The sequence below is a fragment of the Cetorhinus maximus genome, chromosome 7 (genome assembly GCF_964194155.1).
Source record: "Cetorhinus maximus chromosome 7, sCetMax3.hap1.1, whole genome shotgun sequence".
Classification (NCBI taxonomy): domain Eukaryota; kingdom Metazoa; phylum Chordata; class Chondrichthyes; order Lamniformes; family Cetorhinidae; genus Cetorhinus; species Cetorhinus maximus.
Genome location: NC_135885.1, coordinates 88,447,247 through 88,519,335, shown reverse-complemented (window position 1 = coordinate 88,519,335; position 72,089 = coordinate 88,447,247). Strand labels below are relative to the sequence as shown.

The window sequence follows — 72,089 nt, the reverse complement described above, 5'->3', positions numbered from 1 at the left end:
AGTTGTGGTCCCAACACTGACACCTGCGGAACTCCAGTAGTCACCGGCCGCCATCCTGAGAAGGACCCCCTTATCCCCACTCTCTGCCTCCTGCCAGACAGCCAATCTTATATCCATGCTGGTACCTTGCCTCTAACACCATGGGCTCTTATCTTACTGAGCAGCCTCCTGTGCGGCACCTTGTCAAAGGCCTTCTGGAAGTCCAAGTAGATAACATACATTGGCTCTCCTTTGTCTAACCTACTTGTTACCTCCTCAAAGAATTCTAATAGATTTGTCAGGCATGACCTCCCCTTGATGAAACCATGCTGACTTTGCCCTATTTTACCATGCACTTCCAAGTATTCTGAAATCTCATCCTTAATAATGGACTCTAAAATCTTACCAACGACCGAGGTCAGGCTAATCGGCCTGTAATTTCCCGTCTTTTGCCTCACTCCCTTCTTAAACAGGGGTGTTACATTAGCGATTTTCCAGTCCTCTGGGACCCTCCCTGACTCCAGTGTTCCCTGAAAGATCACCACTAACGCCTCCACTATCTCTTCAGCTATCTCCTTCAGAACTCTGGGGTGTAATCCATCTGGTCCAGGTGATTTATCCACCTTCAGACCTTTCAGTTTTCCTAGCAACTTCTCCTTGGTAATGGCTACCATACTCACCTCTGCCCCCCGACTCTCTTGAACTTTGGGGATGTTACTCGTGTCTTCCACCGTGAAGACTGACGCAAAGTACCTATTCAGTTCCTCCGCCACTTTTATTCCCCACTACTACTTCTCCAGCGTCATTTTCCAGTGGCCCAATGTCCACTTTTGCCTCTCTCTTACCCTTTATATATCTAAAAAATCTCTTACAATCTTCTTTTATATTACTGGCTAGTTTACCCTCATATTTAATCTTCTCCCTTCTTATTTCTTTTTTAGTTGTCCTCTGTTGGTCTTTGTAGGCTTCCGAATCCCCTGGTTTCCCATTGCTCTTCGCCGCATTGTATGCTTTCTCTTTAGCTTTTATGCTGTCCCTGACTTCCCTTGTCAGCCATGGTTGCCTCGTCCTCCCTTTAGTATGCTTCTTCTTCCTAGGGATGAATTTTTGCTGTGTCTCCCAAATTACTCCCAGAAACTCCTGCCATTGCTGTTCCACTGTCTTTCCTGCTAGGCCCATCTCCCAGTCAATTCTGGCCAGCTCCTCCCTCATGCCTCTGTAGTTGCCTTTATTCAACTGTAATACCGTTACATCTGATTCCAGCTTTTTCCTCTCAAATTGCAGGGTAAATTCTATCATATTATGGTCAATTCCTCCTAAGCGTTCCTTCACCATAAGTTCCCTTATCAAATCTGCCTCATTACACATCACTAAATCTAGAATTGCCTGTTCCGTTGTGGGCTCCACCACAAGCTGCTCCAAAAAGCCATCTTGTAGACATTCCACAAATTCCTTTGCTTGGGATCCACTACCAACCTGATTTTCCCAGTCTACCTGCATATTGAAATCCCCCATGATCACTGTAACCTTGCCTTTCTTACACACCTTTTCTATCGCCTGGTGTATCTTGTGCCCCACATCCTGACTACTGTTCGGAGGCCTGTACATAACTCTCATTATGGTTTTTTTACCTTTGCGGTTCCTCAACTCTACCCACAAAGATTCTACATCATCTGACCCTATGTCATTTCTTGCTATCGATTTAATTTCATTTCTTACTAACAAAGCAACCCCACCCCCTCTGCCAACCTGCCTATCTTTTTGATAGGATGTATATCCTTGGATATTTAGCTCCCAGTCCTAATCCCCTTGCAGCCATGTCTCCGTGATGCCCACCACATCATTCCTGCCAATTTCAATTTGCGCCACAAGCTCATTTACCTTATTTCATATACTGTGTGCATTCAGATACAACACCTTCAGTCCTGTATTTCCCGTCCCCTTTCTCATTGTCGTCCCTTCATCTGATGTGCTTGAAGTTAGATTCCTAGCCCTTTCCAAACACTCTGTCCTATTTTGTGTTCTGGAGACTTTAATAGCCTCTCCTGGGCTCTCCTTTCTTTTCAGTTTTTTCATAACTTTCCATGAAGTTGAATCCACCCCGCCACACACTAACCTGCTGCTTTGTTTCCCATTAGTCATACTTCTTTGAGTTTTACCCCCCCCCCTTTCTAGTTTAATGTCCTGTTGACCACCCTATTTACCCTTTTCGCCAGAACATTGGTCCCAGATCGGTTCATGATGCTGGGGACCTCCGGAGGAGGCTGAGATGGATCATCCACTCGGCACTTCTGGCTGAAGTATGTCGCAAATGCTTCAGTCTTATCTTTTGCACTGATGTGCTGGGCTCCTCCATCACTGAGGATGGGGATATTTGTGGAGCTTCCTCCTCCAGTGAGTTGTTTAATTGTCCACCACCATCCACGACTACATGTGGCAGGACTGCAGAGGTTAGATATGATCTGTTGTTTGTGGGGTTGCTTAGTCCTGTCTATCACTTGCTGCTTATGCTGTTTGGCATGCAAGTAATCCTATGTTATAGCTTCCCCAGGGTGACACCTCATTTTTAGGTATGCTTGATGCTGCTCCTGGCATGCCCTCCTGCACTCTTCATTGAAGCAGGGTTGATCCCCTGGCTTGATGGTAATGGTAGAGTGGGGGATATGCCAGGCCATGAGGTTACAGATTGTGTTCGAGTACAATTCTGCTGCTGCTGATGGCTCACAGTGCCTCATGGGTGCCCAGTCTTGAGTTGCTATTGCTGTTCGAAATCTGCCCCATTTAGCACAGTGGTAGTGCCACACAACATGATGGAGGATATCCTCAATGTGAAGGCGGGGCTTCGTCTCCACAATGACTGTGCAGTGGTCATTCCTGCCGATACTGTCACGGACAGATGCATCTATGGCAGGCAGGTTGGTGAGAATGAGGTTAAGTATATTTTTCCCCTCACCACCTGCTGTAGACCCAGTCGAGCAGCTATGTCGTTTAGGACTTGGCCAGCTCGGTCAGTAGTGGTGCTACCGAGCCACTCTTGATGATGGACATTGAAGTCCTGCACCCAGGGTACATTCTGTGCCCTTGTCACCCTCAGTGATTCTTCCAAGTGGTGTTCAACATGGAGGAGTACTGATTCACCGGCTGAGGGAGGGTGGTACGTGGTAATCAGCAGGAGGTTTCGTAGCCCATGTTTGAACTAATGCCATGAGACTTCATGGGGTCCAGAGTCAATGTTGAGGACTCCCAGGGCAACGCCCTCCCACCTGTATATCACTGTGCCATCACCTCTGCTGGGCCTGTCCTGCCCGTGGGACAGGACATACCCAGATGGTGTTTGGGACATTATCTGTAAGGTATGATTCCATGAGGATGACTCTGCTTGACTAGCCTGTAAGGCAGCTCTCCCACTTTTGGCACTAGTCCCTAGATGTTAGTAAGGAGGACTTTGCTGAGATCGCCATCGTCATTTCCGGTGCTTAGCTCGAAGCTGGGTGGTTCGTCCAGTTTCATTCCTTTTTTGATATGGTTTCTGTAGCGGTTCGTTACAACTGAGCAGCTTGCTAGGCCATTTCAGAGGGCACGTGGGTCTGGAGTCATGTGTAAGTCAGATCGGAGGATGACGACAGATTTCCTTCCCTCTAGGGGAATGTGAACATTAATGAACCCGGTGGACTTTTACAACAATTGACGATGATTCCATGGTCATCGTTATTCCAGATTTTTATTGAATTCAAATTCCACCATCTGCCGTGGTGGGATTCAAACCCGGGTCCCCAGAGCATTACCCTGGGTCTTTGCATTACTAGTCCAGCAACAATACCACTACGCCATCGCCTCCTGATTGTGGCTGGTAGGTCACAGAGGGGAGGTGGAAGGTGATACCGGGGGCTTAACTGTGATGGGGGAAAGGAAATGGGTGACTGGAGGAGGGGAAATGATAGGGGAATGCACAAAAAGCTGAATCAAGACCATGTTGTCCAAATCAAAAGTGAAACTACAATCATGGTGGGCGAGATCAGGTGCTGCATGGGGGTGTGATCATTGGGTGTGCAGAGATGCCGGTCAGCGCAGATGGACAATTGAAAGCAAACCCCAGAAGGCAGCATTGAAAATGCCGAGGACATTGAGATGAGTGTGATACTTGAAGTCTCCGTGTGTGTGGGAGAGAGCTTGCACGAGGCTCCAAAAGGCCCTGCCACACACACACTTCTCCCTCCAGAATCACTCGTGGGCCGGCTGCTCCCTCTGAAAGGATTGAGGGGTCACAGGCAAAGGGGACTTGGAGGGAGAGGGCAGCCTCTAAGATTCCTGAGTGGATGGCCCAGGGGTGTCCAGCTGCTGCTCCTCCTCCCTTCAGGTGCCTGGGGACCCCGGCCTGACTCCTTGATGGGAAGAAGCACCTGAAGGGATGTTGAGGTGCCCATTTTCCCCCTCGCATTGCCACTGCAGGAACTCACCCATGGCTCCAGCAATGGAGTGCAGGTCTGCACACATCTCTGCACTCTGCTGGACCAGGCCCCCATTCTCCCAAAGGAGACCTCCATATGTGCACATGTGGGCACGACTTCATCAGAGAGCAGGCGGACGCACTCCTCTGGCTCATGTGCCACTCTGTTGAGGGCTTCCAACAGCTCTGCATGATGTTCCCCCACCTTCTACTGACTCTCCAGGGTGAGTGGGAAGGCCAAAGCCAGAGGCTCGTCATCTGACTCCGACCTCACAGGTGCCTCTTCCCCAAAAGTTCCCTGAGTGCCGGGGGGCTTGGCCAAACCTGCCTCCTGCTGCTGCAGACATGCAGTGACCATGAGATTGTGAACCTGAGCCTGCTCTAGATCTAGTTTCTACCTGGGTTTGTGTCTCTACACTGTTCGTGGGTGTCGGTAAGCACTGTGATGGGTCTTCCAGGCTGCTTATTTCCAACTCTTCAGTGGAGGAGGTGCCCTCTTGGCTAGAGTTGAGGACGTCGATGGAGCTGAGGGGCTGGCTGGCTGAGGGTGTCGGTCGCTTGGCAGAGCTCCCTGTGAACCAAAGTAGAGATAATTAATGCATGGCAGCAGAGCCAAAAGCTGGAGAGAGAGCACTCATCCTTGATTGAAGGATGATGTGGTGCAGGAGCCTTATGAGAGTGTTTGCCATCGACCTCACTGTTACCACAGGCATGGTCAATGTCCTCACCAGTTTGTGCAATGGCACACTCCTCAAAGTGAGTGAGGGGTCTAATGTGGGCCATTCCACCCCTGGCCTGGGACCTCTTCCTGCTGATGTGAGCCAGCTACTCCTGCATGGAAACAGATGGAGAGAGTATGAGCAGGACACATGGCACTGAGTGGAATGATTGTGTGGTGAATGGAGCCATGGATGGGATGAGGATGCGAGCTAAAGAGGGTATGAGCCTGATGGAGATGTGAGGGTGTGTGTGAGAGTTAGTGGTGTTGTCCCTTGAGGTGTGAGATCCCTGTGGATGTGTGTTGGGTTTGTGAGTGTGTGAGTTGAGAGTGGTGAGAAAAGTGAGTTACCCTGGTGGAATGGATGAGACCACTCATCCTGTAGTGGCACTGGGTGGCTGTCGTCTTTTGCAGGGCATTGGCACTGACCACTGCTGCCACCACCTCCCAAGCCAGATTAGTGAGTTTGTTGCCCATCCTGCGGCCAAAGCAGGGGTAGAGGACATCACGAAGCGCCTCCACTGCGTCCAAAAGGGAAGCATCATTGAACCTGGGGGTTGCAGTCTTTTTGCCTTTCAGGACCTTGTCTTCATTGCAGCAGTGATGGGCTGGAAGTACTGAGAGGTGCACGCGTGGCTGGACTTTAAATATGATAACTGGTGTGATGAAAAGGTGAGGTGATGGTGTGGTGGGCAAATGAGAACCCTCATACCATGGAAGTGAAATGTTTCCCAGGAATGCATAATCAATGCAGCGGGTTTGTGATGATATGGTATGAAAAGCTGCCATTGTGGCCGACGGGTAAAACGTCGTTTTGCCCAACTGCTACCGCACTTAGTGCAAATCTGGGACGATTCCACCCATAGAGAATTTCTGTAAGAATTGTTCTACGTGTGTAGCTAATAATCCTGATCCACACAGGAAGAAGGTTCCTTTGGGACATAACCATTTGTCTGAGACTGTGGCAATATGTCCAGATAGACATATTGGACCTCTGCCTACCTTCAAGAAGGGCAACAAGTATTCCTGAGTCCTGGTGGAAAATCTCACCAAGTGGGTGAAAGCCTTCCCATGTAAGTTGCTGCAGCATTTAGACAACCAAGACCCTGGTTGGGGAAACATTTTCCAGATGGGGATTCTTGAGCGTTAGAATTGGACAAAAGGGAGTCATTTCATGGAAAAGGTAATGCAGGAGAGGGGGAGCCTATTGAGGTGCCTCCACCGGTACATTATGGTGATAATTAGAGACAATGGCCCAGATGTAAAGCAAAGTGGTTTAGGAAGTGGTACCAAATGGGGTGACTGTTAGGTCTGTCCCTCAGAGAAGGTGGAAAGAAAGGAAGTTATACTCCACTGTTATTTCCTTCCTCTATAGGCAAGGATAAAGCAAGGGAAGATGGGGAGACTATTGTGGCTGCTGTTGTGTGGTGCAATGCTCTACATTGAAGTAACAACGGATACAATGACGATAGCAAGTAGAAGGCTTGATGGTTCAGTGTACAAAGTCAGATAACCGTTGCTTTAGACGCCTCACCAAGACACCGCCTGGGTCCAATGATACATCTGGAGTAAATGGTGCCATGTTTACTGAGGAAAATGACTGAGCAAAAGGCAGCCTATGTAGACTGAGGCTGTGGAGCTTGATGCATGACACAGCAACTGCCTTCAACACCAGGAACTCCCTTACCAATAGCCTTGATTTGACCAGCTGTAAACACGATCAGAATTAGTTTAACTAAGATTCTGTATCAGGTAAACAATCAGGAAGAGGGGCAATTGTAGGAGGGCCAAATTATGAACATAAATCTATGAAATACGGTAAAACATCTAGGATTCCATGGTAAGACAATACACTAGATTTGTAAGGAGGACCAGAGCACCTATAATGAGGCCATGTTAAATGATGTATATAAAATGTATGGGTCTTGATTGGTGGAACAAGCCCAGGAAAACCTGTAACACACTGCTGAGGGGAAATTCCCCTTATGGGCGATTGACTGACTTTTGACAGCGATGTGTACTTACTAACTGACAAAGACCATGGGCAGAATTTTCCGAGCCCACTGGCGGCATGCGTGGAAAATATGGCGGGACCAACTTCACAACAGCATGAAGACAGGTTGCAATCTTCCACTCAGCCCGCCAATGGAACCCCACCATATTATCCATCCACGTTGGCAGGAAAGCACGCCGACGTGTTTCACAACAGCACACAGGCGATGTGCACTTGGCGGCCTTCACTTCGGAGGAACTGAGCTTTCCCATTGTTTACAGGCCTCAGGGGTTCCAGGGGGTGGGGGAACCGACGCCTGGCCCCATAGGTGAATGCTGAGGGGTGGGGCTATCCAGGGGCAAGTGCTGGCCAGCCTCGGAGGCGACTACTGAGGGAGGCAGGAGGGGAGAAGTGCTGCCCTGGTGCTGCATCCCGCGCACAGGTAGGGGGTAGGGTAAGTGAGGGAAATGGCCACGCATTAGGGACACCCGTATAAACTGACCATGACTTTGCAACTAAGACAGATCAGGTGCAGCCGCAGTGATATGATTGGGGTCAGGCTCCTAGCCTGCTCGGAACGCGGAGGCACCAAAGGGCCACCAAGCACTCCATAGCTTACCCCCCACCTGCCCACAGCCCCCCTCACTCCCCCCTCACCGCCCCCCGACACAGACTTAGAGTCTACCACCACTTTATTGGATCGTGAAGCATTTGGACTGCACACGTTGCACAATCTCCTTGCCAACGCTGGGCATGTAGCAGTCACTGCTGGAGATGCTCACAGCCCCTTGCAATCTCAGCATCCTGATTTGGACCAGTCTCCCCCATGTTGCAGGTTGACAGGGCAGTCATGCAGCGCACTCATCTCTGGCCATCTGAGGGGTGACCAGCACTCTCTGGGAAGCACTAAGGGGTGGACACACAGGGCCAGGAAAGGTGCTAATTACAGCCATGATAACCACATCTCTCTCTCTTTCACGCTGCAGAAGGACCACGTCAGGATCATGGATCCTGGTGACCTAGCCGAATGCCTGATGGTTTACAGAGACGGTAGAAGACAGAGGAGAGAGCGACTGAGGCACCTGGCATGCAAAGGCAGGAGCAGCAACCTCATGAAGAAGGGGCAGCAGGGGCTCCCGCACACGCTGCCCAGGAATGACAGCAAGTTGTGGCTGGTCGGCGCGTATCAACAACCAGGGTCTATAGATGCTGCCTGCAATTCCTGCTGATGACTGAGAACCAGTGTCGCCGACAATTGCACATGTCTCGGGACCTGGTCGCTCACATCTGCCATTTACTGCAGGACTTGGTGCCAAGGGGACATGGAGGGCATCCACTGCCAGTGGCTGTGAAAGTGACCATGGTGCTCACTTTCTATGCCAGTGGCTCCTTTCAGGGCTCCACAGGTGACCTCTGTGGGATTTCACAATCCACCACCCACAAATGCATCCATGAGATCACAGATGCCATCTTCTCCATGGCACACAACTTTGTGCATTTCGCCCGGGACCGGGACAGCCAGGATGCAAGGGCCATTGGATTTGCCCTGATCTCGGGATTCCCACAGGTGCAGGGTGCGATTTACTGCACCCATGTGGCACTCAGCTCTCCATTGCTACACTCAATGGACTTCATCAACCACAAGGGCTTCCACTCACTGAACGTGCAGCTGGTACGCGACCACGTGCAGCTGGTATGCGACCACCAGAAACGCATCCTGCAGGATGTGCACAGTTTCCAGGGAATGTGCACTACGCCTACATCCTGAGTCGCTTGCAGATCCCTGCAGTCTTCCAGGGTCCACAGCGGCTACAGGGTTGGCTCCTTGGGACAAGGGCTACTCGCAGAGGCCGTGGCTGATGACACCCGCGCGGCAGCCTCAGACTGCAGCAGAGCGACACTATAATGAGGCTCATGCAGCAGCTCGCAACTTGTTGTAACAGAGCATTGGGATGCTGAAGATGCAGTTCTGGTGCTTGGACTAGTCTGGTCGAGCCCTGCAATACAGTCCGCAGAGGGTGTCACGCATCGTCGTCGTCTGCTGTGCCCTTTACAAACTGGCCCTGCAACAAGATGAGGAGCTGACTGAGGAGATGAGGAGCTGCACATCTCCTCGGATGAGGAGGTCGCTGACGGGGATGAGGGTGAGGGGGTCCTCGGTGGTGATGACGACGGTGATGAGGCTCTCGCACTGGCTAGATGAGGCAGACGTGCTCTGGAAACCCTCATAGCTGCCAGTTTTGTGGAGGATGATGATGAAATGCAGTGAGAAGTCCTCGCAGATCCTCACGTCACAGTTGTGAACGTTTGACTCCAGACTGGCTTATCACAGCGCCAATACCCTCTGTGAGAATGCTCACGTCATGGATGCAGTGGAGGCCCTAATAATCACTCGATCGCAGGAGGATGATGACAACATGCAGGCAGGACACTCCACAGATCTTCACATAGCCTCTGAAATGTCTGACTCCTGTCTGGCCGAGGGCAGCTCGCTTACGCTCCATGATCAGGGTCATCTCAGATTCACAGCCAAGAAACTTTAGACGTATCTGATGCTGTGTCCACCTTCAGCACCTCAACCCATCAGGGGCTGGTGCACAGTATCATTGGTCGCAGATGCTGGTGTGATGGGGGCCAGCCCCACCTTAAAGGTGCAGAGAGCACACAGTGAGTACAAGAGAACTCTGTGGCGCCTGCCCACTAGATTCTGGCAGCAATGACCAGCACTGCCGAGGTGCAGGCATCAGTAATGTTTCCAGGGAGTGTGAGGCGGGACCATCACTGTGGTCTGAAGGTCGCACAGAGAACAGGGAAGAGGCCCTGGACTGAGGCAAAATGCCTGTCGTTTGCTCCACCAAAATCCGTGTCGTGGCATGAGCCTTGTTATACAATCATTCTGCTGCAGTCTGAGGCCACCGCACGTGGGTAGCCCTTGTCCCCAAGGAGCCAACCCTGCAGCATCTGTGGATCCTGGAAGATGTCAGGGATCTGAGACCTGCTAACGATGTAGGAGTCGTGGACGTTCCCTGGGAATCATGCACAGACTTGTAGGATGTGTTTGTGCTGGTCACAAACCAGCTGAACATTGAGGGTGGAAGCCCTTGAGGCTTGTTGCCACAGAGATCTGAGTGCCACTTGAGTGATGGCTCTCTGTGGATCTTCAGCTGCATGCGCAGCAGGCCCTGCTGCTCCTTCATCTTGACAGAAGTGCTCCTCCCTTTGCTGAGCCAGGCACCTCCATTGCTCTCTTCATCTACTTCTCTACTCTCTGTAAGCCATGATCCTGATGTTCTCCTCCTGCAGGATCAAAGAGAGAGATGTGTGGGTTAGCATGGGCGTACTAAGGACCTCTCTTGATTAAGTCTGAAGGCCCCTTCCTGCATGCTGGAGAGTGCTGGCCACCACTTGGATGGCCAGTGTGTAGTGCACTTCATGGTTGTCCGAAACCCACCACCTCAGCCCCACTCTTGACCAATTGGTGGCAGCCTTGCCCATTGGACTGCATGCTGTACTCTCAGCTCAGGTGCAGGCATTCTCCTAACCCGCACTGCAAGGCTGCACTGTTAGCTTGAACCGTGATGGATGCTGATCCAAATCTTAATGAAGACATTGCAAGGGGCTGTGAGCACCTCCACCAGTGACTGCGCCATGGCCACCTTTCACAAGGGGATTGTACAATTTGCCTAGTCGTCCAATTGTTCTGCTTCCCCCTAAATGCACATTAATTTTCAGTCTGTGTCCGAGGGGTGAAATGTTCTGGAGCATTTGGTGGCACATCCATGCTTTTATGTTGCTTGAGTTGGAAAAGCTTCAGAGGCCCGACTCCAAGCATCTCAGCTGTGGAAGAATGTTCACTTTTGACAAGCTTTTCCAAGTGCGTGGCTGCTTCCCTCTCTCTCCCTCCCCAACAACCCGTCCCCCATGGCATGTGCTGGTGCACTTCCTTCAGTCTGTGTTGCCTTGCACCACCCCACCGCCCACCCAACCTCACCCACACTGGAGCCCTTGCCCTGGCATCGCACTGAAAGCCAGGCAGGAAATAGCAATTTGCCTGTGCCCCCTCCCCTGAATGCATGGTGCCTTTTCCTTGATGCTCTAAGGGCGATGCTCACGAGTGCTGCGCAAGGCTGTGTGCACTCGCCTCCGAGTTCCCCTCGAAGTTCAGCTCGCCAGGTGCATGCCTTTTAAAGGCAGTTATAAATCACGCCGTTCTGAAGTTATGTTGACATGGGTGGTAAATTTGACATGGGGTGATGATTCCAGCATGAGGGCACAATAATGAGATGTAAATGCATTAAGATTAAGTTCCCGACATAAACGATTTTTGGCCTTCTTGGCAACTTGCCCACTCATGCATGCCATGACGCCGGCCGCCAATGGGACCAGGTGATTTTGCCCTGCATGTTAGAGTAAAAGATACATGTTGTAAATTGTTTCATCTTTCTGAACTTGTAAAGTTTGTTTTTGTTTATTCAAAACCCATGGAATCTTGTGGCTTTATTCCATATGCAGGTGTCTTGAATCTCAACCTTTACCTACTTTAAACAATACGTTACTGGTCCCTAACCTGATCTCCCCTCCACGTCCCAGGGTCTGGCTGGGGATCAGAACAATACTGATATCCCACCACGGCAAGTCATCTCAATCTTGGGTACTTTTTCCTTATTTTGTGAGGACAGGCGTAAGAATTCTTTCTGTAGAACTGGATGGCCTCATTATGCATGCTTGGCCGAGAGCCCAGATTCATAGAAGGATTCCTTAGCAGGGGCTTCTGTTTTGACAACTGGAGAGAACCATTGACTTTTCTTGCTTTGACATCTTTAAGTGGATGTAATAAATTGTTCTTTCTGTGATCTCTTGCCAATGTCTCAATATTTATTTGCAAAATATTAAGAGGTGTGAAGCGTTTGCAGCCTGTTATTGATACTTTAATGGTCTGTTTGATTGACACTTTTATAGGACTGTAAGAACAGTAGTTTTTGTTTCTAAAGAAGATTTGTGAATTGGTGTTTTTTCTGAGCAGTTCCATACATACCATTATTATTATATGGTTCATTGGTCCCACACATAGTGCATACTGTGGATATCAGTTGGCATGGAGAGTATGAGGGGACAAGTTGGAATGGGGGCTATAAGGGGTCACAGGATTGGATGGGGGCATACGTTAGCATGGAGGAGGCAGGGGGAGTGTGAGGGGTGAGGGCTAGAGAGCCTAACAGCATTTAATACCACTGGAATGAAGTCCCAGACAGCCAAGGTGTGCCTTCTAACCAGCCTGCCTTGGCACTCGGCCACCTGTGGCTGCCCCATCGCAACATTGTGGGGCCTTTCTAGTAAGAAGTGTCCGGTGAGTCAGGAAATTTCCCAACTCAAGCTACTCACCTGGATAGCGGAAATTTGGCCCAAAATATTTGTTCAGTATCTCTGCCATTTCTTCATTCCCCATGATAATTTCTCCTGTAACTGCTTCTTAGGAACCATATTTAGGTCTTGTGGTTCAGAGCTATACCATGCACTTGACTGCTTAGTCATGGGAGTAATGGTCATGAAATCAACAATTTTTCATGATGTTACCTGTTGTAAATGTGGATGGAATCAGGATCCAAAAATACTATTGCACAACTGGCAAAAAAAAAATCACAACAACATTGTTTTTAGGATTAAAACCGCTAAGCAGGTTTAAAAAACTGAACATTAATTAGTTACCATAACAAAACATTGTGTAAAGCAAAACTGTTTTAAAAAGCCACAAAAATTCAAATCTCGTGCAAGCATGTATAGGTTACATTTTATACAATTCTTAAATGATCTCACAAGTAAGAAACTGAAGTGATAAAAAATTGATGCAAAGGTTCTAAACTCTGTTGCAAGTTTTGCAATGCATAAAACTGAGTTACATCTATATAATTTTACTAATCCAACAAATAGATAAATTACACAATATCTATAAGTACTATTACTCAAAAATTCCAGATGTAATACTTTATAAATTGTCTCACAGCAAAACTTGTGATGTTGTTTTCTATATAGCCAAATGAATAACTTAAACAGCTGTACTTGGAGGATTCTCTGAAGCTGCCTACATTTCATCTCTTTACTACAAATTCTAATTAAATACAAAGAAATAAAGTCTCAAATACTGAAATGTATAATCCTTTGTTTGCTTCTTATAATACAGAATGTTCTCACTATAGAACATCTTCAGCTAAATAATCCACTAGTAATAATGTTCCAGCAAAGACACTGATTGTAAGAATTAATTGCAGAATAATCCTCCTCCGAAGCAATGGTATAGCACATGCACATGACGTTTTAGGGGATCCACAATAAGATAGGCAAAAGTCTGTTCATGCTTCTTAGTGGAAGGGTAGCATGTGCCACAATTATCCTAGTTAAAAATGACAGTAGTGAACAATTAGTATCCCAGTTTGTCACATTTTCACAAATAAAAGTAACAAAGCAATGTAATTTTGGAAAGCAATATTAATCCTGAATAACTGCAAATAACCATGCTAATACCCAAATAAATGGCAGAGTCATTATCATCTTAAAAAAGTTTTTTATTTTAGGATTTTAATAAAAAAATCCCCAGTGAGGAAATGCATTGCCTGGTATAGCACGGCTATACAGACTAGTATATGCTGAGTAGCTGATCTCAGCTAAGTGGATACATTTGTTATTAGCACAAGTAGACTAGAGAGTGCAGAAACAAAACTTAGTCTGGATTCTTGCTAAATAGAGAGCACTGTCCTACAATGAGAGGCTGAGTAAACTGGGCCTAAAATCTCTGAAGTTCAGAAGAATGGGAGGTGAAACATACAAGATTATGAAGGGAATTGACAGAATAGATGCTGAGAGGTGTTTCCCTTGGCTGGGGAATCTAGAACATGGGGGCATAATCTCAGGGGGGCTGTGGACATCCATTGTTGAATATATTTAAGACTGAGATAAACATATTTTTGGTCTCTCAGGGAATCAAGGGATATGGGAAGCAGGTGGGAAAGTGGAGCTGAGGCCAAAGAATTGCTATGATTGTATTAAATGGCAGAGCATGCTCAATGGGCTGTATGGTCTACTCCTGCTCCGATTTCTTATGTTCTTATGAGATATTACATCACAAATTATTTCTAATGGTTTGATCCGGTAAACATGAGAAATCACTCATTGGTAATAACAGTGGACAAATAGTTAACACAGCTGTATTACATTCATCTGTCTACATTCATCTGTCTGCCACATTAACTCAGATGCTAATGCTTTTATTTTAAATGTTTAATGCTTCCTTTAATGTAGTGGACAGAACTTTTATATGTACATATTAAATGTTCATTGACAAATATCGGCAAATTTAATATCTAGGTTTCAGTCTTTAAGTCAGCAATTCAGCCATCAACATAATTTCAAGGAAATTCAAATACAATTCTTGTTTTTAACTGATACTTACATTGGCCGTAACCTTGAATACTGTAGAGATGATACGTATATCTTTTGTACCAGGATCTTTCTGTACACTACAAGAAAATAATTATAGTTCAAGATTTTATAGTACAGACATCTGCTCTAGTTTTATGAGGAATGTGTTCCTGAGATGCTGGTGTGAGAGCCTTTTTAAATTAATAGGTTATTTGTCAGCAAAATCTTATCATTTATCTGGGTGATTCTACTAAACAATCTTGCCATTTTCCAATTGCTTCTGTTCCCAGTGGCATTTTAAACTAGTGTAATAATTTTAAACATCACAGCTGCCTAAACAGATCGGTTAGCTCTGACGGACTATTTAGGTAGGCTGGCTGAGACAAATGCACACTGAAATTTTAAAACACTGGTCTGAAAGCATCAATCTCTCACCTGGCCATGGCTGAAGCTCTTCCATTTCACTGTTCAAAGCCTTACCAGCTTGTCAGTTTCCCTGAAGAAGCCCTTGCTGCTGCACACTTGCCTCGGTGAGCCTGGCGAGTTTCTCACAGGTCAAGAAACAGCATCCTCCTGTACCTTGCAGCTCCACTCATTCCTCTCTCTCTAGACGCCTCACATCCCCATCACACTCATCTTATTGCCCTCTTGCACTTATGCTTCAAAGCCACTCTCCATAAATGGCGTCCTTCACTCCTCTCTAAACAAGCCATTATGAGTTCTCACATCTCTCTGCTTTCTCTCTTTGTTGGAGAAGACAGCACACAACTTGGTGCGAGGCAGAGACCTGGAGGCATGGGGAGAAGGGTTTACTTCGATGCTGCTTCATGCTCTCGTCGGGACCTGGAAAAATGTATTAATTTTGCTTCCAATCTCCACCCCTCCATCATTTTCACATGGTCCATCTCTGACACTTCCCTTCCCTTGACCTCTCTGTCTCAATTTCTGGTGATAGACTGTCCACCAATATCCATTACAAGCCTACCGACTCCCACAGCTACCTCGACTACAGCTCCTCACACCCCGCTTCCTGTAAGGACTCCATCCCATTCTCTCAGTTTCTTCGCCTCCGTCACATCTGTTCTGATGATGCTACCTTCAAAAACAATTCCTCTGACATGTCCTCCTTCTTCTTTAACCGAGGTTTTCCACCCACGGTAGTTGACAGGGCCCTCAACAGTGTCCGGCCCATCTCCCGCGCATCCGCCCTCACGCCTTCTCCTCCCTCCCAGAAACATGATAGATGTCCTCACTTATCACCCCACCAGCCTCCGCATTCAAAGGATCATCCTCCGCCATTTCCGCCAAATCCAGCATGATGCCACCACCAAACACATCTTCCCTTCACCCCCCCCGGCGGCATTCCGTAGGGATCCTTCCCTCCGTGACACCCTGGTCCACTCCTCCATCACCCCCTACTCCTCAACCCCCACCTACGGCACCTTCCCATGCAAACGCAAAATATGCAACACCTGCCCCTTCACTTCCTCTCTCCTCACCGTCCAAGGGCCTAAACACTCCTTTCAAGTGAAGCAGCATTTCACTTGCATTTCCCCCAACTTAGCCTACTGCATTCGTTGCTTCCAATGTGGTTTCCTCTACATTGGAGAGACCAAACGCAGACTGGGTGACCGCTTTGCAGAACACCTTTGGTCTGTCCGCAAGCATTACCCAGACCTCCCTGTCGCTTGCCATTTTAACACCCCACCCTGCTCTCTTGCCCACATGTCTGTCCTTGGCTTGCTGCATTGTTCCAGTGAAGCTCAATGCAAACTGGAGGAACAGCACCTCATCTTCCAACTAGGCACTTTACAGCCTTCCGGACTGAATATTGAGTTCAACAACTTTAGATCTTGAACTCCCTCCTCCATCCCCACCCCCTTTCCATTTCTTCCCCCTCCTTTTTGTTTTTTCCAATAATTTATATAGATTTTTCTTTTCCCACCTATTTCCATTATTTTTAAATGTATTTCACCGATCATTTATCTATACCTTTTATGCCCTTTTAGTCTTATTTCACCCCACCCCCACTAGAGCTATCTGTACCTTGCTTGTCCTGCTATCCACTCTTAATTAGCACATTCTTTTAGATAATATCACCACCTTCAACACCTCTTTGTTCTTTTGTCCGTGACTATCACTGCTTGCTTGTCCCAACAACCACCCCACCCGCCCCTTCTCCCCGCCCCCCTTAAACCAGCTTATATTTCACCCCTCTCCTATTTTTACTTAGTTCTGTTGAAGGGTCATGAGGACTCGAAACGTCAACTGTACTCTTCTCCGCCGATGCTGCCAGACCTGCTGAGTTTTTCCAGGTATTTCTGTTTCTGTTTTTGTTTTGGATTTCCAGCATCTGCAGTTTTTTGTTTTTAACTCCCCTTCCTTGATGTACTAGTTGAGAAATCTGCCAGGGGGTTCTCTTCCACTGTCTACCACAAGCCTACCTTCACTGGTCAATATACACGTCAGGATTCTTACAGTTCCACATGCTATGTTATGATATGGCAGGTGGTATTAGCTGGGCTGACCAAATCCCAAAGGGAAACTTGGACAGGCTATCACAACAGTTTTGCAGTTTGTATTAATTAAGAGAATGTATGTGTACTGAAGTTAAAACTAAAGATTCCACTACCACTTTCGGAGATTATAAATATTAAATTAAAACATTTATTAACAAAAGAAAAGAAAACTTAAACACACAAGATTACATTTACACAGTTAAATTTAGTCTTATAACATTCTCAAAAGATTTGTACTTAGCTGGGCTCACAAATAAACACCCTTTTCCAGGCAACAGTCCATATAAATTCTTAATCTATAAAACATCCAGTAATATTACCGCAAGGCACCCCTACTGTTGCTTTTAGGGAGGTATTTCACAAGCTTCTCTCTCCTTTTCACTTGACAATGGAAATCTAAGGCTTGTAACAAAACCTTGTTTTTTGGAACAACTAGACACTTCTCTGGGGTGGATAGAGGCTGCAGTCTGCACAGGTCTGTCTTGCAGATCACATGGCCACACACACACCTCATACAGCTTTCAGTCTTTTCTTAAATATATTTCTTCCCTTTCATCTTTACTCATTGTTCTTAACTGTCTTTTGAAAGGTACCTTTCCTAGAATCTAAAATCTTTCATGTTGTCTTTATGGACACCACTTTCAGGAAAAATAAGCTTAATAACATTGCTTTATTTATTTATGATCTTTGCAGTTGTAAAACTTCTTTTTCTCCCTTTGAAATTCAATAGCTAAAAAAATCACTCTTCATTTATCTCCTAATGCAAATTCCTATTCATGTTGTATTTACATGTATCCCATCTTAGCTCACTCATTTTCACATCAAAATCCCTGCATTGCACCTAACCCTTTGATGATTTAAACCTTGGAGTTTGACTGTCATCAGTCTAATTAAGTTAGTCACACACACACACATACACACCTTACACACAGCCCCCATAAGCCTGCTTCACAGCATCCCACAGTTATATTAAAAAAAAGAATGATATTTTCTTTACAGCTATAAGGTTGTTCTTATCACAACCTTGTAATTAGGGCCCGAGCTATTTGCTCACTGTGCAAGCTTGATGGTGAAATAGAGCGCTTCAAAGACATCCTGCAGGATAATGGCTACCCCAATCAGATCATGTTGTGTTATACATCACGCAAACTCATGCGTGGGCCTAAGGCTGTCACTTTCGGCCCTGAAAAGTGCCCAGTCTACCTCAGATTACTCTAGAAGGGCGAGGTATCTCAAAAATTTGAATAAGAGGTGAAGTTAGCTGTGTCACACTGCTACTATGCAGGAGCAACACGAGTGGTATCCGCCACTAACAGGATACTGCCATCAAGCCAAAAAGATGTTCTGCCTATCACACAAATCAGTAATGAAGTACATGAATTTCAGTGCCAGTGTGATGCTAGGTATATAGGCCGCATGTCCCAAAGACTGGTGGATAGTTTCAAACAGCGTGTCCCAGCCGCTGTTCACATCAGGCAAGGTACAGACCATACCCAACCAGCCCGTGCTTGCAAAACTCAAAGCACAGTGTCCAACATTAGATGTGATTCTGCGATTGCACAACATTTGCTAAATAATCCACAGTGTGCTAAGAGTTACACTGACAACCAATTTAAGATCGTCAGTTGGGCTTGCAGTATGGCGCATTTGCGTGTACTGGAAGCTACATATATTAATACACAGGGCCCTGGTCTTCGTAGACAGAAAGAACATGTGCACACATTGCACCTGTTACAGCTAAACAAAATAAGTGACAACCATTCACTGACTCATTCCTCAGGGTAATGTCTTAATCAATCAGTGTCAAACTGCCTGGTTTAAATTTTAAACAGCGCTTGGCAGTTAACTGTCAGTCACCATCACTAGTACATTCTCCATGACAACACCTCTACCAATCAGAGTCCACTTGCTAACCAATCAGCACTCACTTCACATATAGTATAAATTGTTGTTTCCACCTTATTCTTGCAAAGTGTCCTGATGAGTGTAAAGCAAAAAGCTTTGACATTTCTCTTTTTCAGCAATACTCGTGATGTTTATTTGACAGATTTGAGAGTTTCTAAGCGGATAATTTTGTTGTGCCTTTTCAAGTTTATATTGACAGATTTATGAGCTTTTCAATGACTTCACAATGTTACTATAGAGCGCATGAGTTCTGTATATAAAGTGGATGCCGGTTGATTGTGTGAGGGGTGTAGAGTGAGGGTGTGAAGGGGCTGAGCAGGTGAGGTAGGGTAAATAGGGGCTGAGTAGGTGAAGGGTGTAATCGGAGTGAGTGGAAGCTGAGGGCATGAAGGGGTAAAAAGGGGGTGAGGTGGGTGAAGGGGGTAAGGGGAGGTGAGGGGTGGGGGTGAAGAGGACAGGGGTGAGGGGGTGAATTAGGGTAGTGGGCGAGGGTGAGTGGGGCATTAACTGATCTGTAGAACTGTGCTAATGTCTCAATGAACAGAGGCAGGCCTTTTAACCTGGCTGCTCTGGCATCAGCCTGCCTCTGGCTCTGGTGGCAGGCACGACTCCAGGTCATCTCCGTCTCCCTCAGATGAAAATCCTGCCAGCCAGAACTGCCGAGATGGAGGCAGGATTGTGACATCAGGCAAACTTCCAACTGTGAATTCCTGCCTCCATGATGAAAATTCGGCCCATGGAGCTAAGTCACAGATCAGCATGATCTCACTGAATGGCGGAATGGGCTCGAGTGGTTAAGCGGTTTATTCCTGTTCCTGTGTCCCAAAATAAAGACAACTGGAAAATAGCCAATGTGACTTCTATTTTCAAAAAAATGGGCAAGGCACTTTCAAATTGTAAACTTGCAAGCCTTACTTGCATTATGAGATAATATAAGGGAGGATCTTGGGTGGAAAAGGTATGGGTGTTTGTGGGTCAAGCTGAAAGATTTAATTTCTTGTAAATCAAACATTTTCAATATTGGTTACCAGATGTCGACAAGGGACATTTCCAGGTAGATATGACACTGTAAACACAGGTAAAGCTTCCTTTACTCTTAACAGAAAGGAGTTCTTCTCCACTAATCTGTGCATCTGCCACCTAGTGGCAAAGAAAGTAGCATACACTAAAGATGCAAGATTTCTTTGTCCTCACAAGAAGGGCTACATTTTATCAGTGATGTTTGCCTTTGTGCTAATGTCAATAGGTTATGCACAAAAATATATTTGGCAATACAAAATTAGAATAGTGACCCAGTATTAATAAACTAATCAAAGCAGGTTTCTGGCAAACAATATCACAATATATTACCTGGTGATGTTGGCATACCACAGAACTTGCATTTATACAGCGCCTCTCATGACCACGGGACATTCCAAATGAAGCTAATGAAATATTTCTGAAATGCAGTCACTGTTGTAATGTAGAAAACGCAGCAGCCAATTTGCACACAGCATACTCCCACATGAGCAATATAATAACAACCGGATAATCTATTCTTGTGATGTAGATTTAGGGATAAATATTGGGCAGGACATCGGGGATAACTCCCTTACTCTTCTTTAAAATAGGGCCATAGATCTTTTGCATCCGTCAAGCAGGCAGATGAGACCTCGGTTTAACATCTGATCCAAAAGATGGCACCTCTAACAGTTCAGCAATCCCTCAGTACTGCACGGGACTTTCAGCTTGACTTTCATGCTCAAGTCCTGGCATGGGATTTGAACACACGACCTTGTGACTTAGAGGTGATAATGTAGGGAAAATCCTGACTCACCATAGATGATATAAAATAAAAACACTGCACATTTTGCATGCAGCTGAATAACATTTGTCTAATATTAATGATTTTTAGTGATAATGTTATTAACATAATAAGCCTGTCTCTGCTTCAAGCCTCCAGGGTCTTAGCTCACAATATCTTCATGAAAATTTGGTATTGCTTTTTCACATATCTACTAAGAATGGATGGAAAATCCAACTCTTAAAATATTTTATGAGACTCGCTATAGCATGAAATGTGTTATAACATGAAAAAGCCTTGGCTCCAAAGAATCATGTTGTAGTGAGCTACTCATTATTACTTTATCTCAGAGTTTAAAGCTTAGATTAGTGTATATGGCTTTATATAAAAACTATACATCACTTCCAGTGAGTCACCTGCAGTATTCTCATTGCTGTGAAAAAGAAACTGGTATGAAATCATAATTAATTTAATGCATTAAGCTATTGTGTCTATGGCAGCCGAAAAAGAGCTATTCACTTTCGAGCGTTTGGTCCGTCATCTTGTAGGTTCAAATCCATATCAAAGTACTTTTTAAATGCAATGAGGACTTCTGCTTCTGCCTCTACCATCTTTCAATGAGTTCCAGACCCCTCCCACTCTCTGGGTGAAACAATTTCTCCTCAACTTCCCTCTAATCCTCTGGAAATTACTTTAAGTCAATGCTCCTTGATTATTGACCTCACTGCTAAAGGAAATAGGTCTTACCACTCTCTCTCTAGGCTTGTCATAATTTTATACACCTCAATTAAGTCTCCCCTCAGCCTCCTCTGTTCTAACGAAAAACACCTAAATCTATCCAGTCTTTCCTCATTGCTTAAGTTTTTCAGTCCTGACAACATCCATGTGAATTTCCTCTGTACCCGTTCTGAAGCAATCACATGCTTCCTGTAATGCAGCGACCAGAACTGCATGTAGTACTCTAGATCTACCTAATGTTTCATACAATTCTATCATAACCTCCCTGCTCTTATATTCTATGTCACAGCTAATAAATATCAGAACCCTGAATTATTCTTTTGAGGCATATATTAATGTAACAATAAAAAAGCAAGATACAATTACCTTTGTCCTAACTAGACTTCAAAAGCACCTACGTATAAACACTGTGTGGAGGTAAAAAACCTAAAGCCAATGGTAGAACTTCCATTCAAAAGCAATGACATCAGGATTGTGTCTCATGCATATACATAAAAGTGACCAGCTGAGAGATGTTGTGCATGGTATTGTGATTAGTTATGATAATCACATAAGGTTTCTAAGCTTGATTGAATAATTATCTAGTTCATCTTATTTCTTTATCCTTCATATTGTGGGTTGAACAGACTTCACCTTATATCCGCCCAAATCAAACGGCTATCAGTACTGGCTATTAATAAAGCATTTAATTCAAGCTCAACATTATTCTGGGAGGCAAGATTTGGATCTCAGAATAATGGGAAGGGAATCTAAGGTGGAGTGCTGGAAGGTCAGGGTTTGGAAGCATTCAGCTGGATGTAATGGTATTGGAAAACTGGGAGGTACTTCACAGAATTTATCAGCACTTGAGAAGAGTATCCCTTGCGCTGTAGAACTGATAGTGGAATGTCAGGGTCTGGGAGCATGAAGCTGGGGAGAAATTGGAGTAAAGAGCAGTAGCATATGGAGAGAGTTACATGGTGATACAGATTAGTAAAAAATGAATGGATTGGTGGGAGAGCAAGGAATGGGTGTTTGATGTGACAAGGGCGAGAGGCAGCAGCAGAAAGTGTGGATTGGTGAGGAGGAAAATAATCAGGTGCTTGCAGTCAGAATGTGACAAGGAAGTGGGGAAAGGTAAGAGTATCCAGCACATTGAAAACCAGTAGGAGTAACGGTAAAAAGACATGGCTGTTCAACAGGGCACAGCGTGACAAGAGGAAGTAGTGGGGATGAGGAAAAGTCATGGGCACCCGACAGGATGGAGTGGAGTCAGGGGGAAGGTGTAGGCAGATTTAGGACAGAGCCAGGGGCTGGGGTCCCCCTGTCTGCCCAGAATTAAAACTCAATAGGACTTTCCCACTATGGAAAGCCCTGTATTATTTAAACAGCAAACAATTCTATGCAAATAACACAGGTCTCCTTATAGTGGAAAAGTCCAGTAACAAATCCACACCAACTCCATTCTACCAAAAGCCAGTTGCTGTTGGTCATTGGGAACTGGCATTAAAGTTTCTTAAACAGTCAGTAAAATGGTGATTATTGATATTTAAAATTCTTTAACACTTCTGTTTCAAGTTGTTTAAAACAACTTACAACTGGATTTCAGGAACTGGTGAAACCCAAGAGGAAGAGATCAAAATTTCGTCAGCCTCAGGCGATGCTGTACATGACAGCCAGTCACCTTGGAGATGCGTGTTGGAATGACTCCACAAAGTGCATCATCTATCTTAAATATGAAGTGGGGAAACTCAAGTAAAACGAATATCTATATTCCAACATGACAGAGAGTGTGAAGGAAATTGGATAAGAGAATGTTTCAGGACGTAAAAACCAATAGATATTAAAGTTGCAAGTTTCAAATAAAGATACATATAATTTTAAAAGATGAAAGTGAATCTGCAAATCAAGTTTTACAGGCAAAAACATTAAATTAACAAAGAAGTTGTACCAACGACATTCTTTAAGACGTATTTTTAAAAATCTGACTCAGAATACAAACCTGCACTGATATAAACTATTTGACATTATGTACAAATGCTTAATGCATTTTTCTGAAATTATTCTCGGTTATATTAGTTGAAGCATTACCTTATGTATTTTAAGTAGGTTCATGTCTATGTCAAAATAATAGAGAAAATTTTAGTCAAATATGTCAATTGTTTGCAGTCTAATATTTACATTGCAGATCCATCATTTGAACTCTCACATAAAATGAAATGCTTATATCATTGTCTGGGGACTAAAACCAGACCAGGGAACTTCTTTAAGTACAAGTCACTGAGCAATGCCCTGTTTTATCTGTTTGTACAGCAGAGTCTTACAGCTGACTAACATGCACTTGAGATTACTAAAAAGGCAGAAACTAACTTGTTGGAAGCTTGGGGAAGTTTCTGTCAGAAAACTTGGAGGATTGGGTTTTCCCATATACTGTGGAGTTTAGGCTTGACCTTAATTTGGGCAGGGAGTACTTGGGAGCAAGCCTTGTCTGCAGGTAGGTTGGTTGCTGTCACTAGTGGATGAAGGTGGGAGGAGAGGGAGGGGGGGTGCATTGGGAAGTGGAGGTGTCTGATCCCCAACCCTGAGGTAGGTGTGTTCAATTGCCCACCCTGGAGAGAGGTGGAGGCAGCTTGGTGGACCAGGGGAAGATCCACGAAGCTGTCCATGCTTCCCTTATGCTGCCAGGTTATCTGCTGCTTGGGAAATCTGGCTGGCTAAGGTTAAACTTGCAAAGCAGGTAAAATCAGAAGTTGCCATCCTTTTAAAACATTTAAATGGCCACCCGGCCTCCTGCAAGTGGGTTGGTTGCCCACCCCTTGACCCATCTCCGTTAAACCTGAAACTGGGCTGGTTGAAGGTGGTTTGGGATTTTTAATGTTTTAACATCTCACCTGACCCCAACTAGGGAGAAGGTGGTGGCACAGTGGTAATGTCACCGGACTAGTAATCCAGAAGCCCACGTTAATGCTCTGGGGAGACAGGTTTGAATCCCACCATCGATAAATCTGGAATTAAAAGCTAGTCTCGATAATAGTGACCATGAAACCATTGCTGACTGTCGTAAAAGGAAGGAAATCTACCGTCTTTACCTGGTCTGGCATACATGTGATTCCAGGCCCACAGACCCACAGCAATGTGGTTGACTCTTAAATGGCCTTGTATGCCACTAATGAAACTGGATGGAACACCCAGCATCAACCTAAGTAAGTCAACTGGAAATGACAATGGCCCAGCCAAGTCAATACTCCAAATTCTTCCTCAATAATATCTGGGGGCTTACTAATATCTGAAGGCTGTCTCACATGCTAGTCAAGCAACTGCCTAACATAATCATACTCAGGGAATCATATTTGACAATGTCCCAGTCCAGACACCACCATCAGGACAGACCCACCAAAGGTGTTAGCACAGTGGTACACAGTCGGGACGGAGTAGTCCTGGGAGTTGTCAACATTGACTCTGGACCCCATGGAGTCTCATGACATCAGTAAGATCAAATATGGGCAAGGAAATCTCTGGCTGATTACCGCCTACCGAGCCCTCTCAGCTGATGACTCAGTACTCCTCATGTTGAAAATCACAGAATGTACTCTGGGTGGGGATGTATCTGAAGGTAATCTTCAATGTCCAATATCCTCCATTGTGTTGTGTGGCACTCCCACTGTGCTAAATGGGGTAGATTTTGATTAGATCTAGCAACTCAAAACTTGGCATCCATGAGGCTCTGTGGGCCATCAGCAGCAGCAGAAATGTACTGAAACACAATCTGTAACCTCATGGCCCCGCATTCCTTCACTCTACCATTACCATCAAACAGGAGGATCAACCTTAGTTCAATGAAGAATGCAGGAGGGCATGCTAGGAGCAGCACCAGACATACCTAAAAATGAGGTGTCCTCCTGCTAAAGCCACAACACAGAACTGCCTGCGTGTCAAACAGTGGAAGCAGCAAGTGATAGACAGAACTAAGTGATTCAACAACCAACGGATCAGATCTAAGCTCTGCAGTCCTGCCACATCCAGTTGTGAAGGCTGGTGGGCAATTAAATGATTAACTGGAGGAGGACGCTCCACAAATATCCCCATGCTCAATGATGGGAGAGCTCAGCACATCAGTGCTCAGTGCAAAAGACATGGTTGAAGCATTTACAACAATCTTCAGTCAGAAGTGCCAAGTGGACAATCCATCTCAGCCTCCTCTGGAGGTCCCTAGCATCACAGATGCCAGTTTTTAGCCAATTTGAATCACTCCACATGATATCAAGAAAAGACTGAAGGCGCTGGATGCTGCAAAGGCTATGGGCCCTGTCAAAATTCCAGCAATAGTACTGAAAACTTGTGCTTCAGAACTAGCCACACCCCTAGCCAAGCTATACCAGTACAACTACAACACCGGCATCTAGCCGGCAATGTGGAAAACTGTCCAGGTATGTCCTGTCCACAAAAGGCAGGACAAATTCAACCCAGTCAATTATTGCTTCATCAGTCTACTCTCAATCATCAGCAAAGTTTTAGAAGGTCAAAAACAGAAGGTCATAAACAGAGTCAACATGGTTTTGTGAAAGGGAAATCACGTTTGACAAATTTGCTAGAGTTCTTTGAGGATATAACAAGCAGAGTTGATAAAGGGTAGATGCAGTGTATTTGGATTTTCAGAAGGCATTCGATAAGGTGCCACATAAAAAGGTTATTGCACAAGATAAGAGCTCACAGTATTGGGGGTAATTGGGGGCATGGATGGAGGATTGGTTAACATGCAGAAGACAGAGAGTCGGGGTTAATGGGTCTCTTTCAGGTTGGACAGACGTAACTAGTAGAGTGCCAAAAGGGTCAGTCCTAGGGCCTTAATTATTTACTATCTATATTAATGATTTGGAGGAGAGAACAGAGTGTAACGTATCCAAATTAGCTGAGGATACAAAAATAGGTGGAAGGGCATGTTGTGATGCTGACATAAGGAATCTGCAAGGGGATATAGACAGGTTGAGTGAGTGGGCAAAAACGTGGCAGATGGAGTTTAATGTAGGAAAGTGTGAGGTCATGCACTTTTGCAGGAAGAATCAAAAGGCAGACTATTATTTAAATGGAGAGAGACTCCAAAAAAGTGCAGCACAGAGGGATCTGGGTGTTCTTGTGCATGAAACACAAAAAGTTAGCATGCAGGTGCAGCAAGTAATTAAGAAGGCAAATGGAATTTTGGTCTGTATTGCTAGGGGGTTGGAGTTTAAAAATAGGGAAGTCATGTTACAACTGTATAGGGTATTGGTGAGGCCGCACCTGGAGTACTGTATACAGTTTTGGTCCCCGTATTGAAGAAAGGACATACTGGCATTGGAAGCATTGATGGCATGGGGGTGGGTGGGGCCATATGTGATCTGAGGAGGCATGGGGGAGTGGGCGGGTGGGGTTGAGGGGTGAGGTTTAGGGGTGATTTAAACATTGTTGGGAGCTGGGCTGCCACATTGGAGAACCAAGGCTGGCCTTATAACTGATCCACCTCTGCACCCACACTCCTCACAAGCTCTATTGCAGCTCTCAAAATGCACTGTGAACCCAGCCGTTGTGTGAAGACAATAATCCCAGGCAAAGTCACACATGGATCAAGTGTACATTTCAGAAGGTACAAAAGTGAGTAGGTCGGGTTTTCCTGAGCACACATGAAAATCTGGGCCCATTTATTTAGGAACAGCAAAAAAGCCAAGGGAATACATAATAAATGACAGATATTGAGAAGTGTAGAGGAACAGAGGGACCTTGAAGTGCATATGCACAGGTCCCTGAGGAATGAGTCAGCAATGCCTTGGCCAATCAGGGTCAAGCTGCCTGGTTTAAATTTCAAACAATACTTGGCAGTTAACTGTCAGTCACTATCACTGGTGCATTCTCCATGACAACATATTTGCCAACCAATCAGCATTTTCTCTTCACATACAGTATAAATTGTTGCTTTTCCCCTTATACTGGTATTCTTGTGAGGTGTCCTGATGAATGCCAGACGAAAAGCTTAAACACTTTTCTTTTTTCAGCGATACTCAAGTTCTGTATTACCAAATGGCTAAAAGATGTGACTGCACTAGAGAGGGTACAGAGGAAATTCACCAGCATGTTGAACAGTTTTAGCTATTAGGAATGATTGGATAGGCTGGGGAGAGATTTAATTGAGGTGTATGAAATTATGTGGGGCCTATGTTATGATATGGCAGATGGTAATTGCTGGGCTGACCAAATCCCAAAGGGAAATTTGGTCAAGCCATCACAACAATTTTCAATTTGTATTTATTACAAGAAATTATGTGTACTGAAATTAGAAGTAAAGATTCCACTACCACTTTTTGAGATTTCAAATACTAAATTAAAACATTTATTAACAGAAGAAAACTTAAAAACACAAGATTACAGTTACATAGTTAAATTTGGTCTTACAACATTTCCCAAAAGGTTTCTACTTAGCAAGACTCACAAATAAACACTATTTTCCAGGCAACAGTCCCTATACTTAATCTATAAAAAATCCAGTAATATTACTACAAGATGCCCACTGTTGCTGTAGGGGAAGTATTTCACAGGCTTCTCTCTCCCTTTCACGCAACAATGGAAATCCAAGGGTAGAATTTTACACCTCATGGGCTGGCACCCGCCTGACCCGATTGGCCATAAAATAGAGCGAGAAGACATCGGGCGAGCATTCTGGCATCATCCCGCGCGCGCACACAATCTTCAGGTTGGCAGGCGTGCACGGATGTCGGAGCCACGCCCGCCATCATATTAAAAGGCCATTAAAAACCCAATTGATACCGATTTTACGTTGCCCATATGATTTCGCACTCATTGCATGGGCAAAACGTGCAAATTTTGCAAAACCTCACCCAAGGGTGAGATAAAAAGTGTCAGCAGCATTGCAATGTGAGTAGTGAGGAGTTTAGGAGATAGTTTGTGGCTGGTTGCTGTTTTGATTTTGACACCTTCATCTCTGTTCTGAGCTTTATTCTTTGCACTTCTAGGGTTCATTTCAGGACACATTGGTGTCTCCAAGGCCCCCGGAGGATTTTGACCGTGTGGATCCTTCCAGGTATCAGACAGTTTTCTGTTACCCTGGTATTGGAGATTGTGGTCTCCGCAGGTGGCACCTCCTGAGGAGGAATAGAGGGGCAGAAGGGACAGAAGGCCAGGTGTCTCAATGCAGCTTCCAAGGGAGTGACCTGTGAGACAAGAGGTGCAGGCACAAGGGGTGCAGGTCCAGTGGTTGTCCAAGGCAGAAGGGACTGCAGAAGACGCCATTACCCTGCTGCCAGGGTTTACAGGCAGTGATGCAGCTACCGCGATATGTCCGAGGTACAAAGCCGAAGGAGGTTCCACCTTTTCAGGGAGACTGTGACCTCTATTTGTCAGATGATTGGGCTTGAGATCACCTCCAACTGTGGGGGTGGAAACCCCATGCCAGTGGCTCTGAAGGTCACAGTGGCCCTCAACTTCTATGTCTCTGACTCTTTCCAGGGGTAAGTGGCGGATCTTTGTCGAGTCTCCAAATCAACTGTCCACAGTTGCATCAAGCTGATGACAGAAGCTTTGTTCAGGCGGGTAATAACATTTATTCATTTCCAGATGAGGCCAGCTAGGCTGAGCGAGCCAAAGGGTTTGCAGTGATTGCTGGGTTCCCCCGTATCCAGGGTGCAATCAACTGCACATGTATGGCCACCAAGGTGCCGGCCCGACTGGATGGATGGCTGCTGGGTGACAAGGGCTATCCGTTGAAAAGGTGGCTTATGACGCCTCTCTGCCACCCAAGAATAGAGGCAGAGAAGCATTAAAATAGGAGTCATGCCTCCTCAAGGGCAGTGATAGAGAGGGCCATAAGTCTTCTGAAGATGCGTTTCCGATGCCTAGACCATTTAGGGGAAGCATTACAATACCCCCCAGAGTGGGTGTTACTAATAGTGGTTGAATGCTGTGCTCTTCACAATCTGGCACTGGCAAGGGGGTACCCACTGGAGGAGGAGGACCTTGACAGCTCCACAGGCCACAGAGGATGAATCCAGAAGTGAGTCAGAAGAGGGGCGCGGTGAGGAGAATGCTGAGGACGTGGAGGCAGGCCTCTGTATCCTTCAGGAAGGCAAGGACACCAGGGATGCCTTGATCCAATGGTCCTTCAGCTGGGCTGCCAAAGATCTGCTTCCACCTCATGCCAAGGCTGCCGCCTCCATCCTGGATGTCTGAAATTACCCTTCCATTTGAACCCAAAGTCCACTCAGTGCCTGTGCAATAAAGTTTAGAGCCACTCACATCCAGCATTACATACTGGCATACCCTGCACCAAAAAAAATAAAAAAGTGAAGGATACTCAGGCCATGACGACAAAAACAAAATTAATGTCATTTTCACAATCCAAACAAATTAACATAAACTTCTCTGGTGCTCATTCCCACACCAGTTAACATAAACAAAACATTACAGAACAGATCACCACCCGTGACCAGTCCCTCTTGTGCTCATGGTGCCTTAAACTCACATTTGCGAGTGCTACGTCTTGGTGCCTCCACCTCGCTGGCAGCGGCATTGGAGGCAGCCTGCTGACTCTGGTGTCTTGCTGGCCTTAATGACCTTGGCAGTCGTCCTCTGGCCAATGGAGCCTGTGCTGGCCCCGCCCAGTCATTGCAGCCTCATCAGATGCCATGGTTACTGATAGAAGGGCGGAGGAGTTGCTGCCTGCCTCAGAACACCCTGAGAGGAGCCCACAGAGATGACAAGAAGCTCATACACTAATGTGAGGTCGCTCTGGACCTCCATGCTCACCATTGATGGACGGGCAGCTAGCTGGGATACTGGGTGCCTCATCCATCTCCCACACTGGCACTTACCACCTGAGGTCAATGCCTTAGTGAGGACTTTCAGGTCCGAGCACAACCCCAGGAACCCCTGATTCTGTCCCTGGAGCTGCCTCTCCAATGGGGGAAGCAGTGCGCTTGGCCATGAGGGTCAACGTAGTGCCTATGCTCCGCATGGACTCCTCCACAACAGAGGGCACGCATAACCCTCATGGATCTCCGCTAGATCCTCCCGCACATCCCGCTGGACATCTAGTATCTTCCACCTAATGGTTGACTCCAGAGGCTCATCATCTGCCTTCGGCTCAGCATCGTCCTGGTCTTCAGCAGTTCTCCGATTGCCGGCGCCCTGGGCACTCTCTGCCTCCGCCTGCTCCTCAAGCGAGTGTAAAATGCCCTCACTGTTGTGCTCCGACATTCTAGCCGAAGATCTAACGCCCACTGAGGTGCTGGTATCTGCTCTAGTGCCTGGTTCAGAGAGTGAGTGTGATACAGGTGCAAATGAAGCCCAGCGGTCCTCTGGTATCAGGGGTGCCCCTTCGGGGTCCTGCAAATGAGTGCCTGCTGGCGAATCTAAGGGAGAACAATAACAAGTCATCACACTGTCACTGTGCATGCCTGGCACCCTGGTGGGATCATCTTTCAATGATCAATGGGGACTCCAATTTTGAGGGTCTCATCAACGAAGAGACTACACATGATAGTTACACCATCCGAAACTCTCACCTCTGTGCACTGCGCTCTTACCTTCGTCTGACACCCCAGCCTCTTCACAACTGGCTGATCGAGGTGCGCTCCAAGGCATCCTGTTCGAATCTGGATAGGATTAGGAGGTTTGGGGACCTCTGCCTATCCGTGACCGCTCAATGTGGTTATGGCTTGTCTTCTCCTGAAAGGACAGGGGAGCACTGATTAGTCCACTCTCTACCTGCAGCACCATTGCAGCCTGGCCAACCTCACCTGAGGAGCACCTTACAGGGTACATCCGAGTCATGGCCCTCGAGTGGCAAGACACTCAGTCCAAACAGCCAGGGTTCAGCCCCTTGGCCAGCTCTGGCGTCATTGACAATTGGCATTCAGACTCTAACATCCCTGAGCTCCATGGGGGACAGCCAGCCCTTAACACTTCACCACACTGATCCATGCCAACATGGTGCTCACCCTTCCCAAGTGCAGCAGGTCGTTTTAACCCTTTTGTAGCACTGCACTTCTGTGCGCCGCACAACGTCATGGCTGCTGACCTGGGCTGTTACCTCCTCCTAAACTTTTTTTGTCAGATGTGGTGGCCTCCTCCTTCCATTTCTGGGGACAAGAGTGTCCCTCCTGGCAGCCAGTTCCTCCAGGAAGACCATGAGGCACTCGTCCAGAAACCCGGGGGGTGGGGGGTGGTGTGGCAAGTGCTCACCCGACCTGCCCTCCCACCTGGCGTCTCCAGCTGTAGTTGAGGGCATAGCTTTGGTCTTCAACGCACAGAGGAACTGCCTGTGCCGTTTTTAATCCACCTGTCAGGTCGCCATCAGGATCCCGCCTGGCCCTTCCCAGCCATTGGGAAGACACGTTTCACGCTGGGCGGGCCTCAATTGGCCAGCCAGCGTGAGATCACGGTCGGGGGCTGATCGCGGTCGGTGGCCATTTCCCAATCAGTCCCGGGCCCGCTGATCGCAAGTGCCCACCGTGGGTAAAAGCCCAAGGCTTGTAACAAAACCTTGCTTTCTGGAACAAACAAACACTTCTCTGGGTTGGCTAAAGGCTGCTTGCTTCACTAGTCTGTCCTCGCACAGCACACTCTTCAAGATCACAAGGCCACACCCCATACAACTTTCAATCTTTCTACAAATATGTTTTTTCTCTTTCATCTTTAAACCCATTATTCTTAACTTCCTTGGGAAACTACCTTCTGCAGAATATAAAAATCTTTCATATTGTTTTCATGGAAAAATAAAAATTGTTTTCAGGAAAAATAAGCTTAATAATTTTGCTTTATTCATTTATGATCTTTGCCAATTGTAAAACTTCCTTTTATTTCACTTTGAAATTCAACAGCTAAAAATTCAACTCTTCATTTATCTCTTAATGTACATTCTTATTCATGCTGTATCTACTGATATCCCATCTTAACTTGTTCATCTCCACTTCAAAATGCCTGATGATTTAAACCTTGCAGTCTTACTGTCTTCAGTTTAATTAAATCAGTCACGCACACACACAAACAAGCACAACATACACACAGGCCTCACAAGCTTGCTTCACAGTATCTCACAGTAATATTGGAAAAAATGAGTGGATAGAAAGGACCTATTTCCCTTAGCAGAGTAGACAATAACCAGATTTAAGGTAACTGTCAGAAGGATTTGAGGGAGGTCGAGGAGAAATATTTTCACCCAGAGGATGGTGGGGGTCTGGAACTCACTATCTCCAAGAGTGGTAGAAGCACAAACAATCACTAAGTTTAAAAGGTACTTGGATATGCACTTAAAGTGTTGCAACTTACAAGGCTATGGACCAAGAGCTGGAAGTGGGATTAGGATGGATTGGTCTTTTGCGGCCAGCGGAGACATGATGGGGTGAATGACCTGCTTCTGTGTCATAAATTGCCATGATTCCACTGTAAGTAATCTTCAATTCAGTTCACTTCCAAGAGTTGGTTCTAACAGGCCAGAAGCTTTCTCACCCTCAATCAGTTTCCCTTCCCCCTTTATCACTTCCCTTTACACTCATCTTCCTCAAAGAAGATTTGTTTGCTTTCAAAATTCAATGAGATTTTTTGAAGATGTATGCAGTTAGCAAACTGTATCATATACTGGAAGGCATGATTTTCAAGAATGTGTTTAGTCACTAAAAATCCTCCGAGGCAGCCAAGGTCAGTGTGCTAAAATGCATGTTTAGCCCAAGATTTGTGCAAGAACGCATCTTAGTAAAGGAGTTGAAGCATGCACTGGGAACAGCCACCAGGAGGATCATTAAGATGCTGCCACTTAAAATGCCTGCTAGCGCTCATTAAGCTGATGGCACAGCATTTTGGTGTTAGCGCTTCAGCTAAAGACCCCTCCCAACAGCAACCAGTAGTTGGGAGCAAACACAATGGCAGGAATTTTCCAGCCCCATTGTCTTCGGGTGTCATGGCGGGACGGGACAGGGACAATATGATGAGAAGGCCAAAAAAATTAGTTTTATGCCATAGTGAAACCAGTTTGCAATCGTCTGCTTCACTCGATGACAGGCCGCCTTTCCCGCCACTGCACGGCGCGAACAGCATTTTAATACATTTGCATCTCATTATAAGCCCTGCTCACCAGAATCATCCCCCCACGCTGGATCATCCGGGCACGTCGGTGTGTTTCACAACAGCATTTAAAAGACGGGCACCTGGTGAGCTGAAATTTGAGGGGAACTCGGAGGTGAGTGCACACAACCTTGCGTAGCGCTTGCGAGCATCGCCCGTAGGCCATCAAGGAAGACTGTGTATTCGGTGGAGGGGGTGGGCACAGGCAAGTCACTTTTTCTTGGCTTTTCAGTGAGGTGCCAGGGCAAGGGCTGCAGTGCAGGCGGGGCCAGGGGTGGCAAGGCAGCACAGACTGAAGGAAGTACACAAGTACATGGTGGGGGTAGAGGACTTCACGGTGGGCCCCCACTGCGTCTAGTAGGCGCCGAGGGAGGCATTGCTAAATTTGGGGGCAGGATGTTTCCTCCGTTTGGCAGCCATGACTTTGGAGCAGCTTTCGATTCATTAGAGTGGGCTGGCTCTGTGCAGAAGCACCCTTTAAAAATGGCGCTTGGATTACTGATGGCCTGAGGTGATGGCGGGGCAGGCGAATCAGAGGTCGCCCCACCAGCGATCTGGCGTGTTTCCCGGGAATGCATTATTAATGAGGCAGGATGCACTGGGAATGGGATGATATGGTGCAAAAACCCACCATTGCAGCCAGAGGGTAAAACATCCTTTTTCTAGCTCACTATCGCACTTTGTGCAAATCTGGGACGATTCCACCCAGTGTTGATGTGGGTTTCAGGTGCTACTTCAAGGGATAGTCATCATTTCATAATCACTTACTGCTGGAATTGTGAACAGGACCTCAGAAAACCATTAGAAGACTTTCTGTTCCACTTTGTCAACATTTTACCTATATTCTGGCAACATTCATTTCAAATATTCTTTGAGGACTTCACTTAACTAAGTAAATGCTCTGTTGCTTTCCTTTATTAAACACCTTATGGAAGTCACCAGGAAAAGTTGGTTATGGGCATCTTGCTAGCAGTCCCTCCTGGTCAAAATGTGGAATAGGAGGAATATGAGGCCAGACAGAGCAGTATTAGCTGCTGCGGGTGAGGGGGGCAGGAGGGAGAGGTCTCACCTTTCCCCCTTGCAGGTATAGCACATTCCTCCTCCTCTGGATCTCCTCCACCAGGACCTCCTGTGCGCAGTCCGAGAACCTGTATGCCCTCTCACTCGGTCCCTGAGCTATCTTGCAACATACATGTGTGTGCCAGCCGTGCACTCCACACATTCAGTGGAAATGGGTGCAAGAGGCCCACATATAATGCTTGACAAAAATTACATCTAATCAGCACTTGAGCGTTAAACCTGCAGCTATCTGGTTTAGCACCTCCAGGTTTAAATGATGTAATCAGCAAATTTGTGTGCTAAATCCAGACTTTCAAATACACATGGCTTATTAGCACAGTACCCATTCAGCAGTTGTTTTCACCCTTTGGCCATAACCCTTGGTAATATTTATGAGATTTCAAGGAAGCGCACACTTCATGACCCCATGATCACACCTATTACAATGCTTTCTACAAGATTGTTAGCTATTGCAGGTACTTACAATGAGTTTTCAATAAAACCTGCAACCCACGTACTGAATTGAATACACAGAAGAATTTGTAAACAGGAAACAGAACAAAATGCATTTAGCTACGCTTTCCACTTCATCATTTTTGCTAAGCACTTCCCAGTATTTTATCACATTCTGGTAATTTTTGTAAGTAATGTAATAACACTAAAAATATAAAGTAAAAATCTTTTAATTACCTTTCATTTTTGAAATATTTATAGTTTTGCATGAGATATGCAAAATTCCAGTAAGATGCCGTGAATTAATTGCAACTAAAATCTTCCTTTTCCTTCACTGGCCCTCACTATCAGGCATACTTTCATCATTGCTGCTGCCCATCCTCCCACACCCACCATCTTTTTTTCAAATAAAAACAAACCATGATTGTGAATAACCATAAACTGAGCATTTATAAAACATTAGTCACCAATACATAACTGGTGGGCTGAAAAGATGATAATATACAAATTTACAACAAAAGGGTTCATTCAGATGTATACTCCATAAAATAAAAAGTGTGAGTGTGTTTTGGGGCTGTAACACAACTTAAAGATCCTCTGATGACTTTAAATTACTCAAAGTCCACACTTCCATTTTATCACATTCCTCAATTGCAGTTTTCTCACAGTTATTCTTACACCTTTATACTTAGTGAGCCTGAACCCTCCCCTCCCACCTGCCCCAGCCCCCGCTAACCAGTCCCAAGCAAATTATATGTCCTCCCTCTGACTACACTGGGGTTTGATGTCACTGGAGGGCATTGATCAACATGATCTTGACACATCCCAAAGAACTTCAGGGCAGTTCAGTTAAGGTCACCTCAGTTAAATGTTCTGTTCAATTCCTAATGTTCCATGATATAGGGCAATGCTATTGCTGTGCTTATGATAGCAGAAGACCAAAATTAATGCATCATAAGGTGTGCAACTTTCCTGGAAGCCTAATGTGAATGGTAGCAGCTCAGGCAGCAAAAGCAGCAGTAGCACAAATGCATGCAGCAGCACTGACTGAAAGTTTTCTGCTCTCCTCCTCACGAGTCCAGCGGATTTGTTTGTAGTTGCAAGTTTAGGGCTTCCTGAATCACCCACACAATAGAATCAGCCATTAAAAAGAAAGAAATAAAAGAGAAGATTGCTTTTCCTCTATATATTGCTGATATGGAGTATGTCATGAAATGCATAGGGAACAACAACAAAATACAAGAATTATGAAATGAAGAAGATTGAAAAGATACAACACTTTTGTTAAGATGCAGGATGTGCCCAAGAGCACATCAGACTGTCTCCATGGAATAGAAAGATAAAGATCTTTCAAATACTCAACATGAGCAATCTGAGGTCTGGAAAACTTCATTCTGTTGTATTAAAAGAAAATAATCTGGGAACACATTATACACACCTGACTAATTCCTTGTATACTGCCTTGGTAGTTTCCAGATAAGGATCAATTGTATCTTCAAATTGACAGAGGGCTCCACCCAAGCAGAGATGTTTGAAGATGCGGAAGACAAATTCCTCACGTTCTATATCACTGAATATTTGATATTTATCAGATTCTTCCAACAGTAACACCTAAATTAAATATGGAACACTTAAGTATGGAATTTGTTAAAATAAAAGTAAAATTAGTAATAAATAAAATCTCACTCATCTGCCCACATGATTAATGGTGGACACATTATATCATTCAGCACATTTCTCAAACAATATTTTTCTATTTTGTGCATCATCTTTCTTTGTCGTTTCAAGATATAAAATACAGTATATGATCTTGGCTCCTTGTTTCTTTCACAGAGTTGGCTCATTTGTTCAATGGCTAATTAGACAACACTGCTTAATGTTCCAGTATCATAAGATAAAAGCTATATTTGTTGCCCCCAGTTCCCAAGATGGTGCAAAATAATTAATGACATTAATTTGTAACAACACATTTTTAGAACGGAATTCAATTTTTCTTATAACAGAATATGAAACAGCACGATCTTGTTGAAAAATAAAGTAATAGCATTGTCAAGGTACAGTAAATCATTGGCAGACCTAGTAAAGTATAATTCATGAAAATCCAGGTATCTATCAATATACATTACTTCATTAATGACTAAGTTATTTGCATAGTAGAAAAAATACATTACTTGCGTAGTGAAAGCGTGTTTAAAACTCATTGGCCTGGACTTTGCAGTCCACAGTGAACTAAGGGCACTTGCTGCCGATCTCGAAGAAAGCCATGCTGAGAGATTTATTGATCCATGTAGCGAGAACTTTACTTTCTCTTGCTGTGCAGTGGATTGTAGCATTCTTTAAAGGGAATTCCCAGTGTGGAGCTGCACAGATGTCATTGAGTTCTTCAAGCAGCCAAATACATTAAAGAATTCTCACAGACAGCCAACCAGAAAATGAAAAGCACCAAATCAAAATACTTGTTCAAAGTTTTACATAGAGCAAAATAAAGATCGGGACATACACATGGGTGAAGGCAGAAGCTGAATTATCATGAAAAATCTTATCTGAAAAAAATATTACTCAAAAATGTAGTTAAAAATCTAGTAATTAATCATAATAGAGACATTTAATGACCCTCTACAAATAACAATTTCTCAAGGTCAGTTCTGTTGTTGAACATTGGTCATTACTTAAATGGGGGGCACATAAATGGGTGGCCTTCCTGTTGCCCTCCCACCTGCCCCCGACCCGTCTGCAATTTTACATGGGGCAAGCTAGGCCTAGAGTGGCCCACCCATCCTCACCCCAATTGAAGCACTTAAGTGGCCAATTAAAGGCCACTTAAGGGCCTCTTCCCACCCGGCCTCTAGTTTGAGGCTGGCTGCGGAAGTACAGAGGCAGGGAAAAAGCCCAACAGGACATCCTGCTCGGGCCTCAGGCAGGGAGGGAAGGCGCCTCCCTCAGAAGGCCTTCTTTCCACTTCGACCTCTCCTCCCCACAAGGTCTGCTCCCTGCAGGTACTCCCTCTCCCCTCCAAGCCCCTCCATCAAGAACCCAGCCCCACCCCCCCTCTTTTCACCTCACCTCCCTCTCTGCCATGAGACCCTCCACACTTACCTGGTCCTGGACTCCAGGACTTAGAATCTGTGGACTGCCTGTAGTCCCAGTCTTGGCCACTTCTGCTGCTGGGACTACAGAACTGCTGGCCAGTCAAGATTGGCCAGCTGCTCTCTGAGGCAAGACTGCTGCCCAAGTGAGGGGCAGAAGTCCCATCTCCAAACAATTGACACTTCTTGGGAGCATTAAGTGGCTGTGGGCTGCTACGATTGATGACGTTGCATTCCCTGCCGACTCTTCGGATGGCGGCTCAGGAAACTCCACCACCTGAAAAATCCTGCCCAGGATTTCTGCATTAATCTGCACTTGTGCTAATTCCTGAAGCTGCAGTCGGTTTCAGAGGGGTAATGATGGCAAATGCTGACAGTTCACATTTAAACCCCCCCACCAGGCCAATTGCACTGTAGGGAGTATAACAACAACATCTTGCATTTAAGCATCTTTAACGTAACAGAAGGTCCCAAGGTGCTTCCCAGGAGCATTATATTAAATAATTGATACTGAGTCAAAAGGATGACTGCAAACTTGATCAAAGAGATAGGTTTTAAAAGGAGCATCTTAAAGGAGAACAGGTAGAGAGACAGAGAGGATTGAGGTGGGAATTCCAGGACTTAGGGCTGTGGTAGCTGAAGCAACAGCCATCAATGGTGGAGCGATTAAAATTGGAGATACTGGAGAATCCAGAATTAGAGCAGCGATGATGTCTCAGAAGTTATATCTTATACAGCTGTGAAATAAGTGCATTCATAAATCCAGTCTTGTGCATGGTACATTGTTTTCAACTACTTAAAAGGGAAACTGAGCTGCAGGTGGAACATACTGGAAAGGGTAAATACCGACCTCTAGACGAATTCCAGTCAGTTAGCTTTTGCGTATATCGATTCATTTCTTAATAAATAATTCAATTTAGGGGGCTTCTCTGGAATCTTGCATGTTTTCATTTCAACCAGCAATATATGGATGTGTTGTGGTGAGAAAGCCTAGGGTAATCCCTTGAAGTGTATTCTTTCTTATCATTTGAACGAGAAACAATTGGTCACAGTATCGGAACAAAATATGCCTTTTAACTTTGTGCACATGGTCGATTGCAGGAAGAAGGTGATTCCTAAAGTTGATCAATACACTGCATCTTCACACATGGAAACTGGCTTCAACTGAATGCTCTGTGGAAATACACAGATGTTACCACATGGAAATATGCCATTTGGCACAAACGATATATCTTAGCATTTACCCTCCACACAATTTTAGAATGATGGGATGAGAGTCTCCTTTTCCTGCTGGCTAGGATGGTCTTAAGAGAAACTAGTTTCATTAGCCACAATCTATTACAAGTGGAGTCAATTTTAAGAGCTAAAATTGTTCATAATTCAGCATTAATTAGCATTCAACTGGCACTAGGAATGTTCCAAATTGGCAATTTTCAAAATGTTCCCAACTCAACAAAAATAGTCATGCCTTAATTTAAATCTAGAATCATATTGTATGAATGCCCACTGATTCTTTGTTCTGTGTTTCTCCTTGGTGAAACTGTAGGATGTTTGGTCTTCTAAAACTTACCTCAAGCTTCTCCTAGGTACTACCTGATTGTGTAAGGAATTCCCCTAAGAGTCTCATGGGACTGATAGGACCTTCATCTAACAGCAGCTAAGCACGGAGGGGGACCTGCTGCAGGTTTCATTTGTTGTGGATGAATTGTGGATTCATAGATGACAATGGCCTACTCCAATTAATCTGTAACTGCTATACATTCTAGGAAAACGTTCCCTATACCTGAAAATATATTTGCCGCTCTTCAAACATCTTTCTTTTTAAAACAGGACCTGTGAGATCTGGGTCAAGAGGCTCTGTAGCCAAAAGGCTATGTAACGTGATCCCCCAGTCAACAATCTTTGCCTCAATGTCTTCCATTCCACCTCTCCATGCTCACTCGTGCTCTGTATATCACTCTGTGCTCTCTGCTTTGGCTCACCCTTGAATACCCACCAGATCTAAGTCGCTATGCTGATGCTCAGCAGGGTGAGAGATGCTTCAGCAATGTAATGCTGGCAAGTTTGGAAGCAGTGTGGCCAGGTACATGATCATTTTGTGTACTGGATTGAAAATTCTGCTTCTTCTTCTGTCACATCTGAAGGGGAGGTGGAGGAATAGGAGCTGCAAGGACAGGTTACTGAGGAGCAGAGTTCATATCTGTGGAAAATGTGATTTGAGGGTTTGTTAGTAATTTGCTGACAGTGTATATATGACCCAATAGCCAGACAAGGAAGAGAAGCAGACTATCTCAATGGACCTACAGCTTATGCCTGCTCTCCAATTTTCCTGCCTCTAACACACTCCTGTCTGCCCCTCTGGAAGCCCTAAAACTCTCCTTCATAGGAGTAAAAGACTGGAGGTTGAGAAAAACACTACCTGTAGCCTGTTGTAATAAGTAGTCCTCTTTAAAAAGAATGCAAAAAGTGGGAATGTCCTGTGATTGGCATGTGTTGCAGTTAAAGATGGCAGCAGGTACAATATATTAACAGCAAGTGCATGAATCAAACAATTACATAAAAGGTGGTAGTTTTAATGGGGCTCATTTATGTATGGCTGCAAATTATGTATATTGCACTGCATGATCTTCTAGGCATTGATTGTAAACTTTTGAAGCATTTTATCACAGTGACAAGGAGATGATTGTAAATGTCAGACATGCTCAGCACAGCGCTCAGTACAGCTGACTCTTATCTTGTCTGACTTCATAAAACAAATTAAATATCTTGCATCGTCAAGTTGCAATGTAAGGAATCATGAAGTTTGCACTCACTGCTCTGACAGTAACTGCTAATTGCCCATTGCACAATGTATAGGCTTGAGCAGGTCCTTTTAAGGGTCTCCATTTGCAGGGCTGCCTTCCTCTGCTCCAATTGCACCCCGACAGGCATTTTAAAACCAATCTAGTTTTCAGTATGACTGGCCCTTTGAGCTTCTATATGTAGCATGCGACTTCCTTCCTGCACCACCCTCGCCCCTCTCTCCCACCCTCAAAAATACACTCACACACACAAAGCTATTTAAATTAAGCAGACCCAGGAAGGTTCACTGGGGGAAGCATCAATTCATTTGGTTGGTTAGAAGTTCAACTCTGCAACACTTAAAGCAGCAATCCTGCCAGAGAGAAACAAATGAACATATGAACCAGGAGCAGGAGTAGGCCACTCGGCCCTTCGAGCCTGCTCTGCCATTCAATAAGATCATGGCTGATCTGATTGTAACTTTCCGTCTACCCCCAGTAACCTTTCACTCCATTGTTTATCAAGAACCTATCTACCTCTGCCTTGAAAACATTCAAAGACTCTGTTTCCACTGCCTTTTGAGGAAGGGAGTTCCAAAGACTCACTACCCTCAGAGAGAAAATAATTCTTCTCATCCTGGTCTTAAATATTTTTAAACAGTGACCCCTAGGTTAGTGTTGCTTTGAGTGTTTTAGCTCTTGCTCACAACACTTTTTCCCATATTTAAGCTGGCTTACTGCTCTTGGCAAGGTATTTCAACCATAACTATAATCAAGCTTTTTTGCATTTTTAATATTTGTACATGTGTTTATATGTCCAAATATAAAGAATGCTTGATTTTCCCCTCTCTCCAATATTATCTTGAGTGTTTCAAGTAGGGCAACAATAAAAGTGGAACAGATTCAGAGGAACCTTTTTTTAAAATCATGTACATTTGATATGGAAAACTGTTGAGTACCCTTACCCCTATTTGCAGCCAGGCCCTCTTTGTGACACAGGCTATTTGCTACTCGGCATTTTTCATGACTGCTCTGGGGATGGTGTCCTTGAGTGAAAAACATGACAATTCTCCTGTTTTACTTCACGAAACATCACCTCAAAGGTTTTTCAAGACACAATGCAGCACTTTAAAGTAGTTTTATAGAGTACTTAAAAATTCATGACTTGCTTTAGGATTACACAAAATATACGTAGGGGAGGCATAATGGTATTGTCGCTAGACTGGTAAACCCAGGGTAATGCTCTAGGGACCCGGGTTTGGCAGATGGTGGAACTTGAATCCAATAAAAATCTGGAATTAAAAATCTAATGATGACCATGAAACCATTGTAGATTGTTATAAAAACCCATCTGGTTCACTAATTAGGGAAGGAAATCTGCTGTTCTACATGTGACTCCAGATCCACAGCAATGTGGTTGACTCTTAAATGCCTCCTGAATAAGGGCAATTGGGGGTGGGCAATGAATGTTGGCCGAGCCAGCGACACCCACATCCCATGAATGAATAAAAAAAAATGGCGCAGAAATAGGCCACTTGGCCCAACCTGTCCATGCCAGTGGAGGAGGAGGCTCATCATTCATAAGAATGTACAGAAATACCAAATTTTAGGTAGCAGTTCAAGAAACATCCGTGGGATCTCTGGCATTGTAGCATTCTAGCAAAAATTGTGCTCCAAAAGGCATTTCAATCCTAATATCTCATCTGATGAGCTATTACCTCACAGCATAAGTTTAAAACACAAAAATCAAATTCAGAGATTTCAAAGGGAAAGCTTTCACAATTATCTTATCATTAATTGGTTGCGTACAGTGTGTACTTTGGCACTCGGTGGCTGTTTCGAGTCCAAAATGATTTCTGCACTGTGCACGTCACTTCTGGTGTGGGCTGTGCTGGAGGACATTTTAAGTAGGTTATTAGCACAGGCACTGGGACCGTAAGCTCAAAGTATAAGGAGTACGCAGATTGTAACGTCAATCAGCGTGTAATGCTGATTTGAATCTAGTGTTGTCATTTTTTTTTACCTCAATGTTCTAACTAATGCCTCCTCTTATTGTCTCACAGCTGAAAACGTGTTCAGCAGAAGGAAGGATGCCCACCAACTCTATTTAAAGGGATTTTCACCCACTTCAGGTTAATTGCTGATTGATTTTTACAGGCTGTTACTGAGTTAGTAGAAATGCTTGGTAGTTTGTAATGCTACTTAAAGTTGGTACAGTTAACAGGGAGTGGTGTGGCATATGGTGAAGGCCTTGGTTCTCACTTCAGGTGTTCTGTTAGGACTACTTGCTCCCAGCAATGGGTGCTATAGTTTCTGTCCCCTTTGGCCTGCATCATGGCATGGAGAATCCGCAACACGACACAGAAGAAGGGAAGCTCTTGAAAAGGGAGGAGGAGGAGTAGGTTCTCAGCAGGAGGCCATATCCAATCAGGGTCTTCAGAGAGCAACTCTCCTACTTCAACCTAAGCCAGGAACAGTGCGTACAATCTCCCTATTCCACTCAGGAGGTCCTCACTGAAAGCTGCCACCTGTTGCATGCATACCTGCAGCTCAAAGCAGGGAAGGGATGGCATAGCCAAGGGTGTCATCACACAGGGCTCTTTTCATGCTGGAGTAGGGGTCATCTCCAACATCTTGTAGTTTGCTATCCACTGTTGTATAAGGAGGGGTGGCTAATGCTTTGTGAACCCAAAGACAGGGGAATATATAGCATTCTCTCTTTCTAGAGAGAAACAGGCAAAGAGAGCACATGCCTTTGCCAGCAATCCCTATGGTGCAGGTTACCACTAATTACACACACGTTTCTTTAAAGACTCCGCAACCAAGAAAGGATCATCAATGTAGAGCTGGTGTGTGGCCGTGCTTAACACATCATGCTTGTCAATGCCCATAGTCTTTGCTGCAGTCCTGATACCTTTATTCTCCACCAGCCTGCTGTGCCATCAACATTTGAAACACCACGAGAAACCAAAGGGTGGCTACTGGGCGTGAGGCTAGTGGTTCAGTTATAAGGATATGGCATTTGAATATTTACTCATTTCCCTTAACCACTCGTGAGGGATCATTAAACTTCTCACAGCACTTTGTCCAGATTCTCGAGGCCACTCTGCTGGCACTGATCACAATGGTTATCTGCTCTGACTGCATTTGCAGTGTCTAGCTGGAAAGCCTCCTGGTCCCCTGTGGGTATAGGGCCTATCTCCTCCTGTTCACCAGCTTCCATAGCGCAGAAACTAACCGTGCTATGAAGTTGAATTTTGTGGCCAGAACGTTGCATAGCAAAGGCAAGGGATTGAGCAGGAAAGTAAATCACTGAGGTGAAGTGTGAGCTTGCATGACTACTAAACTGAAAAGGCCTGAAAACAGGTGTGAGGAAAGCAATGCGTGATTAACCTGTGCTTGTTGTTTCTCATGCAGGCAGCACGCAAACTGTCTGTTCATTTAATATGCATCAGCATTAAGCACGTTGAGTGGCTGCACGCCTGAGCAAGGGGTGAAAAATCATGACAGGCTAGCACAAGTTCAAATTAGCTGCACTACTTGAAGCCAGCCTGTGCCTGTTAAGGGGAAGGTACATTTTGACTGAAGCAGGTGCTGAAAGTCATTCTAAAAGTGAGTTTGACCTGGGAAAGATACAAGAATGGCACAACCTGGCAGAGTGCAAGTTCTGATATTCCCCAAACAGCATTGGAGGCCTTTAGTGCAGGAAGTGCACAACAGGACAGTTCCTATGCTGTTTTGAGCGGGATGGGAGGAGTGTGCTTATGATCTAGCCCCACTACTCCGCAGGCAGTACTGTTAATTTAAAAGTTTAACTTTTTCACCAAAATAGCCAATCGTCTATTTCCCCAACTGGTGCCCAGAATAAAAAAGAGACTTCAACCAGGCTTCTTTCAATAAACTCAGGATGATTGTTTATTATAAAACAAAGCTTCTTTTTAGCAAGTTTCAAGTACTGGTTAACACACAATTGTAATTGGGAATTTGTTATAGACCACGTTTATATAGGGTGTCATAGGCTACAGACCCCTTTTGGTTATTTGAAGGGGCTTTTTCTTAATTTTTGGTTGCACTTCAGCCCCATGCTCCTGATCTTTGGGCACCCGGTGCGGAGAGGGGCGGGCAGGTCGGTGGACCTCCTCATGGGTCTGCTCCTGGGCCTGACCAAGTTGGCCACAAAGATCAGGCCGTAAAGGGGTTTGTTACACCCGACTGCCTGCCTCTCTACCATATTTACATCCGCGCCTGGGTGTCCTAGGGAGAGAGTGCATGGTGTCCATCTTGAGGCTTGAGGCCTACTGCAATTGTGGGCACCGTGGGGTTGGGTGCATCATAACCCCATAAAATGACATTTTAATTTAAAACTCTATACAATTCCTTTGGTATTGATTTGTGTTTCAGTGTCCCCTTAAGGGGCTGTCACCCTCAACTTTATTTGATTAATTTTGTTTTATTTGGTTAATTTTGTCTAATTGTGGCTTAAAAGAGTATAAAGAGAGACTTACCTTGCACACTGTGCATCAGTTGATGTCTAGCTCACAGCCACATGCATCCAGAGCCTTAAAACTGTGGTGCTTGGCCCTGAATGTACTCAAGGTGTTGAAGTGGCTCAAGTGAGCGGTGGACTGAACTGATCCCTGTTTGGACAGAAGTTCACGTTGGCCCTGTGTTCAGAAACATCCCTCAGGAACCTTAGCCCCACAATTTGAGGTGTCTCGCGGAAGTTCCCTCTGTGCCTTTTCGACCTGCATGGTGGGTTTCCTGTAGGGGCTGCTGCTGCACACCGTTCACTTCCTCAACCGGACATGCCATGGCATTCCGCTCTGCGGTCCGGAGCACCCAGTGGAGGGCTCTCTGCGTGAGAGTCCTCCCCTTTATTATCGGGGATTTGGTAGAGGGTATTGCACGCAGCAGTCGCATGCAACATAAGGTTAAGATGGTTCATGGACTCCCAGGCCACCTGCATCTTCTGCGACCTTGAGGAGTCCGTGTTCCATGCGTATATAGACTGTGCGAGGTTGCAGCCCCTTTTCGACTTTGAGGGGGCTGATCCTCAAAATTTGGTTGCATTTCAGCCCCACGCTCCTGATCTTTGGGCACCGGGTGCGGGCAGGGCAGAGAGCCTCCTTGTTACCCTGCACCTGGGTCTGGCCAAGACGGCTATTAATAGGTCCTGGCAGCGGGCGGTTGAGGGGGTCAGCCAGCCTGACTGTCTGCCCCTCTTCCATGGCTATATTTGGCCTGGGTTTCCCTGCAGAGGTAGCACGCATTGTCCATTGGTACGCTTGAAGCATTCCCTGGGCGGTGGACACCACAGGGGCTGGAGTGCCCCGGTCAATGGCCCTTTAAGGTGTTTTGAATTAGTTAATTAGTTTATTTCTTAATCATTTTATTTTATTGGTTCACGGTTTTCATAGGAGTACAAAGAGAGCCTTCTGCCATCCGGAGGCAATGGGAACCCTCAGTGGGAGGCTCTCTATGTAGGAGTCCTCCCTTTTTCCATTGAGGATTTGGTGTGGAATGTGTTGCATGTAGCAGTCCCATGCAATAGAAGGCTAAGATGGCTCACAGACTTCAAGGCCATCTGTATTATCTGTGGCCTTGAGGAGTTCCATGTGTATGTAGGATGTGCGAGGTTGCAGCCCCTTTTTGATTATTTGAGGGGGCTGCTCCTCAATCTTTGGTTGCATTTCAGCCTTGCACTCCTGATCTTTGGCCATCCAGTGCGAAGGGGGCAGAGAGGGAGGAGGACCTCTTCATAGGCCTGCTCCCAGGCCTGGGCAAATTAGCTGTTCAGGGGTCTAGGCAGCGGGTGGTCAACGTGGTCATCCAGCCCGACAGTCTGTCCCTCTTCTACAGTTATGTTTGCAGCTAGGTGAAAAACTGAAAAAGTGACATCACAGGAAAGCTGTGACCTGATTGGTTGGTAGGAAATCTGCACCAAATTTGAAAAAAAAACACTGCAAAGCTAATTAATAAATTCATTATCTAAGTCGGGATGGCTGGGTAGGTGATGTGCTGTAGCTGTATGATGAGGGAGCTGGCAGATCCCATTGCGAGCCGCAGTGACCACATCTGCAGCAAGTGTTGGTTGCTGGAGGAACTCTGGCTCAGAATTGATGAGCTGGAGTCCGAGCTCCGGATGCTGCGGCACATCCGGGAGCGGGAGCGGGAGAGTTACCTGGATGCTTTGTATCAGGAGGCAGTCACAGCCGGTAGATTAAGTACCTCAAGTCCGGTCAGTGGTCAAGGTCAGCAGGGTGTGACTGCAAGTGAGGCAGGTAAAGGGATCCTGTGTTCAGGAACAAAGCCTCAGCTCTTGACCTTGTCCAACAGGTACGAGGTACTTGCTCCCTGTGTGGATGAGTAAGAGGGCTGTAGGGAGGATGAGCCAGCTGACCACGGCATAGGAGGCCATTCAAGAGGGGGGAGCAAAAAGACAAATGGTAGTTGTAGGGGATTCTATAATTAGGGGAATTGATAGCTTCCTTTGTAAGCAGGATCGAGAGTCCCGCATGGTATGTTGCCTTTCCCAGTGCCAGGGTGAGGGACATCTCTGACCGGCTTGAAAGGATATTGGAGAGGGAGGGGGAGGATCCAGTTGTTGTGGTCCACGTCGGGAAAAATAACATAGGTAAGACTAGGAAAGAGGACTTGTTTGGGGATTATCAGGAACTAGGAACTAAATTAAAGAACAGGTCCTCAAGGGTTATAATCTCCCAATTACTACCCGAGCCACGTGCAAATTGGCATAGGGACGCGAGAATAAGGGAAGTAAACACGTGGCTAAAGCAGTGGTGCGGGAAAGAGGGGTTCCATTTCGTGGGGCACTGGCATCAGTATTGGAACAGGAGGGATCTGTACCGTTGGGACGGACTCCACCTGAACCGATCTGGGACCAATGTTCCAGCAAAAAGGGTAAATAGGGTGATCAACAGGACTTTAAACTAGAATGTGGGCGGGGAGGGAAGGGTAAAACTCCAAGAAATATGACTAATGGGAAACAAAGCAGCAGGTTAGCGTGTGGTGGGGGGGTGGATTCAACTTCATGGAAAATTATGAAAAAACTGAAATGAAAGGAGAGCCCAGGAGAGGCTATTAAAGTCTCCAGAACACAAAATAGGTCAGAGTGTTTGGAAAGGGCTAGGAATCTAATTTCAAGCACATCAGATAAAGGGACGAAAATGAGAAAGGGGACGGGAAATACAGGACTGAAGGTGTTGAATCTGAATGCACGCAGTATACGAAATAAGGTAAATGAGCTTGTCGCGCAGGTTGAAATTGGCAGGAATGATGTGATGGGCATTACGGAGACATGGCTGCAAGGGGATCAGGACTGGGAGCTAAATATCCAAGGATATACATCCTATCAAAAAGATAGGCAGGTTGGCAGAGGGGCTGGGGTTGCTTTGTTAGTAAGAAATGAAATTAAATCGATAGCAAGAAATGATGTAGGGTCAGATGATGTAGAATCTGTGTGGATAGAGTTGAGGAACCGCAAAGGTAAAAAAACCATAATGGGAGTTATGTACAGGCCTCTGAACAGTAGTCAGGATGTGGGGCACAAGATACCAGGAGATAGAAAAGGTGTGTAAGAAAGGCAAGGTTACAGTGATCATTGGGGATTTCAATAAGCAGGTAGACTGGGAAAATCAGGTTGGTAGTGGATCCCAAGAAAAGGAATTTGTGGAATGTCTACGAGATGGCTTTTTGGAGCAGCTTGTGGTGGAGCCCACAAGGGAACAGGCAATTCTAGATTTAGTGATGTGTAATGAGGCAGATTTGATAAGGGAGCTTAAGGTGAAGGAACCCTTAGGAGGAAGTGACCATAATATGATAGAATTTACCCTGCAATTTGAGAGGAAAAAGCTGGAATCAGATGTAACGGTATTACAGTTGAATAAAGGCAACTACAGAGGCATGAGGGAGGAGCTGGCCAGAATTGACTGGGAGATGAGCCTAGCAGGAAAGACAGTGGAACAGCGATGACAGGAGTTTCTGGGAGTAATTTGGGAGACACAGCAAAAATTCATCCCTAGGAAGAAGAAGCATACTAAAGGGAGGACGAGGCAACCATGGCTGACAAGGGAAGTCAGGGACAACATAAAAGCTAAAGAGAAAGCATACAATGCGGCGAAGAGCAGTGGGAAACCAGGGGATTCGGAAGCCTACAAAGACCAACAGAGGACAACTAAAAAAGAAATAAGGAGGGAGAAGATTAAATATGAGGGTAAACTAGCCAGTAATATAAAAGAAGATTGCAAGAGTTTTTTTTAGATATATAAAGGGTAAGAGAGAGGCAAAAGTGGACATTGGGCCGCTGCAAAATGACACTGGAGAAGTAGTAGTGGGGAACAAAGAAATGGCAGACGAACTGAATAGGTACTTTGCGTCAGTCTTCACAGTGGAAGACACGAGTGACATCCCCAAAGTTCAAGAGAGTCGGGGGGCAGAGGTGAGTATGGTGGCCATTACCAAGGAGAAGGTGCTAGGAAAACTGAAAGATCTGAAGGTGGATAAATCACCTGGACCAGATGGATTACACCCCAGATTTCTGAAGGAGATAGCTGAAGAGATAGTGGAGGCATTAGTGGTGATCTTTCAGGAATCACTGGAGTCAGGGAGGGTCCCAGAGGACTGGAAAATCACTAATGTAACCCCCCTGTTTAAGAAGGGAGTGAGCTAAAAGACAGGAAATTACAGGCCGATTAGCCTGACCTCGGTCGTTGGTAAGATTTTAGAGTCCATTATTAAGGATGAGATTTCAGAATACTTGGAAGTGCATGGTAAAATAGGGCAAAGTCAGCATGGTTTCATCAAGGGGAGGTCATGCCTGACAAATCTGTTCGAATTCTTTGAGGAGGTAACGAGTAGGTTAGACAAAGGAGAGCCAATGGATGTTATCTACTTGGACTTCCAGGAGGCCTTTGACAAGGTGCCGCACAGGAGGCTGCTCAGTAAGATAAGAGCCCATGGTGTTAGAGGCAAGGTACTAGCATGGATATAAGATTGGCTGTCTGGCAGGAGGCAGAGAGTGGGGATAAGGGGGTCCTTCTCAGGATGGCGGCCGGTGACTAGTGGAGTTCCAAAGGGGTCAGTGTTGGGACCACAACTTTTCACCTTATACATTAATGATCTAGATGAAGGAACTAAGGGCATCCTGGCTAAGTTTGCAGATGATACAAAGATAGGTGGAGGGACAGGTAGTATTGAGGAGGTGGGGAGGCTGCAGAAGGATTTGGACAGGTTAGGAGAATGGGCAAAGAAGTGGCAGATGGAATACAACGTGGGGAAGTGTGAGGTCATGCACTTTGGTAGGAAGAAGAGGCATAGACTATTTTCTAAATGGGGAGAGAATTCAGAAATCTGGAGTGCAAAGGGACTTGGGAGTCCTAGTCCAGAATTCTCCTAAGGTTAACTTGCAGGTTGAGTCAGTAGTTAGGAAGGCAAATGCAATGTTGGCATTTATTTCAAGAGGACTAGAATATAAAAGCAGGGATGTGCTGCTGAGGCTTTATAAAGCTCTGGTCAGACCACATTTAGAATATTGTGAGCAATTTTGGGCCCCACATCTCAGGAAGGATGTGCTGGCCCTGGAGAGGTCCAGGGGAGGTTCACGAGAACAATCCCAGGAATGAAAGGCTTAACATGAGGAACGTTTGAGGGCTCTGGGTTTATACTCGATGGAGTTTAGAAGGATGAGGGGGGATCTGATTGAAACATACAGAATACTGAAAGGCCTGGATAGAGTGGACATGGGGAAGATGTTTCCATTAGTAGGAGAGACTAGGACCTGAGCGCACAGCCTCAGAGTAAAGGGAAGACCTTTTAGAACAGAGATGAGGAGAAACTTCTTTAGCCAGAGAGTGGTGAATCTATGGAGTTCATTGCCACAGAAGGCTGTGGAGGCCAGGTCATTGAGTGTATTTAAGACCGAGATAGATAGGTTCTTGATTGGTAAGGGGATCAAAAGTTACGGGAAGAAGGCGGAGAATGGGTTTGAGAAACTTATCAGCCATGATTGAATGGCGGAGCAGACTCGATGGGCCGAATGGCCTAATTTCTGCTCCTATGCCTTATGGTCTTATAGGTGTCCCTGGAGAGGGAGCACGCAGTGTCCACTGGCAAGTTTGAGGCCTTCCATGACCTGTGGGCACCACGGGGGCTGGGATGCATCATCATTCCAGGAAATTGCACTTTGATTTAAGGTTTGTTAAGTTTCCTTTGTAATTTGGTTTCAGATAGTGTCCCTTTAAAGGGACCAATTCCCCCACTTGATTTGTTAACTTGCTTAATTTGTGTCAACTTACTTTTCCTTTAACTTGTGTTAAATGTTTCTATCAAAAGAATATAAAGAGAGCCTTCTGCCATCTGGAGGCAATGGGAGTCCCCGGTGGGAGGCTCTCTATATGGGAATCCTCCCTTTTTCCATTGGTGATTTGATGTGAAGTTGCATGTAGCAGTCTCGAGCAATAGAAGACTAAGACGGCTCACGGACCTCCCGGCCGCCTGTATTACCTGTGGCCTTGAGGAGTTCCGTGTGTACGTAGGATGTGTGAGGCTGCAGTCCCTTTTTTATTATTTGAGGGGGCTACTCCTCAATCTTTGGTTGCATTTCAGCCCTGCATTCCTGATCTTTAGTCACCCGGTGTGGAGGGGGGTGGGGACTCAGGGGGTTTCCTCGTTAATCTTCTCCTAAAGGTGGCCATTAACAGCTCCAGGCAGTGGGCGGTTGAGAGTACTGTTCCACCCAACTGTCTGCCTGTCTTCCGCGGTTATGTTTGCTCCTGGGCGTCCCTGCAGAGGCAGCACGCGGTGTCCGCTGGTACACTTGAGGCCTTTGGCAATCGGTGGGCACTGCAGGTACTGGGGTGTATCATCTCCAACCAAAATATTATCCTAATTCCATTTGTTAAGTTTCCTTTAAAGTTTTGTTATAGTGCCCCGTTAAGTGACTGTCAATTAGTTCATCTGTTAATTTGATTATCGTTTGCTCAAGAGACTATAAAGAATGACTTCTGCCATTGAGAGGAGGCAGGGGCCCTCAGTGCGAGGCTCTCTGTGTTGGAGTCCTCCGTTTTTCCATTGGGGATTTGCCGTGGCGGCTGTTGCATGCAACCATCCCATGCAATGGGTGATTAAGTCAGTTCATGGACTCCCAGGCTGCATGTAATTTCTGCAGCCTTGAGGAGGCTATGTTCCAAGTGTATGTAGGTTGTGTGATGTTGCAGCCCCCCTTTCATTATTTGCGGGGGCTGCTCTTCAAGTTTTGGTTGCACTTTGGTTGCTTCGCATGAAGCTGGGCCTGCTGCTATGCATGCAGGCTGTCAGCAGTATCTTTAGCACTGGGCTGCACACCATAATCCTGGAGGTGAACAGTCAGCACTAAGTTTGCAAGCAGCTTGCATCAATTCCATCAGGCACAAGGTAATCGTACATCATGATCCGAGTGCCCACTAAGGGTCTTATCAAACATTATCCCCCTCCTTATCCAAACAGTAATAACACCACCATCATCTTCTATTTTGACTTTAATGTAGTAAAACATCCCAAAGCACTTTACAGGAGCCACATCAAACCACATCAGACCACATAAGCGTAGATGATCAAAATCTTGGTCAAAGCCATATATTTTAAAAGTGTATCTTAAAGGAGGAAAGGGAGGTAGAAAACAGAGCAAGCACGATAAGTTGCATATTTATGTTAGCAATAGCACAATGGTCTGGGATCAAATTAATAATGCTTCTTTAAAAATCAATATCAATACTTCCTCTCACCTGAAGAATGCAAAGCTCTCCATCTTGCAGTCAAGCTAAGAGGTGAAAAGTAATCTCAACTGCGTTAGGCAAATTCAATGCTGGGGCCAAAACCAGCAATATTTTGTTTGTGAAGCAAGTAACACTTTCACTTACATTATTAAAACAAGTTAATTTTGTACACTGATGCCATTAACACAAAATGGCATTTTCTGTTCCACTAATGTCTTACCTGTCGAAGCTGATCAGAGATAATAAAATCCTCATAAAATTCATCCAAACACTTGGTAATATGTCCCGTTTCTCGCACGATCCCTTCAGTGTACAAACAGTCAAAGAATAACATTGAAAGTTGACTGCAGGGAACCTCTTCAGCCTCTATTTTCTTAACTTCTGTTCCTACTAAGACAGAATTAAAGATAAATGGAAACATATAATGAATAAATTGCCCATATTTACATAGAAGGTAAACATCATATGTTTGATTTTGTCACGAACAATTGCTTTATCCTTCAGTAAACTACAGAGCATTCTGAACACCATTGATAAGACCATAAGACGTAGGAGCAGAAGTAGGCCATTCAGCCTATCGAGTCTGCTCTGCCATTCAATGAGACGATGGCTGATCTGATAATTGTCTTGCCTTTTCCCCATAAGCCTTGATTCCCTTACAGATTAAAAATCTGTCTATCTCAGCCTTGAGTATACTTAACGACCCAGCCTCTACAGTCCTCTTCGGTAAAAAGTTCCACAGATTCACTACCCTCTGAGAGAAGAAATTCCTCCTCATCTGTCTTAAATGGATGACCCTTTACTCTGAGATTATGCCTTCTGGTCCTAGACTCTCCCACAAGGGGAAACAGCCTCTCAGCATCTACCCTGTCAAGCCCCCTAAGAAAAATATATGTTTCAATAAGGTCACCTCTCATTCATCTAAACTCCAATGAGTACAAGACCAACCTACTCAATCTCTCCTCATAATCTATACCCAGGATCAACCTAGTGAACCTTCTCTGGACTGCCTCCAATGCCAGTATATCTTTCCTCAGATAAGGGGATCAAAACTGTACACAGTATTCTAGGTGTGGTCTGACTAGTGCCTTGTATAGTCTTAGCAAGACTTCCCTATTTTTATACTCCATTCCCTTTGAAATAAAGGCCAACATTCAATTTGCCTTCCCTAATACCTGCTGAATTTGTATGCTAGCTTTTTGTGATTCATGCACGAGAACCCCTCCAAATCCCTCTGTGCTGCAGCTTTCTGCAGTCTTTCTCCATTTAAATAATATTCAGCTCCTCTATTCTTCCTGTCAAAGTGCATAACCTCACATTTTCCCACATTATATTCCATCTGCCACATTTTTGCCCGCTCACTTAACCTGTCTATATCCCTCTATAGACTCTTTGTGTCATCCTCACCACTTGCCTTCCCACCTGTTTTTGTATCATCCGCAAACTTGGCAATAGTACATTCATTTCCCTCACCCAAGTCATTCATGCATATTGTAAATAATTGTGGCCCCAGCACTGATCCCTGTGGACTCCATTAGTTATAGGTTGCCATCCTGAAAATACCCCCCTTCTCCCAACTCTCCATCTTCTATTAGTTAGCCAATCTCTATCCATGCTAATATACTACCCCCAACGCCATGAGCTCTTATCTTATTAAGTAGCCTTATGTGCAGTACCTTATCGAATGTCTTTTGGAAATCCAAATATGTTACATTTACTGGTTTCCCTTTATCTATCCTGCTTGTTACCTTTATTAGAATAATTTGAGGAGGTATCCCCTTCATGAAGCCATGCTTACTCTACTTGATTATATTATGTATTTCTAAATGCTCTGCCAATACATCCTTTATAATAAACTCCAACATTTTCCCAATGGCCTATAGTTACCTGTTTTTTGTCTTCCTCCCTTTTTGAATAAGCGTGTTACACTGGCTGTTTTCCAATCCTCTGGGACCATTCCAGAATCTAAGGACTCTTGGAAGATTACTAACAGTGCATCCATTATCTCTGTAGCTGCTTCCTTTAATATCCTAGGATGCAACCCATCAGGTCCAGGAGGCTTATCAGCCTTTAGCCCCATTATTTTCAGTAGTACTTTTTCTCTAGTGATAGTTATTGTATTTATTTCTGCCTCCCACCCTTTTGCCCCTTGATTATTTAGTAATTTTGGAATGCTATTAGTATCTTCTACCATGAAGACTATTGCAAAGTATTTATTCAACTCCTTTGCCATTTCCTGGTTTCCCATTATTATTTCCCCATCCTCATTCTCTAAAGAGCCTATGTTCACTTTTGCCTCTCTATTCCTTTATATATATTTAAAGAAGCTCTTACTGTCCATTTTTATATTACTTGCTAGTTTACCCTCAACACACTGATGCTCTAACACACTGCATCATGAAGTGATAATATGCAACCTCACAACCGCAATTGCCATTCAGCAAATTTCCAGTTTGGACTTTGCCGCCATCAGAGCTGGCACACTCCACAGTACACGACACCTCATGATCATTCTTGCACACCATAAACAGTTGCTTCAAAGGCAGTCCTGCCAGAGGCATGCCACCACATAAACTGGACACATTCAGCTGGGGGAGCGTATTTGGTGCAGAAGGAAATAAAGAAACAGTTGAAAATTGGGAACACAAATAAATGTAAATACAATTGGGTAGTATGTGCCTTATGCTTAATGAAAAGGAGGTTCTGCCAGGATGTTGCAGGTGTTGCTTTAAGCAAGAATAACATGGATAAAAATTATAAGGCTCAGTGCACAACTTTTTAATAGTACATTATTGTACATATTTCACACAATTGACATGTGGTTTGTATAACAGCATAGTTACTTGGCCAAACTGCCTAAGTATTGCTAGTCTTGCCTTTGCAATGAAACAGATTTAACGTGGCTGTTGTCAGCAACACAAGCAACATCCTTTTGTCAGGTTTGCAATTAACCTGGGAAGTAAATTTTCAGGAATGGATGAAGAAACATCAGGACTGAGGTTTTCTACTGCAATCCTCAGAATGTGACTTCCCTTCCATTAACGTTAATGAGCAGAAACCACAGGGAGAAACCTCTTTGAGAGTCAGGGGGTCCATTACATCTCGCAGAATTCCCAGCCTCTGACCTGCACTTGTAGCCACGGTATTTATATGGTTGGTCTAGTTACGTTTCTGGTCAATGGTAGCCCCCAGGATGTTGATAGTCGGGGATTCAGCAATAGTAATGCCACTGAATGTCAAGGGGAGATGGTTTGATTCTCTCATGTTGGAGATGGTCATTGCCTAGCACTTGTGTGGCACAAATGTTACTTGTGACTTATCAGCCTAAGTCTGAATGTTATCCAGGTCTTGTTACATACGGACACAGGCTGCCTTAGTACCTGAGGAGTAACAATGGTGCTGGATATTGTGCAATCATCAGCAAACATCCCCACTTCTGACCTTATAATAGAGGAGGCCATTGATGAAGCAGCGAAAGATGGTTGGGCCAAGGACGTTACCCTAAAGTACTCCTGCTGCGATGTCCTGGGATTGAGATGATTGGCCTCCGACAATCACATCCATCTTTCTTTGTGCTATAGGTATGACTCCAGCCAGTAGATAGTTTCCCCTGATTCCCATTGACTTGAGTTTTGCTAGGGCTTCTAGATGCCGCAGTCGGTCAAACGTTGCCTTGATTTCGAGAGGAGTCACTTTCACCTCACTTCTTGAATTCAGCTCTTTTTTCAATAAGATCTGCAGCCAAGTAGCCTTGGTGGAACTCAAACTGAACATCGGTGAGCAGGTTATTGCTGTGTAAATGCCGCTTGATAGCACTGCCGATGAGCCTTTCCATCACTTGACTGATGATTGAGAGTAGACTGATGGGGCAATAATTAGCTGGATTGGATTTGTTCTCCTTTTTTGTGGAGAGGGCATAACTGTCCTGGGCAATTTTGCACATTGTTGAGTAGATGCCAGTCTTGTAGCTGTACTGGAATAGCTTGGTTAGAGGAATGGCTGGTTCTGGAGCATAAATCTTCAGTACTACTGCCAGGATGTTGTCAGGACCTATAGTCTTTGCTGTATCCAGTGCCTTCAGCCCTTTCTTGACATCATGTGGAGTGAATTGAATTGGCTGAAGGCTGGCATCTGTGATGCTGGGGGCCTCAGGAGGAGGCTGAGGTGGATCATCCACTTGACACTTCTTGCTGAAGGTAGTTGCAAATGCTTTAAACTTGTCTTTTGTATTAACGTAAGAAGTAAGAGAGGAAGGTATTAATATGGGGCATGAAAACAGATTTTGACAGGAAGGGACAGAGTGTATAAATCTAAGAGTAAATCAACAGACAAGGCTAGAGGTTACAAAAGTAATAAAAAGGACAAAACTTAAGGCTCTGTATCTAAATGCACGTAGCATTTGAAACAAAACAGATGAACTGATCATGCAAAAAGAGATAAATAGCCATTAGAGACATGGCTGTAGGATGGCATAGATCGGGACCTGAATATTGAAGGGTATGTGACATTTAGGAAGTTAGGAAAAAGTGGAGGGGTGGCTCTGCTAATTAAAGATGACATTAGCATAATAGAGAGAGATGATCTAAGTTCAGGAAACCAGGATATAGAAGCGGTTTGGGTAGAGATGAGGAAGGATAAAATAAGGAGTCACTTGTGGGAGTGGTGTAATGGCTCCCCTAACAGTACCCACATGATAGGATGGAAAATGAAGGAAGAAATAATGGGAGCTTGTCAGAAAGGTATGGCGATAATCATGAGAAATTTTAATCTACATATAGACTGGAAAAATCAGATAGGCAAAAGTAGCCTAGATGAGGAGCTCATCGAATGTTTTCGGGATAATTTCTTAGATCAGCATGTTCTGGAGCCATCCAGGGAACAGAGTATACTAGACCCGGTATTGTACAATGAGATAGGATTAATTAATGACCTGATAGTGAAGGCGCTTCTAGGTAGCAGTGATCATAATATGATTGAATTTTACATTCAGTTGGAGGGAGAGAAGAATGGGTCTAAGACTAGTATTTTAAACTTAAATAAGGGCAATTATGAGGGCATGAAAGCAGAGCTAGCGAAAGTGAACTGGCAATTTAGGTTAAGGGATAGGTCAATAGCGACGCAGTGGCAGACATTTAAGGAGATATCTCAGAATGCACAGAACAGATACATTCCAACAAGAGAGAAATATTCAAAGGGGAGGACCCACCATCTGTGGTTAACTAAAAAAGTTAAAGATAATATCAAACTTAAAGGGAAAGAATATAATTGAGCAAAGATGGGTGGCAGGTCAGAAGATTGGACAGAATATGAAAAACATCAAAGAATGACAAAGATTAAAAAGAACGGAAAAGTTAAAGTACGAGAGAAAGCTAGCTAGAAATATAAATGCAGATAGTAAGAGTTTCATAGACATTTTAAAAAAAAGTTAACAAAGTGAATATTGGTCCTATAGAAAATGAGTCTGTGGGATTAATAATGGAAAATAAGGAGATAGCAGATGGACTGAACTGGTATTTTGCATCGGTCTTCGCTATAGCGGACACAAGTAACATCCCAGAAATAGCTGTAAATCAGGAATTGGAAGGGAGGGAAGAACTCAAGAAAATTACAATCACCAGGGAAGTGGTATTTAGCAAATTGTTGGAACTGTGGGTTGACAAGTCCTGGGGTCCTGATGGATTTCATCCTACGGTTTTAAAAGAAGTGGCTAGTGAGATAGTTAACACATTGGTTTTAATTTTCCAAAATTCACTAGATTCAGGGAAGATTCCATTAGATTGGAAAATAGCTAATGTAACTCCTTTATTCAAAAAGGGAGGGAGACAGAAAGCAGGAAACTATAAGCCAGTTAGATTAACGTCTGTCATAGGAAAAATTAAAGGGAATTATTAAAGATGTTATCGAAGGGCACTTACATAAATTCAAGGTAATCAGGCAGAGTCAACATGGTTTTGTGAAAGGGAAATCATATTCAATCAATTTATTGGAGTTCTTCGAAGAAGATGTGCTGTGGATAAAGGGGAACCAGCGGACGTACTGTACTTAGTTTTTCAGAAGGCATTTGATAAGGTGCCACATCAAAGGTTATTACAGAAAATAGCTATTTGTGTAGGGGGTAACATATTAGTGTGGATAGAAGCTAACAGGAAACAGAGAGTAGACATAAATGGGTCATTTTCTGGTTGGCAGGATGTGACAAGTGGTGTGCAACAGGGATCAGTGCTGCAGCCTCAGCTCTTTACAATTTATATACATGATTTGGATGAAGAAACTGATTGCACGGTTGCTAAATTTGCTGATGACACAAAGATAGGTAGGAAAGTAAGTTGTGAAGGTGACATAAGGAGGCTACAAATGGATATAGATAGGTTAGCTGAGCGGGCAAAGATCTGCCAAATGGAGTATGATGTGGGAAAATGTGAGGTTGTCCATTTTGGCAGGATGAATAAAAAAGAAACATATTATCTAAATGATGAGACATTGCAGAGCTCTGAGATGCAGAGGGATCTGGATGTCCTAGTGCATAAATCGCAAAAGGTTGGTATGCAGATGCAGCAAATAATTAGCAAAGCTAATAGAAAAAATGTTATCATTTATTGCAAGAGGAATTGAATACAAGAGTAGGGATATTATGCTTCAGTTATACAAGGCATTGATGAGGCCACATCTGGAGTACTGTGTACAGTATTGGTCTCCTTATTTAAGGAAAAAGGTAAATGCATTGGAAGCAGTTTAGGGAAGATTTACTAGGTTAATACCTGGAACGGGTGGGTTGTTCTAATGAGGAAAGGCTGAACAGGCTAGGCTTGTGCCCACTGGAGTTTAGAAGAGTAAGAGATGACTTGATTGAAACATATAAGATCCTGAGGGGGCTTGACAGGGTGGATGTGGAAAGGATGTTTCCTCTTGTGGAGAGTCTAGAACTAGGGGTCACTGTTTAAAAATAAAGGGGTCGTCCATTTAAGACAGAGATGAGGAAAAATGTTTCCTCTCAGAGGGTTGAGAGTTTGTGATTCTCTTCCTCATAGGTGGTTGAGGCAGAGTCTTTGAATATCTTTAAGGCAGAAGTAGGTAGATTCTTGATCAGCAAGAAGGTGAAAAGTTATCGGGAGTAGGCAGGAATGTGGAGTTGAGGTTAAAATTAGATCAGACATGATCTTATTGAATGGTGGAGCAGGCTTGAGGGGCTGAGTGGCCTACTCCTGCTCCTAATTCGTACATTCGTATGTATGTACGTACTGGGCTTCCCCATCACTGAGGATGGGGATGTTTAAGAAGTCTCCTCCTCTGGTTAGTTGTTTAAATGTCCATCGCCATTCACAACTGGGCGTGGGAGGACTGCAGTTTTGATATGATTCAATGGCAGTGGAGTTACATAGATCTGTCTATCACATGCTACTTCTGCTGTTTAGCATTTATGTAGTCGCCTCACCAGGTTGGCACCTCATTTCTAGCTATATCTGGTGCTGCTCCTGGTATGCTCTCCTGCACTCTTCATTGAACCAGGGTTGATCCTCAAGCTTGATGGTAACACTAGAGTGAATAATATGTCATGCCATGAGATTACAGATTGTGGTTTAATAAAATCCTGCTGCTGATGGTCCACCATCATGTATGTCCAGTTTGAGTTGCTAGATTTGTTCTGAATCTATCCCATTTAGCATGGTGGTAGTGCCACACAACATGATGAATGATATCTTCAGTGTGAATACAGGACATTGTCTCTGAAAGAACTGTGCAGTGGTCTTACCAATACTATCATGGATAGGTACATCTGCAACAGGTAGTTTGGTGAGGACGAAATCAAGCAGGTTTTTCCATGATTCCTTCAGGAGTTGGCCAGTTCAGTCAAGGTGCTACCAAGTTACTCTTAGTGATGGGCATTGAAGGCCCCTTACCCAGAGTACATTCTGCATGGACAAATGTAAAGTAATTTACATTGAAAGGAGAAATAGGCAACACACGTATTCTGTGAATTGTACTGAAGTTGATACAGATGAAGTGCTCAAAATGTCCAACCATAGCAAAGCCATAATTAGCAAAGTCAGTAGAATGCTGAAGTATAGAGCCAAATCAGTAAAATACATACCAGAAGAAGTCCTGAGCATACTGTCAGAACACTATTTCAGTACTGTGTCTATTTCTGGACCACAAAACACAGTCTCAGAGGTCTAAATATGAGGAAAGGTTGGAGAAACATGGGTCCTTCAGTATTGAAAAGAGATGTTTAAGAGATGATCTCATCAAGGTATACATAATCATTAGTAGTACAGTTAAAAGGGTAAATCAAACAAAATTGTTCAAATTAAACTATAAGAGCAGAATAAGTTATCACAGGTTTAAACTATTAAAATATACATTCACAACTGTTATCAGGATTTTTTTTAAACACAGAGTAGTCACCATATGGAATGGACTCTAAGGTACAGTAGTACAAGTAGAAAATGGAATAATTTAAGAATCAACTGGATGCCTCAATGAGGGGACTTCAGGCTTTTACTTTTAGACTTCAGGATTGCTGAGCTATATAACTGGAATAGCCGACTTTGTCTGTCTTTCACAGTACTTTAAAATAGAGAACAGTTATCTTAATTTGTGCAATGTTTGTAACAATTGGTGTTCAATTCAGTCTACCATTTAAATCAAATCAAACTAAATTATTCCCTACAACAGCTTTGACAGCAATGCTATTCATACCTAGAGTTGTCCATTCAGATGATAAAGGTGAGAGTATCTTCAGATTAGCCATAACATTTGGATCCTGGAAAAATGCCTATGGGGTAAAATATATAAAATGAATGAATCCAATAAACAGATACAATAATTATTTGCTAAATGTATTTCTCATATATATTACTAAATACATTTTTACATAACAGTGAATGGATGTGAAGTGTTTTGAAATCCCATTGGAATAATAAAGGTGCTATATAAATACATTTTTTTACTACTATCAATGCTAATGCAGTGAGTAATGTCAGCTGAGCTCATTGGAAACACTCTCACCTCTGAGTCAAAAGATTGTTGGTTCAAATCCCACTCCAGATACTAGAGTACAAAATCTAGACTGGCATTGCAGTGCATTACTGAGGGAGTGCTCCATTGTCTGAATTGCCATCTTTTAGATGAGACATTAAACCAAGGCCCCGTCTGCTCTCTCTGTTAGGCATCAAAGATTCTAGGGCACTATTTTGAAGAACAGCAGGGGAGTTTGCCAGTATTTACCTCTCAACCAACTAGTTAAAATAGATTACCTGCTCATAGTCATGTTGCTGTTTGTAGGGGTTTGCTGTGCACAAGTTGGCTACCACATTTGCTACATTAATTACAAGAGCAATTATATTTCAAAATTATTTGACTGGCTGTAAAGCACTTTGGAACTAAAAACAGAAAATGCTGGAAAAATTCAGCAGGTCTGGCAGTATCATTGGAGAGAGAAACAGAGTTAACGTTTCGAGTCCGTATTATTCTTCTTCAGAGCAGCTCTGTTAGCTTTGTTTCTCTCTCCACAGATGCTGCCAGACCTGCTGAGTTTTTCCAGCATTTTCTGTTTTTATTTCAGATTTCCAGTATCCGCAGTATTTTGCTTTCATCTAAACATTTTAGAACACCCGAAGGTCATGAAAGGTGCCTTATAAATGCAAGTCTTTCTTTCTTTTAACAAACTGCTCCACTCTGTAGAATATGTTGTTGTCCTATTCTATTGGCTTTTCATAAAGTGAAATAGCCACCTAGTTATTCTCCAAAAGTTTACTCAGTTTACATTAGGAGACAGTAACATTCAAACACTCATTTAGATCTTAAGTTCATTTGACACTTGGCAAAGAACAATGGTATACAGTTTCTGCTCATTTGCACTAATAATATCAGAGTAACAAAAACAAGAAAAAAATGCTGGAAAAACTCAGCAGCTCTGGCAACATCTGTGGAGAAAAGCAGAATTACTGTTTCAGGTCAAGCTGACCTTTCATCAGAGCTGAAGAAAGATAGAAATGTAAGTGTTTTTAAGCCAGTGGAAGGGGGCAGGAAGGTGGCAAGAGGAACAAAGGATGGGTGGAGGGCAAGGGAGATTAACGAAAGATTTCAAGGTGCCAAAAAGAGTGGTAATGAGTATAGTACAGAAACAAAAGTTGTGTCCAAATGAGAGGTGAATGGCTACGTTGAGGAATCGTACTCTATGTGTTTTTTCCTCTTCACTGTTTTGCTGGGTTGGTCTTATCTTGTTTCTTTCTTTATCCCTTCAAGTTGCTTTCAGATAGCCTTACGTAGCCATTCATGCTTCATTTGGACGCAACCTTTGTTTCCTTACTATATCCATAACCACTCTCTTTGACTGTTGCATCATAAAATATTTTATTTTATCTCCCCTGCCCTCCACCCTATCACAGGCCTTCTCCTTTGTTCTTCCTGCCCCTCCCCCTTTCACTGGTTTAAAAACTCTTACATTTCTATCTTTGTTCAGTCCCGATGAAAAGTCATCTCGACCTGAAACATTAATTTTGGTTCTCGCCACAGGTGCTGCCTGGCCTGTTGAGTTTTTCCAGCATTTTTTCTTTTTATTTCAGATTTCCAGCATCCACAGTATTTTGCCTGTGCAATATTAGCGCAATCTGGACAAAATTAGCTAAACCAATGCAAAAGATCATGGAACTTGAATGTAAGTGAACTACACCCAAAATATGTTTGCTTTGTGTTTTCTGTATCATGATAATGAAAGAAAAACACCGAATTGTGTCTGTAAATATTGGATTTTAAAAATAAGACCTGAGTTTTTAAAAATGCACACAAGCCACTGGCTAGAATGCTGCAGGGTGACTCCCTAAGAAGTAATGGAACCCCACCCTGTTACCAGACAAGGTACTTTTAAAGACATCCAGCAACTAATTGCTCCCTGCAGTAGAGACAATGGGACACAATGGGAAATTAGTATCATTTCATCTAGAAATCCTGTGAGCAATGCCCAGACAGATTTGTGAATTTGCTTCCCACTTGGAATGTACAAAGAAGGAGTTAAAAGTGAGCTGAAAAGCTGCCCCGGTGTCTGTCTGTTGGTGGGTGTTCTGAGAGAGAGCAAGTGCTGGAAATTTGCCTCAGAAGTAACAGCCATACACCATTTTGCAGGTATCCCAATCTCTCTCCCTCTCTACTAAATTCAACACTACTGGAACCTCAAAACCAACTATTCATCTCCCGGAGTCAATTCCACTGGAATCTCAAATCGCAACAGCCACAACGCTGAATCACCCACTCCCCATGAGTCAAGGACTGTTCTGCATACATATATACATATACACATATACATATATATTCAGATACTTCAAGCTAAATTCCTACTTTTAACCTGTATGACCGTTTATGCATGTGTTTTATCCTTTCTTGCCTTTAGTAGTTAATAGACTTACTCTTACCTTTAACTCAAGAAAGTCTTGATCAAATTGGCTCCTACAAAACCAGAACGATTGGGTCTGGGAGAATAGTATCGGCGAAAGGGATCATTTTTAGATTAAATCTTGTTGTGACCAACAAGAGAGCATGGGGAGGGGTGGGGGGGCAGTTGAATAAAAACATGGAGCCAGTTCATCCCTCCTCACCTGGGGCATAACAATTTGGGGCTGTCCCAGCCAGACGGTAACAAATTGAGGGGTCTTGCCTGGGTCAACAACTTTGGGGAACCTCACTTAGGGGTGGGTCATAACAAATGTAATCTTTTACACTGATTTAAGATTTAATTCACTTCAACCATGCCCTGCCCATGAAATTTTTCATAACCCCACCCCCCACCAACCCCAAGTCAAAATTACAATAACGGCCAATTACACTGGTTAGCGAAGGCTCTTCAAATTATGTTCATTTTCTTAGGCACACAGGCACTAATAAGCACATTTTAAAAGATTTTCATATCAAGGAATATTAATTTACTTAGAAACTGACTGGTGTTTACCACTGAAACTGGTAAATATTTAAGTATATTTATTTATAATATTTTTAAAAATTTAAAATATTTATTTTTAGAGATTAATTTTCAGGGATTTTAAAGCAGTCTACTCTTAAATGGAAGGCTGGATAAGCTTATAAAAAAGCTTATTTTGGTGATAAACTCATTTTCATTTCTATTAAAATTACACCAGGTTACCACTCTTAAAGGCATCAATGAATACTCCTTAATGAAAGAAAACAAACAATTATGTCCTATTATGCTATCCAATTGCACTGATTCATGAACATTTTATGCTTGTGATTATGCAAATAAATTTGATCAGAAACTTGCAGAGTAATCTAACCAGCGCAATTTTGAATACAGTTTGAACAAAATCTCATGATTGAGTCTACCCTATGAATCTGAAAAACATAAAAGTTCAGTAGGGCACAGTGTGAAAGGCTACTTGCTGAAAATATAAAGTCATTTTGTAGACAAAAGGTTCCAGGATAGAAAAGGATTACCACAGGTAATTGAACTAGAGTAGTGGAATATATGAATTTCTATAAATATCATGTGCTGTGATTTGTTGGCCTGGTACAATTCTGCATTAACACTGCAATAGGCCATGAAAATGCCTGTTTCTGGACAGATCTAAGCCAGTGGTTCTTAAATGGGGTCAGGGGGGCTCCTTGGGGTTTGCAGACACCATCCAGGGGTCCACGACTCGGGTGGCCCTACAGGTGACCAATACTGGCAACCACCTGGGGCATTGTGACAAGAAGAAATGAGTGAGCAGTGGCCAGAGGTATGTTCTGTTTCCCCATACTCCTGCTCTTCCCCCTGCTCCTCTAGTGCTCTCTCCTTGCTCTTGTTTTCTCCACACTCTGCTGACCCCATGCTCTTGCCCTCTCTCTCTGCATCTCTGTGCTCAACTCTGACATGATCCTGCTCTTCCTCTGCTCCTCTGGTGCTTTCTCTTTGCTTTGCTTTCTCCAGCCCCTTGCTCTCTCCAGGCCCCTGCTCTTTTTGTGCCCTTCTCTCTCCGAGTCTCCTGTTCTCCCTAGTTCTCCTGCTTGCCCCTTACCCATTCTCTCCATGCTGTGATTTCCCAGTGCTTCTCCCTCTGATCCACCAGTGCTTTTTTTGTGCTCTATTCTACTCCGATCCCTTCTCTATCTGAATTCATGCTCACTCTGTGCTCCTGTCAAGGATGGACAGATTTTGCAGTGAAAAACAGGCATACCCATTGTTAATTGTATATTAATTTTGTTTAATTGTTTGCAGTTAGTAAGCAATAACTAGGGATCCATTAGTATCCTAATAAATTGACTAACTGTAGTTGTTGTGTTAGAAGGTACATCCTTGTAATGTGTAATTGTGTAAATAAATGTTTATAAAGTGTGGAAAGATTGGCTCTAGTTCTAACTTTCACAACTTGCTTTCCGGAATATAACACCTACCTCACTGATAGCCGTAGGTAATACCTGTTTTCTTAAAAGCATTATTAAACCGCTCATCACATGCAACATTTTTATATTATGAATATACTATATTATTATACTTTAGGTTGTGATGGTGCTGTGTGTATGTATGGGCGGGGGGAGGGTTCTTGATTCTTAATCCATTTGAAAAGGCATCCTTCAACCAAAAATGTTTTAGACCCACTACACATTCATAATATACAGATATTCATAGAACATTCAGGAGGATAGTACTTTACTTACAACTGATTTAAAAGTTATGTTTAAAAGGATATTTTTGTTGAGTTCTGGGAAACAAAATTGATGAGCCCAAACATGTGTTGGATACAAGATCTATAAATCAAAGAAGGCTCTTCAAAATTACATGATGGCTAAACAAGACACTGTGGGCGGATATTTGAAACAAAATTACATGCATTATCATAGCGCCAAAAATACCATTGGGCAAATATGTAGTTCGGTAATTTATGAAAAAAATAACGCGAGAATATACCGCACTTACCAGTACAAAATTATCCTTTTCATAAGCCTGGAAGTATTGATCAAAACTAAAAACCTGCACTGCGATCCTTCCATGCATTGACCTAACAGGAGGGAAAATGCAAAAAGGAGAAAATCTTTATTGGAACTCGTGTCGTAAATACTATTTCAATATCAGCTTGTAAAAGACTAACGAGCTTTGTTTCTGGTGAATGCTAGTAATTTATTTTAAAAGTAGTCACATTGTCAATTTAAAAGCCTTTAACCCAAAGGCTACTGTCTGGTCGCCTGGTGACTTCAAATAATAATAAAGATAATAATCCAGCGGTTAGATAAATCAATGAGACCATTAAGTTAATGAATCAGCCGGTAAGTTCCTGCTCCCCTTTCCCCCTCTCTCAGTGAGCACTCGGATCCCAGCCTGAGTCTCGCACCATTACTTTCCGACCGCAGATTTTACCATCTCACAAGCAGGTCTCTGGTTTTACTATCCTCCATGAAGTTGATCTTCTTGTTACTCAGATGCCTGAAAGTAAAAGCTGGTTTCACACCCCTTTCTGCGGCCATTGCTTCGCCTGTGTTTATTAGTTGCTAGGAAACGCCCTGCCACTCTCAAATCCTTCCCTGGACTCCTGATACCAAATCCTGTCAGTTCCTGCATTGCAGGCAGCATTTGGAACCAGGAGAGAGCAAATGGGAAGGTCGCGCACACTGGGCACATTTGGGAGGGATGGGGGGAGAGTTGCCAACTCTCCAGGATTGGCCTGGTGTCTCCAGGAATGAAACATCATTCTCCAGGACTGGTGTGTGTAACCCTGGAGAAAAATTATAGGGACATTAAAAAGGACAGTTTAAAAAAAAAACGTTTAAACATTACCCTTTCCCTGATATAAAAATATTGAAAATGGGGTAAAAAAAAGTGAAGAGTCATACGGACTCGAAACGTTAACTGTGTTCCTCTCCGCAGATGCTGTCAGACCTGCTGAGTTTTTCCAGCTATTTTTGTTTTTGTTAAAAAAAAAGGTTGTTTGGCTGACAGTCAAGAATCATCCAATTGGGTAATCAGTCTTTTTGCTTTCCAATTGGCATAGGAAGGCAGTGTGTCACAAGGATGGACGCTTGGCTGGAGTTTAGGGCCATATCATATGATGAAATCTCCAGGAATACATTTAATCTCAGCTGGCAACCTAGGAGTAAGGAATTGGATCAAGCCCAAAAAATGTTTTTTGAGGGGGGAGGGGATTGGATAAGGTCCAAAGTGGGAGTGGGGATCACAATGTGTGATTTATTGTGTTTATTCCAATGCAGAAGGCAAACTTTGTTCATTTGAATGGTTTCTGCGTGCAGCCAGTGCTAAGTTCACTGCTGAGCAGTTGCACACCTGAACAGAGATGCAAAATCTGGAGGGGCAAATGAGTTTAAGTCTGCATTACTTAAGGCAAGCTGAGCTGGGGCTGCAATTCATTGCAGAAGTAACTTGGACCTTGGAAAGACACTGGAATGGCACATCTGGGTTCCAAGGTTCTTCAACAGAGCACTGGATGCTTTGGTGCAGGAGGACAACAGGAGGAGAAAGATCCTCCAGCCACAGGGACCTCCAGGCAAACCTTGAGAGAGCAATGGGAGCTGATACACGTGCATGTCAATGGCAACAGTGTAGTCTTGAAGGTGAGGATGCAGTGCTGACTGAAGTTTAATGATCTCACACAAGTGGTCAAGGTAAGTGAATGCATCTACAAATGCCACATTCTACCAACTTCACCTCTGCTCAATACAACACACATAACAACAGTATCTATCAATCACGATTGATACCTCACATTTATAGCTAAACCTCACATCCTACAACCACTGCCAACTATTTAACATTGACTGCCACATCACTTAAACAGATTGCACCACACTCATTGACACACTTTTCTCTGTCTTGCAGGACAGTTGGGTGACACATAACTGAAGGCAGCAGCTCGGGACGGGCACAGGTGCGTGCCTTCACCCCCAAGGAGGAAGTAGTGCTCAGTCATTGGACCGGCCATGATTGAAGCCATTGCCCAGTGGAATGGTTGAAACCATTCAAAATGACTCCATGTCCTAACTGAAAAATCCTGCTTCAGACACCCTGAAGTAGGCTTCATAGCCTGGAGTATGTTAACAGCAAGCCTTTATTAACAACTCATGACTATGTACATATTTACAGTGGAAGATTCAGGTATGGAGCTGACCCCATTCTAGGTCTTACTGAACTGTGTCCATCTCCAGACTGACCGTGGCTCTGGGTCAGGTGTCTTTGTACATCACTGTGTGGGCAGTACTGTAATCAGTCCCACAATAACCCTTTATGTACCAGACCTTCTACTACACCTCTCCCAAGTCTTTATCCTATGGATATAGAGTTACTTTACTTCCGCGTCTTTCATTGTTCTAAGTCTTGTGCGTTAACTTTATTGTTACAACCTTGATGTTATTCCAACATCATTACTGTTACAGTATTAACATTAACAGAATTAACATCACCCCATCTCCCCCCTCCAACTCCTTGAAGGTACAGGTTCAGGTGGTCTGGAGGCCTTACAACCCTTCCACATCTTGTTCGCTGTTCTGTTGGGAGAATGGTAGGCTCTGGTGTTGCTTGTTCTTGTTGTTGGCTTGGAGGTTGGTCTGGTGCTTGGACATTTTTGTCAATAATCGTCCATCATGCAATGGAGGGAGCCTGTCTAGGGAGAGGGTGGAGACACCTCCTGTTGCGTCTGACTGTGCCCTCTGGTGTGCCAATCTGGTAGGACCGGGGTTGATCCTCGTTCTGGCAGAGGGCTGTCCCTTGTCTCCCGAGGTCTGGGATCCAGACCTTGTCACCCTGCTGCAGCTGTGGCAAGTGTCTGGTGTGGTGCCGTATGTTGTAGGTAGAAGCTTGCTTCTGCCTGCAGGACTACTCTCTTGCTTGTACAGCCTGGTAGTCCTTGGCTACCAACCCTGGAAGGAGTTCCTTCAGCAGGATCAGGAGTTGTGTATGAACATTCCTGGTGATCAGGAGCTCAGATAGGCACAGGCTGCACTGTAAGCGATGGACCTGTAAGTGAGCAATGTGATGAGGAGGGCCTCATTTTTCTTCAGGAGGGCCTTCACCATATGGACCCCTCATTCCACTTCTCTGCTTGACTGCGGGTATCTTGTAGAGCTGGTGTAATGATGGAAGCTGGCTGCGGCCGCAAAGTTTGCGAAGAATGCGTTAGAGAACTGTGGGCTGTTATCAGATATAAGCTCATCCAGGATGCTATGGTTTGCAAACATCTCTTTAAGTGATTTGATGACTGGTTGTATGAAGTTGCTTTACCTCCACCCACCTGGAGAAGTAGTCTGTGGTGAGTAGATAGACAAATAGGTAAATGGCCAGCCTTTCATGGCCTGTCGGGGAACTGCGTGGAAATGAATGGCTCCCTCTGGTCTTGGCAGTGCATAAACCTGACAAATTGCAATGGTTTCTTCTATTGCAATGAAGATGCCTGATCACCAGACAGCAGATTGGGCTCATGCCCTACACTTAGTGATTCCCAGGTGACCCAGGTGTATCTTCTGAAGGTACCACCAGCTGAGAGGCTGAAAAGACTAGCCGATTGTCATAGAACAGAAGCCATCAATGACTGTGAAGTGGCTCTGTTGCTCGAACCATGTTTTGACAGAAGTATCACTTGGTCTCTGACGAGGCCATCCCTGTTAGCAATAGGTGCGGATGAGGGCACACTCCTCATCGTGGAGCTGCTCTTGGCGGAGCCAGGTTGTGCTTCCTAGTAGGAGCGTGGTAATTGTTTGAGAGTAGGCCTCCAGCTCTGCGACAAAGTCTAGTCCTGTTTGGTTGGAAGGCCCATGGTGACCCTGGAAAGTGCATCTGCTGTCTTCTGATTTTTTTTTTTTCCCCTGGACAAAGATGGTCTCATATGTGAATCGCATGAAACATAGGCGAAACCTCTGGATCTGAGGAGGCACCTTTGTGAGTTCGTTTTCATTTAACAAAAGAGACCAATGGCTTATGGTTTGTCTCGATTGTGATTTTGAGGCCAATGATGTAGTTGGAAAACTTCTCACAGGCCGATGTCACTGCCAGAGCTTCCTTCTCGATGATGGCGTACCCGGTTTCCGTGTCTAATAGTCCTCTAGGAACATAGTAGACGGGTCACCTTGTGCCGTCCAATTGCTCTTGAAAGAGAACTGCCCCGAGGCCTGTGGATGAAGCATTGGCCGCTATGGTGGTACGCAGGGCCAGAATGTCGGTGAAGAATAACATCTCCCTGATGAAAGCAAACGCCTGTTCCTGCTGGGAGTCCCAAAATCACACTTGGTCTTTCTTGAGCAGGTGTCTCAATGGTTCCATGATTTGCGTCAAGTAAACTGGCTGACCATTCGTAGGAGGTGCTGGAGGTCAGGGACTGATGAAGGGGTGGGGAAATCCGTGATCGCCTTGGTTTTGTGGGGTTCGATCTGATGTTGCTGACGACATGGCCCGGGATACAGCTGCAGGTTTTGGTGAATTCACATTTGTCGTTCAGGGTCAGCCCTGCCTCTTGCAGTTGCTCCAAGAACTGCCGTGAGCCTTTTGTATGTTCTCCCAGAGTGACCCTGTGGACCAGGACTTTGTCCATGTGGGAAATGACCCCCTGAAGAGCCTGCTGGATGTCTGACATTGTGCATTGGAATATCCCTGGCGTCAACGTAATCCTAAAGGCAGACTGTTGAAGCAAAATCTGCCAAAGTGGGTGATAAATGCAGTTAGGAGTCCGGAATCCTCATCATGGGGAAGCTGCCAGAAATCACTGTTTGCGTCTGGCTTGGAAATTACTGTGTTCCTTGAAAGCTTGGTTAGACTCTCGTCCACTGACAACATGGGGTGGACCTTCCTGGCAAAATGTTTGTTAAGGTTTGTGGGGTCCATGCAGATGTGGAGAGACCCATTCAGTTTCTGGATTGGGACCATCCCCGAGCACCATGTGGTGGGTTTCTTGATTGGGGAAGTGACTCCCATGTTCACCATGTCATCCAGTTGTCACCATACCTCCTCCATGATGGGGTGGGGGATATTTCAGGGAATGCAGACATGCTGGCTTGGCGTCACTCCTAAGTGTGATCTGGTAGGCATTTTTAAGGCAGCCCAATCCCATGAAGAGCCTCAGGAACTGTCATCTGAAGTTGGAACCTTGCTGGTTGCTTTCGCCAACCCATTTCAGGAGGTTAAGCTCAATGTGCGCGTTGCGGCTTAACAGGGAGTAGTCCTGATTTTGAACCACCGTTATGATCTCAGCTGATGTTACTATTAGACAAGTCAGATCCCAGGGTGGAACCCGGCTCAATAGATCATAACTTTTTTTTATTTTTTGTTTCGAAACGTGGAGGGCGGCTACTGAACAGAGTCACAGGAGTCAGCTGATGAACTTTTAACAAAAGAATAAAATATCTATTAAACAAGAAAAGATGAATTATATTACAATGCTCCC

At 44.4% G+C, this 72,089-nt stretch overlaps 1 protein-coding gene across 2 annotated transcripts; it reads right to left on the bottom strand.

The window, feature by feature from the left end:
* Nucleotides 1–12,793: 12,793 nt before the first annotated feature.
* On the bottom strand, nt 12,794–67,560 carry cfap300 (cilia and flagella associated protein 300). 2 transcript variants are annotated; one of them, XM_078544885.1, is made up of 7 exons: nt 67,484–67,560; nt 66,629–66,710; nt 61,423–61,498; nt 52,946–53,112; nt 36,530–36,702; nt 14,582–14,648; nt 12,794–13,525 (listed from the first exon to the last, which is right to left on the bottom strand). In XM_078544885.1, the coding sequence occupies exons 2-7, from the start codon at nt 66,704–66,706 to the stop codon at nt 13,394–13,396; spliced, it is 693 nt and encodes a 230-aa protein (XP_078401011.1). In that variant the 5' UTR covers nt 66,707–66,710; nt 67,484–67,560; the 3' UTR covers nt 12,794–13,393. The 2 variants fall into 2 exon arrangements, with proteins under 2 accessions (XP_078401011.1, XP_078401010.1); XM_078544884.1 differs by lacking the exon at nt 67,484–67,560 and adding an exon at nt 67,067–67,183.
* Between the last annotated feature and the right edge of the window lie 4,529 nt (nt 67,561–72,089).

Excerpts from the sequence above, each read along its gene's own strand:
- cfap300 (XM_078544884.1), bottom strand. The coding sequence starts at position 67,173 with ATGGCCGCAGAAAGGGGTGTGAAACCAGCTTTTACTTTCAGGCATCTG. Across the intron at positions 61,499-66,628 it reads AAAAGGATAATTTTGTACTG|GCATTTTTCCAGGATCCAAA; the intron begins GTAAGTGCGGTA and ends TTTACCCCATAG. Across the intron at positions 13,526-14,581 it reads TATTCAAGGTTACGGCCAAT|GATAATTGTGGCACATGCTA; the intron begins GTAAGTATCAGT and ends ATTTTTAACTAG.